We start from the raw sequence: 72,089 nt of genomic DNA on the forward strand, positions 1-72,089 counted from the left end.
TCTCATTGCCAGTAGATTACATTTTATTAACATAAAAATTGTAAAGCTAAAGGGTGAAAAATTAGAAAAATCCAATTATTGTTATATATTGGTTGCTTCAAGAGTAGGTTTTCAATCACAGTGTTTGCTTAAAGATATCTCTCCTTAATGTACCATACCGAGCTGCCATAAGTTCATTCATAGTGCATCACATTCTACATATGCATATGTGGAGTAACCCATAAACAATATAGTGCCCCATCTCCATGGAGTCTCATAGTTTCTCTATACATATCAAATAAATTGTGGTGACATATGCACATTTTTCTCTGTAGGAATTTACAGGGTAAGTTCCTCAGAAAGAACACCAAAAGGACACCGCTCACAACCAGATCACAGATCAATACACCAGTATTTTTGACGTGGTTAAAACCCTCAAAGAGGAAAACAGTCCACGGCCTGAGCCAACGCGGCCACTTCAGGCAATTTATTAATCAAAGAATGAAAATTTACATAAGCTTCTCTCATGCACGGATTACCCTACAAATGACCCTCCATGCGCTTTAAATAGAATTCATGGACCAATCGGGTGTCAAGCCACGGATCAAGTGTCGGTAATACCGAGGAGAGAATGAACCGTCGGATCACTATATATCGTGACCGTCGGATTGTAAGTTACAAAATGTACAACGGTAAAGAAACACACTTTACCTAACTCTATACCTAACTCTACACTAGACCAAGTTGAACTTAACTATATCCTATGTGTCGGAATATCCTAACATCCCCCCTTAAGAACAACTTGGGATAGGATTGAAGGATTTACAAATATGACACAATAGGAGAAGCAAGGAGGCACTAGAGCCTATCCCCCCTTAGTGACAACTTCCTGAAATCCAACCATAAATCGAAGTTTAGTGAACTTCGCCTCTGTGAGAGCCTTTGTGAAGATGTCTGCAACTTGATCATCTGTTGAGCAATATTGCACTTCAAGAACATGGTCATGAATGAGCTTTCTAATGAAGTGCATGTGCAGTTCAATGTGTTTGCTGCGCTGATGTTGGACTGGATCTTTGCATAGCTGAATGGCACTTTGATTATCACACCAAAGTGTAGTCGGATGCTGCTGCTCAAAGCCAAACTTTGAGAGGATCTGACGAAGCCACAAGGCTTCCTTACTAGCTTCTATGGCACCACGATACTCTGCTTCTGCTGATGAAAGAGAAACGGCACCCTGTTTCTTGCAAGCCCATGTAATAGGTCCTAAACCAAGAGTGAACACATAACCGGCAGTAGACTTCCGATCATCAGGGTCACCAGCCCAATCGGAATCAGTGAAACCAACCAATAGAGGAGATGCTTTGGCACTGTAATGAATCCCAAACTGAACTGTACCTCGAACATAACGAAGTATTCTTTTAGCTGCTTTCCAATGACTTTCACGGGAGTTTTGCATGAACTGAGCAACAAGGCCAACAACAAAGGAAAGGTCAGGACGAGTATGGGTTAGATACAAAAGTTTTCCTACAACTTGACGGTATAAGGTAGCATCAACTTCAGGGGAAGTACAAGTGACTGAGAGTTTGACTCCAGACTAAAAGGGAGAAGGGGCTGCCTTACAGTCTTCCATGTGAAAATGACGTAGAATATCACAAGCATACTTGGACTGGGAAAGGGCAATACCCTCCTTGGATTGCAAGACTTGAAGACCGAGAAAATAGTGTAAGTGTCCTAAGTCTGTCATTTCAAATTTCCTTTTGAGGCTAGACTTCACATGGTTTATAAGGTTGGGATCACTACTAGTAAGGATAAGATCATCAACATAAAGAACAAGGATGATAAGAGAGTTGCCCACTTTCTTGGTGTAGACAGTATTGTCAGAATGACACCTAGAAAAGCCAGATTCTAAAAGAAAGCTATCCATTTTGGCATACCAAGCCCGAGGAGCTTGCTTGAGACCATAAAGGGATTTCTTAAGTCGACAAACAAGGCTGGAGTCTGTTTGTATGAAGTCAATGGGTTGTTCCATATAGATTTCTTCATGCAAGTCCCCATGCAAGAAGGCAGATTTAACATCCATCTGATGGACTTCCCATTTGAAAGAGGCAGCAAGGGAAAGAACAAGGCGGATAGAGTTCATTTTGGCAACAGGGGAGAAGGTTTCGCTGTAGTCAATGCCTTCAACCTGTGAAAAGCCCTTAGCAACAAGATGAACTTTATGTTTATCAACTTTCCCATCTGGTCCATACTTGGTTCTGTAAACCCATTTGCATCTAACAAGTTTTCATCCCTTTGGTAAAGGAACAAGATCCCATGTATCATTTGCCAATAATGAATGATATTCTTCATTCATAGTTGCTTCCCAATCTGGATGGCCTGAAGCTTCTACAAAGGTGTCAGGATCATAATTTACTGGAGCTTGAGCCAGTAAATACAAGGCTCTCTCGAACTGAGAACGTGTGCGTCGCTGATCTGTAGGATCACCGGCAAGATCACCTGCTGCATCTCGAGTAGCACGAACCCATTTTGGAAGCTCAGGAGCTGAAGGAGGATCCTGAGATGGTGGGGGAGGATTGTCATCCTCACTTTCATCATCTGAAGAAGAAATGTTTTCAAAGGTAGAAGAGATAGGGAGAGGTGGCACATCCGCCGGACTAGGCTCGCAGGCCGATATATTTTCATCAAATTTTACATCTCTTCTAATGATAACATTTTTGGACTTAAATGGAATAAGTCTATAGCCTTTGAAATCTTCAGAATATCCAACAAAAGTACATTTTTCACTCTTAGGTTCTAAAGCTTTATGCTTTTCATCTGGAATATGGGCCCACGCTTCACTTCCAAAAACACGAAAGTGACTTACATCTGGTTTGATTGAGCTCCATGCTTCTTCTGGAGTGATATTCTTTAAAGCCTTAGTAGGAGTGCAATTTATTATGTAATTTGCACAGTTAATTGCTTCTGCCCAAAAACTAAGACCAACTCCTTTAGATTGTAGCATACAATTAGCCATTTCCTTTAAGGTGCAATTCTTCCTTTCAGCTACACCATTTTGTTGTGGAGTATATGGAACAGTATGTTGCATTTGAATTCCATTCTCAGTGCAATAGTTGATGAATGTGTTTTTAACATATTCTCCGCCATTATCAGATCTTAACTTAAGAATTTGATGTCCAGATTGTTTTTCAACAAAGGCCTTGAAGGCCAAAAAAGTATTAAATACGTCACTCTTGAGTTTTAAGAAGTATACCCAAGTGCGTCTGGAGAAATCATCAATGAAAGTTAAGAAATACTTGCAACCAGAGAATGACACAACTGGAAGTGGACCACATAAATCACTATGCACAAGCTGTAAAGGGGCTGAGGCGTGCCAAGAGGCACGTTTTTCAAAACTGTCCCGATGATGTTTTCCGAGTACACATCCAGAACAAACACCATCTCTGCAAGATACCATAGGAAGACCTGTCACCATATTTTCTTTACATAGATGCTGAAGGGAGCGATAGTTTAAGTGACCAAATCGCTCATGCCAAAGTTTTCTCACTTCATCGTTATGAGCAACAAATACTGAGGGAAGATTTGATGACCCAAAGTTGTGAAACTTATAAAACCTTGTGGAATCATCAGCAATGCCAGTAGCCAAAATCTGTTTAGGATCTCTTAAGTCCTTGATTACAACATCATGAGGTGAAAATTCAACGATTTTACCTTCACCTGAATGAGTTATCTGATATACAGATAGAAGGTTGCATGATAAGGTTGGAACACATAATACATCATTAAACTGACCATTGTCTAGATGAACAGTTCCAATCCCTACAACATTAAGAGATCTATCATCACCAACATATATATTTTTGGTGTTACAATCATTTAAAGAAGAAAACATGGCTTTGTTTTTGGCCATGTGATAAGAAGCTCCAGAATCAATGAGCCACTCATGACAATGAGAAGAAGAAGAAGATGCATTTAATGCATAGCCAGACCGAGATGCTTGACAACCACATGCAGAAAGTGCCATTCCTGAAGATGAAGTTGAAGAAGATTGCCCCAAATGGATGTTATGCTTCTTCATTGCTGCTTCCAAGGCTCCCATCTTTTTAAAGCATTTTGATTCTAAGTGGCCATCTCGATTACAAAAATTGTAATGTCTATCAGTCTTCTTCCCTTTGTTTTTATTTGTCTTATCATTTTGTTGAAATGATTTTTCATTTTGGGGCTGAAATTGCTTAGGACCCTTGTTTGGTTTAGGACCATTCTTTTTAGGATATGATTTCTTAGGATTCTTTGAATTTGGTTGCTGCTGGGCGGCTAACGCTTTCTTGGAAGAGTTTCCAAGGTTAAGAAGACCAAGATGTAAGAGTTTTTCTTGTTCTCTTATTAAAGAATCACAAAAAGAGTCAAAGGAAGGGGGCTTGTAGTCTTTTCCTTGAGAAATGAAGGCTTCTCTTGTAGAATGGAAGGTGGAAACAAATACAGAGTAGGCTGGTCCCAACTTAGTAAGGATGGAATAAATAAGGTTACTATCTTCTTTCTTAACCTTAACACCTTCCAAAAGATATCTAAGGGTCTTGAACTTAGACAAGAAATCTTCAATGCACGAAAAATTATTAGGGTCCAATGTAAGCAACTCATTTTCAAGTTGATGGGCTCTAATTTCATTTTTAATCCCAAAAACTTTATTGATTTGTTCCATTGCTTCATGAGGAGTTTCAAGTTCTGCAATATGGAATCTAAGATCTGGAGAAATAGACATCCCTATCAAACCACGTGCTTGATCTTGTCTATTTTCCCATTTAGCAGCCTTGTCTTCATCTTTCGGTTTCTTTTCTTGGCCTGTGGCTATTCGGTAGAGACCTTTACTTCTAAGTAAATCCTCCATGTAGGACAACCATTGGAAGTAGTTGGTGCTGTCAAGGGTAACTTGGTATTGACTTTCCATTTCAACAGAAACTAAAGCTGAATATGCTGAAAGTAAGTGTTCCAATGGATAGATCTCGAAAAATTAGGCTAGTTTAAAAAAAATGGCTCTGAAAAAGGCTTCCGGATGAAGAAGTTATGGCTTTTTGAAAAAAAAATTGTTGAAGTTGCCGACGAAGTGCGGGAATGTGCGGAAATGAAAAAGTCCGCCCCCACAAAATGGAGACTTGAACCCAAGACCTCTACTCTCTTAAAATAGCTTTGAACCAATTGATCTATACAAAAAATTTGAGAGAGAGAGAGAGAGAGGGGGGGGGGGGGCTTTGGGTTGCGTGCTTGCTTTGAGAAAGCTCTTTTTCCCTACAAAACAAAAAACACAAAACCCAACACGGATATGCAAAGAAAACGAACCTTCCGGCTCGAAGTTAGCTTACCCAAAAAACTAAATATTTTCAAAAATTGAACCTTGCGGCTCAAAGTTAGCTTTAGCCGAAAAACTAAATATTTTTTTCAATGTTTCTGATTTTCCGAGATCACACTAAGGTGCAGGGAAAAGAGCATACGCATGAGAAAAATCCTTCCTTTCTGTTTCTGATTTGCCCAGATCGCACAGAGTCGCAGGGCAAAGAGCATACGCAGAAATGAAAGGTATAGATCCGGTTAAAAAAAAGCTAAATAAACCGAAACCGAAATAAGCAGAGAGAAAATAACAGTAAACTGCAAATAAACACTGGATACCTCCAGATCTTAAAAAAGACGCAGCTAGGGCTACCGGAAACCTTTTCGCGTGAAACGAAAGGGGTTCCTCACTGGAACAGATGCTCTTAACACAACAGAGCAGTCCTCTCGGCCTGAAAGCAGTCAGAAACAGCAGATTTAGGAAACAGCAGTCGGATGCAGTTCTACCGACTTCAGATTTGGATCACCAACGGACGCGGCCCTCAAATAGCTCTGATACCATGTAGGAATTTACAGGGTAAGTTCCTCAGAAAGAACACCAAAAGGACACCGCTCACAACCAGATCACAGATCAATACACCAGTATTTTTGACGTGGTTAAAACCCTTAAAGAGGGAAACAGTCCACGGCCTGAGCCAACGCGGCCACTTCAGGCAATTTATTAATCAAAGAATGAAAATTTACATAAGCTTCTCTCATGCACGGATTACCCTACAAATGACCCTCCATGCGCTTTAAATAGAATTCATGGACCAATCGGGTGTCAAGCCACGGATCAAGTGTCGGTAATACCGAGGAGAGAATGAACCGTCGGATCACTACATATCGTGACCGTCGGATTGTAAGTTACAAAATGTACAACGGTAAAGAAACACACTTTACCTAACTCTATACCTAACTCTACACTAGACCAAGTTGAACTTAACTATATCCTATGTGTCGGAATATCCTAACATTCTCAATAATAAGAAATGAGGTTTTCTTGTCAACTACAAAATAAGATGTTATAATAGATTCCATGTTGTTTTTATTCAATATATTAGTTCAAAAAAAGTAACATAATGGCACAATGATAGTTACATCACTCTAAAGTCATGATGACTTCAAATATCGTAATGAATTATCCATTTCTGCAATCCTGTCAAAGTGTTCCACATGATAAGGGCAAATGAAAGTATTAAAGGTCGCATATGTCCATATAGAGTTACAAAGTAACAAGTTATTTTTTAATAAATGTTTTTTAAGGTAATTTGAGAAAATTAAGTGGTAGAAAATTGCAATTTTGAGATTAAAATTTGGTAACTTCCACAATTTTAAATTCATTGAAACAATTTTATAATGTAATTTTACCTATCAAAATTTATAATTCTAAAGTTACATTAATTTTTTCCATGAAAAATATTACACTAATAACCTATTCAACAAGCTATATGTAAAACATATATTGCCATGGACAAAATCTATTCAGATCAAGATTCATTGCTTTCACAAATGAGGTGAATGAAAGGATCAAATTTAGGTTTTAAAATTGGTTGTAACCAGTGGATAAATGTGAGCCATCGAATATAACATATTTAATGGCATGAAAAATGGTATTGAGCAATCATTCTGATATGTGACAACATTGTTATCTGATAGCTTTTTATTGCTTCTTTTGTGTCAAAGGAGGAGGCAAGTTTTGGGAGGATTTTGAATTCAATGCGGTAACGTAGCTTCTTGCATTTTACTTTTGGATTCAGTCACTTGCACTTTACAAACTATATAGTAAGGTTTTTCGTTCTTTAATTTACAAATTTGGCCTTGTACTTTTCTATGCTTCTGTATGCTGCCTGCTTCACCTTGAAGATCCATATCAAGCCCACAACTGATTTATCTGTTGGTCTTGGAACCACCTCCCAAACATTGTTCTTCACAATGGATTCATACTCCTCCACCATTGCATCAACCCATATTGGTTTCTCTATTGCTTCCTAGAAAGAGGATGGCCCAGTCTCTACTAGCTCAGTGATTAGAGCCATGTAGCCAGTGTACCGATCTCGTGACCTTCTCTGCTTGCATTGATTTGAAGGAGCACCACTACAACAAAACCTTGTGATTAGCATCCCTTTTTTCTTCCTTTTCTGCATCTAGAGCCCATTTTTTGTGCTATTTTAGTCCATTAATCAAATATGGTGCAAAAATTGATGCAAAACTTTCACAGAGTTTTGCACCAAGTTTTGTGCCAGGTTTTGCACCAAATTTGTCACCTAATTTTATGTCACCTACTTTTTCATCCTCTATTGCATCCATTTTTTTGCGTCTACACTTGCATCAACTTTTGCATCCTCTTTTGCTTTGTTTTTTGCGTCTACACTTGCATCAACTTTTGCATCCTCTTTTGCTTTGTTTTTTGCATCCTTTTTTGCATCCCCCTTTTCGCCAAGTTTTGTGTTGAGATTTGTGCCTAGTTTTGCATCTACTTTTGTTGCATCCACTTTTACATCTTGTTCTACATCCACATTTGCATCTTCTATTGCATCCATTATTGTGTCCACTATTGCATCCACTTTTGTTGTGCCACAATTTTCACCTAGTTTGGCGCCTGCCTTTGCACCCACTTTTGCTTCTAATTTTGCATCCATGTTCACATCCCCATTTACGTTTAAGTTGGAATTTACTTTTGCATCTATTTTTGCATCCTTTTTTGTATCCAATTCTACGTCAAGTTTTGCATCAGGCTTTGCATCTTGTTTTTCATCTATTTTTGCATCAACTTTTGTTGCATTCACTTTTGTATCCTCCACTTTCACATCCACTTTTTTTGTGCCACAATTTGCGCCATGTTTTGCATCTACTGTTGTACCCACGTTTGCTTCCACTTTTGCATCCACATTTCCATCCTCTTTTGCATCCACATTTCCATCCTCTTTTGCATCAAATATTGCATGTTTTTTGCATCCACTTTTGTGTCAGGTTTATGCATCAAGTTTTGTGTCTTGTTTTGTATCTATTTTTGCACCTACTTCTGTTGCATCCATTTTTTCATCCAATTTTGTGTCCACGGTTGCACCCATGTTTATGTCCACTTTTGCTTCCTTTTTTGCGTCTTGTTTTGCATCCAAGTTTGCATCTTTTTGTTTCTACTATTTCATCCACTTTTGCATCCAATTTTGTTGTGCCACAATTTGTGCCATGTTTTTCACCTACTATTGCACCCACATTTGGTTCTACTTTTGCATCCACATTTGCATCCTATTTTGTGTCCAAGTTTGCATCGAATATTGTGTATGTTTTTGCATCCACTTTTACATCAAGTTTTGCATCAGGTTTTGCATCTCATTTTACATCTACTTTTGCACCTACTTCTATTGCATCCACTTTTGCATCTAATTTTGTGTCCATTGTTGCACCCATGTTTGTGTCCATGTTTATATCCTTTCTTACATCTTATTTTGCATCCAAGTTTATGTCCTTTTTTGCATCTATTGTTGCATCCACTTTTGTTTCACCACAATTTGCACCAAGTTTTGCACCTACTATTGCACCCATGTTTTCTTCCACTTTTGCATTTACGTTTGCATCATATTTTGTGTCCAAGTTTGTATTGACTATTGCATATTTTTTTGCATCCACTTTTGTGTCGAGTTTTGCATCTTGTTTTTCATCTACTTCTATTAAATCCACTTTTGCAACTAGTTTTACATCCATTGTTGAACCCATTTTTGTGTCTATTTTTGAATCCATTTTCCAACACTCATCAATTTTTTTGCATTTATAGTATTTCTTATGACATTGAAAATTATGAAAAATTGATGACAATGCCAATAATCATTACGAAAACGATAATGAAGATGATGATGATGACATTATTGGTGATTATAATGATAAATATGGTGGTGGTTACAATGACAATGACAATGATGATGATGACGACGACGACAATGAATATGATGATGATGAGATAATGACCTTAGAAAATATTCCCAATTTTAAATGTTGCCATTGTCATGATCATAATCATAATCATTATCTTTGGCATCATCATCCAAGTCATCATCACCTGATCATCATTATTATCATTGTCATCTAGGTCATCGTCAACAATAATAATGGCATGAATGATGATGACGATGTCGATGATGATGATGTCCATGATGACAATGACAACAATGATGATAGAAATTACATTAATCATGATGATGGGGATGATGAAAATGATAATGATGATTATAATGGTGGTGATCATCATCATCATCATCATCTCTCAAAAATAGAGTTTTTATTTCTCATGCATATATCATATGTGTCCTAAACAACCCTTTTCTAACACTCATCACATTTTTTGGGTTGATGATATTTCTTACGACACTGATAATTATGAACAATTGACAACAATGTTGATAATCATGATGATGACAATGACATGAATGGTGATTATAATGATAATGCTAATGATGACAATAACGATAACAATGATGGCGGTGTTGAAGATGATAATGAAGATGATGACAATGATTATGATGATTCCAATGACCTTACAATCTTATGGATTCATGAACTTACTAGTTTCAAGGCCATCTTTTGCATACATATTACACACAATTTTCATGTACCTCAATTTACACACACACAAAAAATTCTTTTGTAATATAGTAGACAATAATCACTCTCCAATTGGGGAATACATGGCTTATTTCTTGTATTTTCCTACTCCCCTGCACATTTCATGGTCCTCAACATCTCTTTCTAACAAGTTTTCATTTTGCTTCATGCTATAGGCTATACGTATCCCCTTGTTTGAAGAAAGGTGATTCACCATTTGACCTTTTGATGTTTAACCAAAACACCTTAGTTTATTTACGCTAGGCATATATGGTTTGATAGCTTACTCATACTATATGACTCCTTTTTATCTCATATAGTTGTTAGAAATATATCATATGATATAACACATGTCATTATAGCACCCTTCCCACATTCTATACATGATTAAGATGGCACATCACCCTTTTACCTTGGGTCATGGTTTTCATGGAACAAATGCGCACACAGATTAGGGGTTGAATTTATACTATGATGTGTTGTTATGTTTTGATTTTAGTTCTTAATATATTGTTGACACTTGATCCTCCAAGATTGGGAAAATATGGTGTAAATATGTAAATACAAAATAAGAAAATGAAGAGACCTTGGAATGTGAATCCCAAGGGTCTCTCTCCTATGTGTATATATTAATGTTCTTCTTAATATAAAATTTAAATATTCTGGAGTTACCATATACCTGGCTTGACATGGTATTAGAGCACAGGTCTGCAGGTCCCAAATTTGGCATCCTTTTTCCTTTGTAACTCCTTTTCCATTAGTCTAACATGTCCCTCTGTCATTCCTTTCCTTGGTAGAACCATTTGCACTATGGAAAATTGAAATTCATCCACATCGACCTTAACAAATTCTCCTTTTGTTTCTTGACTATAATGTTTATGTAGTCATTTTACGCATTATACACACTGGTTGAGGCCCTCCATCAGTTGATACACATTGTGCATGTTGTAACAAGGTTGCAGACAACATTTCATCACTCGGATCTAGCTTGAAAGGCCATGGTGGTATTGTAACTAAACCTACATTTACTTGTGTTTACACATCCCTGCATTTATCTATGATTATTGGTTGGTGTTGGCATTGGTGTTGAGCATTGGCATTGGCATTGTTGTTGAGTGTTGGCGTTGTGAAGTTTGTTGAGTGTAATGTGAGTGTTGCAGATAGCATAAGGCAATCTCTAGCGAATATTTGAAGACTCCCTCAATATCACAACTTCCTTCACCATGAATTGTTGTGTGGGTATCACCAATAATATATGTTGCATTTCATTGAATTATAATTAAGAATTGGTCCATTCGTATATGCAGTGATGGTCGTTCCATAGTTTCAGAAATAATATAACATTGAAAATATATGTAATCTGTATATATTTTCATATTTTTGAATGGAAGAACACATTGTTTTATATTCTAACAATGTGAACAATAATGAAGAAGGAGAAGCCTCATCAAAGTATTGAATCTTCATCTTTATATGCCCTCAAGAGACAAAAAAATATATTTCCCATTGGTCATAGTTATTTTTAGGATATATATATATAATTCTAGTGTTGGTCCATTTATATCTGCGTTGAATACTCGTTGGTGTATTGAGTTGATTTATTTTATATGAGAGTTGGTTTACATCAAAGATGTATGATGAGTCTCTACTGTTTGTAGAGGAATATTAGATTTTTTATCAAAGACTATTGTTGCAAGTATTTTGACTATTCAGGGCCCAACTCAGAATTTTCCAGAGATGCATTCACTCATCTCCATTTCATGATTCTATTTCTAGAGAACGTAGAAAGATTGAACCGATTCATTCTAACTTGTGTGGACCTAGGCCTATTCCTTCTGCAAATGGAAATAAATATATGATGACTACACTAGAATGTGTTGGGTATATCTGTTGAAGAATAAATTTGAATCTTTTGAAACTTTCATGCATGGATTGAAAATGATACATAATATCATATTGGCTCTATTTGTATTGATAATGGAAAAGAATATAATTCAAATGAATTTGAAAATTATCTTCGCTAGCATGGGATTCAACATCAAACAATTGTGCCTTATAATCCTCAATAGAATGGTGTAGGTGAAAGAATGAACATGAAAATCTTAAATATGGTTCATTCAATGACTCAAATATACACAGGTAGATGACTTCAGCTTGATTGGATACTCTAATTTAGATTTTGATGGAGATAAGGAAAATGGAGTATCTACTTCAAGTTATGTTATGAGTGTTGGATCAGGAGTTGTCACTTGGAGGTCACACAAACAATTAGTTCCATCAGATTCCACTACAGAGGCAAAGTATGTGGCAGCTACAGAAGCAACTAAGTGTAGTGATGTTTAACACCTAATTTTTCTTATTGATAATTACTTGTGAATGTTAGATGTCTTCTTATTAATTCTCATGTCTTCTTCATCAAGAAATTATACAAATGTTCAATCTTTCATGAAAATATAGAGATCACAAAGAGACAAGAGACACCAAGGCTACTAGCTAGGGAAAACCCAACAATCCTTCTCTTATAGAATCATATCAAAATGAGAAATATCCAATACCGAGACCAACACTAAGACAAAATTGTCACCAAGATAACAATTCAAACCCTCTTACAAGTCACCTCCAAGGGTTAATGTCAATGTTGGTCAAACTGCTCCAATTTTGGTCAAAGCTCTGAAATTCAGACTTGCAACAAGGGGTGCTAAAAATTGGTTTGTAGATACAAATTACATCTTGAAGCCCCTCTTGTTGTAGAGAAAGTAATGTTGTTGAAAATTTGGTCGCAAGTGCGATGAACCATGTCTGTTGTTGCAATTGCGACAACCATTATATATATGTTTTTTATTGCAACAAACATTATACAACATACTCACTATGAAAGATGTAAATGAGAAAACACACTTTCTAATATCTTTCAAGAAGAAAACCAATCCAAACCAAGCTATATTAACCAACTCAAACAAATGTGCCAATAACCAACAATTAAATGTTTTTGGTTTTTCTTGTCATATAAAAGCACACAAGGAAAAATGAAAAGAAAACACTCACCAAAAGACACTCCAAATCAGAATGGAACTTTGAAGTACTAGTATGTAGCTAGGAATACAAATATGGCTATACCAGATAATAGAAAGGGAAGACAATGAGACCTTTGGATTATTTTTTATAATTTTGGCCTTATGGGCATAGTCCAAAGTGCTGAGAGTTTCTTCAAGATAGTGGAAAGATGGTGAAACAATTGCTATTATGCAAGTCTTTGTCCTCCCACCCTACGAATCCCATAACAGTCTTGTAAGTTTACTATCCTTGCACCCTTTTTCAAAGTTAGATACAAAATTACAATCTAAATCCATTCTCAATTACATTAAGGGTCAAACTACTTACATACCACAGAAAAACTAACCCAAACATACATGTAAGTAACATGTCTATAAGAGTAGTAATAACACGACCTAATGTTAGTAAGATTTTGTTCATCTCCCCTGCCTCCCTTGCACAATGAATTCATTAAATAAATTACACTTAATTTTTTATCTTTATTCCCTCCTGTATGCATTGTGCACTAAATATCTCACACATAATCGAATTAAGTTCTGAATATTCAATTTTAGTTTTTCATGCTCTCTGAAAATTGTCAAAAAATGATGAATTACCACCTAAGCTAAAAAAGCAATATATTTACCATTATTATTTATATATTTATGCTAATAAGCACTTTTCTTTGCAGGCTTCAGGTGTGCAAACATTGTTTTCCCCAGAGAATTAGAGAGCTTGATTTTCGTCCTCCTCGCACCTATCCAAGTTTGACATGTTGTTGGTTTTCATTGCTCCTTTTTCTATTCATCTTCTTCTCTCATTGGAAGGTCCTTCATGCGTCGAATTTAGGTGCATGGACTTTAGATTTTAAGGGCTTACTAACCCCCACAAAAGTCTGCAGCAGGCGATGGGAAATTTCACATAGGTCGTCGGATGACCCAAAGGCTCAAGATTGTCAAGAGGCTACGTGGGGACAGGCTTAGTCTCCCAATTATCACTGGTACTCATTCTTCAAATCTAGAGTATTTTGTAGATTCTTCTTCTAATTTTGATTCCAACAAGGCCTAAGTCAAATCCAGACACTGAAAGGTCCACTTCAGAGGCCAATTTTGAGCTTGATTAAACTGCAGGCAATGGTTCTGCTCTGGTCATGAATGAACTACGCAACTTCAAAGCACTCCCAATGGTCGTTGCTCCTTCAAGAGGTTTGAGCTCTTTCCCCTTCAGGACTGAAATACCTACTAGTTGAACTATGGTACCTATATTTAGTAACAACGAAGTAGGAGGGGGATATCCCCCCATTGAACCTTCAGTTGAGTTGTAACATATGGATAATTTGATTTTTTTAATATATACAACTAGGGTAACATGGTCAGATTTTGTTTCATTGACAGGCTCTTGATCCACTCCTCATCCTCATTTTCATTCCCCTTTTGGACCAAGTGATTTATACTTTTTTAGAGAAGAATGGAGTTACTATGAAAGAAATAAGAAGGTTGCTTTTGGGCGTGTTACTATGCTCTGTTGCATTTTTCACATCAGGGCTGCTCTCATTAGAAATTGATAAGAGAATTACCTCAAGATCTATCACATATTATATTAACATTGTCTTGGATTCCAAGCCTAAAAATAAGGATCATATGGGATTTTTCAACTTAGATTACCAAAATGAAAAGGAAGAGAAAATATCATTTCTTTGGCAGGTACCTCAGTATGTATTGACAATAACAAAAGTAATATTTAGTGTCACTGAATTGGAATTTCCTATTCACAGGCCCTTGTTTCTATGAAGTCAGTTGTTCAAGCAATCTGCCATCTGACATCTGTTGAAGGTTTCTCTTCTTTCCTCTATTTACCTAATAAATATATATCATAAGTCAAGCTATTGTAATTATTGAATATTCAATATTGATTCTAATATTGATTAAATATCTTGGTCTCGACATGTGATTTGATCACCATTTTAGTTGTGGGTATCATTAGGAACCAGCGATCAACATCGAATAGGTTGTTTTTATTTGCAGCAGGAGGCATTATTGGTTTGGTGTTCATGATATGGCTAGGTGATTTTTTCAAATATGCAAATAATCCCTTTGTTGAAAAATACAGTGAGACTATTAATTCAGAAGTTGAGTCCAACATCATGTGAAATGGAGAAGCAAGCTAGCTTGTTGAATAGGGCAATAAAAATAGATTTCTTTCAAACAAACTATTTATGTACATTATACCGACCTATTAGAGGTTGTCCAAACTTAGCAAGGATTGTCTAGAAATTATGTAAATATAAGCCGATGTCATTGCACCAAAAAAATTTGAGTGCTTTATACCCTGCCTATGTGGGAAAATCCTCATTACTTTCTTCCTGTGTAACACTAAAACAAACTGTGACATAACATAAGAAAAGGTTGAATATATATTTATATGTAGACTTTAGCATGGATTAGTATAACTTTTGATTTGTTTTTTAATCTTCTTTTTCTCTAATAAATTAGTCATCAAGATGGATTTATGCTAGTGAGTTTATTTTTAAGGGAAAATGTTTTTTCATATCAACTAACACAACAAACAAGATATTTCTTTTCAAAAGAGAGGACATATTTAGAATTACGAATGCAAACACCTTACAGGTCAATTAATTCAAGTCTCTTTCTAATCTACATTATTTTATGAATTTCCTTTGCCCTAAGACATTTACAATAGGATTCCTCGAGTTACAAACATTTCATATAACTTAACCTAAACTCTTCCCATTCAAAATAGAAAATAAATAGAGGGCTAACACATAAAGCAGAAAGAAGGAATGGAACTTGTCATCTTTATTGTTTATTGTAATTGTTAGTTTGTTGTGAAATTGGTTTTAATACATACCACTAAAACTACACGTGTTCTTCAACTCTTTTTATGCTAATCAAAGTTTGTTTTTTTGTTTCTCTGTAGGCATTTTTCAATGATATTTGGTTTGTATTGATGAAACAAAACAATCATGTGCATGTACAATAATCACAATGTTCAAGGATCAAATAGGATCACCTCTCTTGACAGAATAACAAAGAATAAATACACAACCACAAGAGGAAACATTAAGCTAAGCTCCAAAAACCGCCCTAGAAAATATGTTATGACAATCATCCTGGTCTTTTGGCTTAAAATGCACAAACCTAAATACATCAAACAAGACTATAAAGTCTTGACGACAACATTAGAGAAGTTGGCATCTACATCCAAACAAAGATTTCTTCCTCCTTTTTGCAAGTATTCAATGAAGAGACATAACATCTTTTGGGAGAGGATCTCTCTCACCCATTTCAGGGAAAACCTACATACTTTCTTGAAGTAGAAGTGCTTCTTTGGAAAGTTTGTCTCGCCTTCCATTTAGTTCTCTGTAAACAAGTGGTAAAGAAATATATTCCAACTTGTTTATTACCTCTCTAGTTTATTCCATGATCAGGATAAGAGGTAAGTTTTTTAGCTTATTTATTCCCTACGCCCAATCAATAATGAGATTTTCATATCCCTTGATATGAAAAGTGGTTATGGATTTGTCAAATGTAATTTCCAGCAACAACCACAAGGCAAACAATTCTGCCCTGTTATTTGTACCTTATCCAATTGCTGACTTAAAAGAGATAAAGTGATTTTCTTTTAGAAAGAGTACGCCTCCTAATCCATAAGGTTTGGGGTCCCTTTGGCTTTCTTCATCCAAGTATCCCATGCCTTTGATTTGTCTATATCTTGAAATCTATAACTTCAGAATTCTTTATCAGGTTTCCAGTTTCTTTTATACACAATCTAACTTGATGATTGACCTATAATATTATGATCTCTTTGCCTTGGAATTTTCTTTTCCTTCTTGTAAACCATAGTGCCCAATAGTACAAGGGAAATCCTTAACGTGACACTGTTTTTTCCTCTCACCAATTTTTTAAACCATTAGAAATAATTTTCTTTTTCATAAATCACGTTAAGAGCATCATACCAAACTTCTTAGTGTAAAGGTAGCGCAAAAATATGTGATCTATAGATTCCTCCTTATTTTTGTAAAGAATATGCCTACCAAGACCCCTCAAAATGCTTTTTTCCAATTAACCCATGTGAGTACTTTGTTCTCTAAGGTCAACCATAGAGATATCTGGGTTTTTACGAGATTGTTCAACTTTTAGAATCTGGGTTTTTACGAGATTGTTCAACTTTTAGATTGATTTCCACTGCCATTTTTATCTCTTCTTTTATTATCTTCTATTCTAACTTTGTAGACTAGCATTAAGTTTTATTTACTATATTATTTCATTTTCCTTATCCTTGAGTTTAAAAATATCATTTTTAAAGATAAATATGTTTTGTTGTTATTTTTTTTTCTATTTGTGCATGGGTTTTTATTTATTTCTTTTTTTTTTCTTATTGAAAATTATCGATGAACAATGATGACATTTCCTTGAGATGCTTTTATAGTTGAATTTTCTGGTCTCTGATATATTTGTTGTTTCCTTGTCTCTATCTGAATCATTTGATTTCTGGGTACGTTTTTCTTAGTCATTGATATTAGCATACTTGTTGTTTCCTTATCTCTATCTAAATGATTTGATCCCTGGGTACGTTTAGCTTCCTTCCTTGAAGGTTGAGATGGGTCAACATAAGGCTACGCTGAGTTTGAAGGTGCAAATTTGGTAGTAGGTGACTGCTATTTCTGTGAATTATCCTGCTCAAGATCCACGGTGGTATAGGATCTTTTAGTTCTTTATGGATTTTGCCTCAATATTTCCTAATAAACAAAAAAATTAAAAACATTAAAATTTTAAACCTAATATATCAATCTATATTTAATTGATTATGAAAACTAAACGATAAATTCTTCAAACTTAACATTACAAATTCTTCAACTTAACATTCCTATCAGCAAGCAATTTCTAGTATTAATATTAACCTTGAGAGAAAAACTTTCCAACCAAAAAACAAGCATTTAAGAGAGAAGTTTCCCTAAAAAAAAATAAAAACAAGTATTAAGGACGGAGAATCGAAATTCATTACAGCCCAGCGGCCAATGGGATGCTGGATAACTACTTGGTGGGCGTTCTTGAAGGTTTCAAAGGGGTTGCTTCTGTAAATAAGCAAGATAAGCCTGCTTTTAAGGACGTGCCTGCTTTTGTCAACAAGGAGGAAAAGCCCAGTGTTTTCATCAGGCTTATAGAATTTCTGGTGCCTCTGGTTATTGTGAGTGCTACCTTTCTGTTTAAATCTGCCATGGAGGAGCATGTGTTGCCTTCATAGAATAGTTAATAGGGTCGTGGTAAATAATATATATAGTTAGTTGTTATCTTTCCAAGAACCATTCATCTTGATATCCTGTAATGTTTTTTTTTTTTTAACAACATCGTCTACTTGTATATTATAAAACTTGTAATTCAAATATCTATTACAATAAGGGGGGAGTTCCGAGAGCTGATATTCAAAATTGGGTTCACAGACCCATAGTTCTCGGGGCTCCTCTTAACTACACTTAAAGCTGAACATAAACGGCTATATTGCCTTACAAAAGATCCTCCTATCCAACTAAAGTTGCAGTGCATATGGGTTAAGGGGAGTGTTGGGTGACCGAGTCATCAGGGAGTGGTTCCCTCCTGCTCACTCTTGTTGAAGCTTCTCCTTGCTGGCTTTCTGTTAAGGTGCGGAGGTGGTCTATTACTGCTTCCATGTGTATGCAGCGATCCTTGAGGTCTTCAATGTCTTTTTTCCTCTTCTCCAGCTTCTTTCGCTTAGAGTTTCTATCTGCGTGGAAGTCCTCCGTTAGTTCTTTCACTTGCTTCTTCAGGGCGTTAATCATAACAACATGTGCCTTGCACATATGACACTCTCTGTTATTGAAGATGTTGTCCATTGGGTTCCTTGGTTGCTGCTGGTTGGCTGGCTGGTTGTTCTGATTAGCCATCTTGCTAGGAGCGATGTCAGCTTTGTCAAATGCAAAGGAGTTAGGAGGCTTGCCGTTTATGTGGCCGAACTGATTGACTAGAGCAGAGTGGAGATAAGGGCCCTGTTGTTGATTGCGGACACTGCTTGAAAAACAAGCCCAATAGTTAGTCTTATAAAGAACACAGATAAGGGGAAGATTGTTTACCCTGCGCAGAGGGAAACCGGTTAAGTCTCCCCTCGAAATGTAGTGCCACAATCGATACCAGCTGCCACAGTGTGCGGAGAAATGCCAACGATTGCCGTCCGCTGAGAGGGTCTCAGAGTTTCTTTGATCCCCAATGCTGGCCTTGCTGCTGTGAAGGAGACCGCCTTGGCCCTGCCTCCGATCCAAAAGAGCTCTCCATCTCTCACTGAGATTGTGATGGGTTGTGAGAACCATAGTGTGCTTGCTGAGATTTAAAAGGCTGAAACGGACGTTCTCCCACTCGTGATTGGGAGTGGAGGATCTGATCTTGTCTGTCAACAAGTGATTTGAGGTGATATGTCTCAGTGCTTGTAATCTGAAACCGGCATGGGCGCGATCCCGCCTTCTATCACTTCCTGAGGTGTTTCGTAAAGAACCACTGTTGATTTCTTCACTGCTCGGATCCTGAGGCCGATTCCCCGTCCTGTTTCCCCAGTTTTGGCAGTCGAGAGGGATTTGGAGAACAGAAGATCGCCGTTGCCCTGATCTGTTGTCTCGAGTTAGATGCCTGAGGTGACTTTTAGTCAGATACATAGGGATCATGAGTTGACTAAGGGATATCATGTTCATAGATTTCCTCATTCTCCCTCACCTGGCCCGTGGGTCTTCTTATGGCCTTATTAGCCAGCTCATCTGCTGTCGAGTTGTGAATTCTGAGGACGTGTTTATAGGTCACGTTGCTCATACCCCTAACTTGTTCCAAAATTCTGTCTTTTATTCTGTTCAGTGCACATTGGTTGAAGTTATTCCCCGTGTTCATGGCTGCTATAAGGATAGCTGAGTCCCCCAGCACGAGGAGGTCATGAATGCCTATCTTCCACGCTATGGAGGTCCCCATTAGGAGGCTGTATGCTTCTGCTTTGTTGTTTGACAAGGTCCCCAAGCTCCATTCATATGTGACCATCGTTCTCCCTTGAGGGTCCCTTATTACTCCCCCTGCTCCAGCTATGCCTGGATTGTTCTTTGAGGCCCCATCAAAGTGGAGCGTGTACATCTTTTGCCTTTGAATCCAGTTGTTTACTTCCTCTTTTGACCCTCTGATCTTCCATTCCTTCTGTCCAGATCCTTTAATTGGCTTGCATTTTGGTTTTATCCTGTAATTGAATCTTTGGATCCATTCTTTCACCTGCTCGACTGTGTAGTCCGGATCTGCATGTTGGATCCCATTAGCTTCGATAGTTTCAGTTATAAGCGCAATAGTTTTGGCCAGGATGCTTGGGACACTAGGTTTTTTATCTTTGAAAATGCTTGCGTTTCTGGCTAGCCATAACTGCCAGCAGAGGTTGGAAGGAATGCTGGACCAGAGTCTCTTGGCGAGGATCATGTTTTTGTTTGCGAAGGGGAAGAGTCTCCCCCAGCCTTTCTGAAGGAGAGAGACCTGATTGGGTAGATCCCCAATCTCAAGAGGACTGGTTATAAGTTTCCAGCAGGAAGAGGCTATTGGGCACTCTATGAAGAGATGGTTAAGGTTTTCTTCCTCTTTCCTGCACATAGTACAAATTGAAGGCCCCTGGATCCCCTTTTTTTTCAGATTTTCTGCTGTTAGGAGCTTGCCATGGAGCAAGGTCCAATTAAAGAGTTTGATCTTCGGAAGGCTCTCGATTTTCCAGGCATTCTTGTGGTATTGCCAGTTGTTTAACACTGCTTGGTTTTGGAGCGCTTTATAACCTTCCTTGACCGAATAATTGCCTCCATTAGGATCCCATATGTAGCTGTCATCTTTCACTATGCTTGAAGGAGCTGCTCCTGCCAATGAGAGTTTGAGATTATTCCAAAGATCCTTTAGTCCTTCAGGGAGGTGCCTAATTTTCCATCCTTTCCAGCTGTCATGATCCCAATTTGAGATGTTAAAGAGGGTTGTGAGATTTGTATCAAACATCCACTGCTGCAACGGCCTCAGGTGTGGGAGCTTTTCCTTGGCTTCCTGGCCCATTATTCTATCCCTCCAAATGCTGGTTTGTTTCCCGTTGCCTGGGACTTTGGAGATATGAGACTTGAGGAGAGGCAAAGTTTTTTTGATCAGCTTCCAGAACGGGGTGCACTGCCTTTCTGAGATTGTATCTGAGAGTATATTGCTATTGCTCCCATTCAGATATTTCTTTTTGAGAACCTCTGCCCACCAGGAACCCTTCTCGGTTAAGATTCTCCATATTAGCTTGAATCCCATTGCCAAGTTTGCCAGTCTGGGAACTCTAATTCCCAAGCCACCTTTTTCTATGGGAAGGATGACCTTTTCCCACTTTACAAGGCTGAATTTTTTCGTTTCTTGCTTTCCTCCCTTCCATAGGAAGCTTCTAAGGATCAGCTCCATATGTTTGTGAATGCTTGAAGGGGCAAGCGTTATGGCGAATTGGTAGATAGGGAGGGCTGAAAGGATGGATTTGATAAGGATTGTTCTACCAGCCAAATTGAGCCAGTGCATCCCCCAACCTTGAAGTTTTCCTCTCAGCTTCTCAACTAGTTTGACCCATACTTCACTTTTGATTGACTCTCTAGCCAGCGGAAGTCCTAAATACATAAAGTGTGACCAGCTTGATTGGGCTGGGATTTCCAAAATCATAGAGATCCTTTGAGTTATATATCTTGGGACGTTCCAGGTATATATCTTGCATTTGTTGTTGTTTAATTTGCCCCCCGAGGCTTGAAGGAAGAGATCAAGGATGGCCTTGAATCTCCTTGCCATAAGGCTTGAGGCTCCACCTATTAGCAGCGTGTCATCTGCGAATAGGGAGTGGTTGATCCCTTTAGCTCCTCTGATTATGTCCACTCCAGTTATTTCCTTCAGCCTTCTCTTGTTTTCCAGATGCAAACTTAGGGTTTCCGCCATGATAATATAGAGGAAGGGGGAGAGAGGGCAGCCTTGCCTCAATCCTCTAGTGCTTTTGAAAGCTCTGCATGGCCTCCCATTGATTAGCGGGGCTGTCCAGTTCTGTGAGACACATTCCATGACCCTATTAATGAAATGCCCTGAAACCCCGAATTTTGCAAGCACAGTCTCCAAAAAGGAGTGGTTTACCCTGTCAAAAGCGCTTGCCATGTCCAGCTTTATTATCATGCCTTTCTCATTTCTAGCTATACTGCTGTGTATTGCCTCTTGTATCAGAATTACATTATCAGTTATGTGTCTCTTGGGGAGGAACCCACCTTGGTTGTCCGAGATGATTGAGGGTAGAATTTGTTTCAGCCTATTTGCCAGAATCTTTGAGATGATTTTATATGATACGTTGCATAAAGAGATAGGTCTGAACCTATCAAAAGATTGGGGGCTTGGCTCTTTTGGGATGAGGGCTAGAAACGAGGATTTGACACTGCTGCCCAATTTGCTTTTTAGGTGGAAGTTTCTCACCATTCTGAGAAAATCTTTTTTGATGATTTCCCAATGAGTTTTATAGAAACTTACCGTGAAGCCGTCCGGCCCTGGAGCTTTGTCAAGGGGCATGCTGTTGATTGACCATTCTACCTCTTCTATGGATATTTCTTTATCCAAATCGCTGTTTTGAGCTTCTGTAACCTTCCTTTCGATGATGTTGATGAAATCTGGGTTGTCTTTGTACTGAGGGTCAGCTGAGAGCAGTGATTGGAAATGGTTTGAGGCAGCCTCCTTAATTTCCTCTCTCTCTGTTATCTCTTTCTCATTGAACGTTATCTTATCTATATTATTCCCAGCTCTCCTTACCTTGAGACAATTGTGGAAGAACGATGTATTTTTATCCCCCGAGTTGAGCCAGAGGCATCTAGACTTTTGCCTTAGCTCTTCCTCTTCTTTTCGGTGCTGGTTATATAATGCTTTGTACAGCTCACCTTCTACCTTTTGATCTTCTTCCGTTTCTTGGACTGTCTCCTTATCCTGGTTCCATTTCTCCAAGTTTCTTTGCAGCTCGTTTTTTGCCATCCTTTCCTCATTTGTGTAGTTTCTCGCCCAGTTTTTTATGGCAATCCTTAGTTGTTTAATCTTTGATTCCCAAACAAAATGTGGAGAGCCTGTTATCTCTGTCCTCCATGTTTCTTTTACCAGGGTTTTGAAATCCTCGTTGGCGTCCCAGACCTTGTTATATTTGAATGGAAGCGGGCCCAGGTCCTCCTCTTTCTCCAAGTGCAGCGCCACAGGCTTATGATCCGAAGTGAATCCCTGTATGATTGAACTGTGGATCCTTTGAAAGTTGATTGCTGCACTCTCCTGAACAAGAATTCTGTCAAGTCTCTCTTTGATATTACTCCTGCCTGTCCTTTTATTTGACCATGTGTAACGACCATTTTGGGGAGGGATGTCTATGAATTTGTGAGCTTGGATGATTTCCTCCAATTTGTCTCTGAAAGGATCTGTGAAATACTTCCCTCCGAGTTTTTCTTCTGCGTTCCTAATTAGGTTCAAGTCTCCTCCTAGGAAGATCTTCCTCCCTTGTGAGGTCTCGATGTCTGCTTTCAAAGAATCCCAGCATGTGGCTTTGTCTCTGAAGTGGGGAGGTGCATACACATTATAGATTGTAAATTCCTCCTTCTGATCTGAACTTTGCATGTCAATTCTAATCCACCATCTGTTTTGATTGTTACTTATGAGATTCCAATTGCTTTTTTTCTACATTACTCCTAAGCCTCCTGAGGCTCCTAAGGCGCTCGTGGCTATTCCTTCGTACCTTCTGTTTTTTGAAATGCTGTTTTGAAATTCTTGATCACTGATTTTGGTCTCCTGGAGTAGGAGGAAGTCTGGTTGTTCTGTTTTGATGAGATCTCGGACTGCATTTGCTTTAAGGGAGGAGCCCATCCCCCTACAGTTCCAAGAGACCAAATTCATCATTTACCTGTTTTGTTGTGAGTCCCACTTTTCTCCTTCATCTTCTCGCCACTTCCCTTATTCTTGTCCAGGTATGTGTCTATTGGTTGCTGAGTTCCTGTGGTCATCTCTTTTGCTGCATTCTCGTCTCTTATTTCCTTGTTCGATTTTCTTCCAACTTTCCTTGGTGGATCCGTGGCTGCAATGTTTTCTTTTGTTTTGTTTCTTGTTAAGATCCTTTCCACTGTATGAGGAGGGGAAGCCTGGGGGGGGGAGGAGGGGGAGGTTCTGTTGCCCTTGGGGGATGGAGGGGGAGATGAGGGTTCCTCTGAGGCTAGGGTTTCAAAGGGATTGGAGGATGAGGGGATGGATTGGTCCATGCTTGCGGGGACAGAGGAGAGGGGAGGGGTTTCGGAATGGGGCACCTCTGGTTCAGGGGGAGGGTTTGACTTCTTTTTTTTCCTGACAACTTCCCATGCTTCCTCTTGGGATTCAGAGTTGGCATTAATTTCTGGTCTAGCTTTAGAGCACCTATTTGCAAAATGACCATATTCATGACATACCTTACATTTAAAGGGGAGTTGCTCGTAGTCCACCTGCTGGATATGCGTCCACTGATCCACTCTGAGCTTGACTGCCTCTGGTAGCCCTTTGCCCAGATCCACTTCCACGCAGATCCTCGCACAAGCATGCATGTTTTCTTTTGGCTCCGATCTGTCCACGTATTTTCCTATTGCGTTTCCGATTGCTCTAACTGATTCATCGGCCCAGCAGTGAAGCGGCAGATGCGGAAGGCGAACCCATACAGGGACTGCGTTGGGAACATCCATTTCTGGGTTGAAGTCCGGGGTCCAGCGATTGAGGTAAAGGCCTCTGGTGTCCATGAAATATGGTCCATTCCTGAAGATTAGATTGCGATCCTCCACTGTTTCGAAGAGGAAGGTGAAGAAGCCTCTTCCACAGAACCTTATCGCAATTTTCCCCTGAACCATGGCGTTCCAGTTTCTTTCCACCCAACGTTGAACCGTTCGAGGGGAGGGCCATAACCCCGTAAACTGTCCAACCAGACCACGTTCTGCCAAGGCTACAGCGGATCTCCTTGGAAGGGTTGGGGGGAGAGGGATTTCCGGGATTTCATCAAGCTTTTTGATAAATTTTGAGGCGGTAGGTCGGATCCTTTCAGAGTTGTTCTCTGGAATGAGAGTTGCAAAAGCTTTCTCCAGGTCAGTCTGTCCAGAGTCGGGAGAGCCCATCGTGCCAGGGGAGCTCCTCTGATGGCGGGAGAAAGAAGGGAGGGGCAGGAGGCCCAGCTGAGAGGGAGCAGCAGGAGGCTGCCCGCAGGGGCAGCGCGATCTGAAGGAGACAGGGCAGAAGGCCCAGGATGCAGGGAAGGCAGTCAGCGGTGGAGGAGGCACGCAGTGGGGGCTGCAGCCCGGCAGCGGGCCTGCCAAGCGCAGTCAGTGGCTCAGGGCTTCCAGAGGCGGGAGGTCTCCATCCGAAAATAAGTAGTATTCTTAACATATAGTAGTGTGTTCTTGATATCCTGTAATGTTATACTGTAATATTAATGGGTGAAAAGTAAAAATGATGAGATTTTAAAATAAATTTTTACATTAAATTTGTATATTATTAAATTTTGTTAAAAATATTAATATAAATATTTCTATATGAAATTATTTTTTTAGCACTAAAATCCACAAAATTATATATATTTAAATATATAATTTTTTATATAAAAATACAGTCTTAATTATTAAACACACTCAAATTATACTTAACAATAATTTTTATATAAAAATAAAAAATAAATATCAAATTTATTTTTAAATAAAAATACTATAAATATAATATTTACATAAAAATATTGTAATAATGAAAATAAAAATATTTTAATAATAATTAAAATATATTTTTATATATCTATATTTACATTAAATTGTGATTTTTTATTTTTACTGAATAAAATATAATTAATATTAATATTAAATTGGATCTATTTTATTCAAATGATAACAAGTGTGTTGACTGATGTGGCACAATTCCTATTATATATATATATACACTGATTTTTCTTATCATGTGTCCAACTCATGAAGTCTAGAGAGAATATACAAAGAATATAGATCTCAAAATCAAAAAGTGCAGGAGCGCAAAGCACTCAGGATGCAAGGGGGACACAAATTTTCACTCTGGAACCCTTATTTTTCACCATTCCCAAACCCTCCTTTCCTTACCTGTCCCTCTGTTAGGTTTCTTCCTTTGGATCTTCTTCATCCATTATTTGAGATTAAAACACAAATGTCGATCTGCCACAAAAAAGACAAGTTGTCAATGTCCAAGTTCAACTCCACTGCAGGTATGCAGGTTTTTCACTATCATTCATTTTTTACTTGCATTTGGATTTTGGTCCTTCTATGTTGAGTTTTCTGATTTTGGTTGGGCAATTCAGGGCATTCAGTGCACCCAGTATGACGGCGGGGGCGGATGGCTTTCGCTCCCCTAGCCGTGTTCGAATCCTGCCGAGGTTCCCCTTCGGCGATATGTGACGGCTTTGCCGTATCAGTGGGCTTCGACCGTTTTCTGATTGGCTTCGGCCATATTGTAATCATGAGGGCTTCGGCCATATATGGATTTTCTCTCTAAAAAGGGCATTCAGTGAGGAAGAATTGAAGAATTGAGAAGCAACGCGCCTCAAGTTGTGACATGCAATGACTTCCTGCGAGAATTTATTGTCTGTCAAAATATTTCCAGCGCAAATCGATTGAACATTTACAAGGTAATTTCCCTAACCTTCTATCAAGATTAATGGTAATAGTGAGCTTTGCTTTAGCCCTCAAATAGGGATTATGCATCTTGCCTTGGATGAAAATCCGATGTTGTTTTGCTTTCCAGAGTTGGAGGAAGTCATGTCTATTAGATTTGCATCCGACAGAGGTTTGTAATCATCATTTTTAGTTTGTTATGCACAAAAATAAATTACTTCACATCATTTAGTTTCGATTTGATGGGAAAATATGAAAATAACTCCATGATGAATGCTAAATAATGAAAATTTTCCTCTGCATCGAAATATTGACATTCAACGAGATGTATTGTAGTTGTGTGGAAACTTAAAACTACATCATATAAAGAAGCTGCAATGGAAAATTAGGTTGTTTTGCCTAGATTTTATCTCAACGTAGTTTAATTTTGGAAACCCTCTTTGCTTTGAAGGTAGAAAAGATTCAGACACTTTGAAAGGGTTTGAAGTGGCAGAGGAGGCCTTGTAAACTAATATCTTTGCCAGGCTTTTTAGATTTTTGGGGCATTTGCGCCCTATTCTCTTTGTAAGGAGTTCCTAGTAATAAATCAACAACGATGGGATCTTTCTTGCAATAATGTGGAATATTTCCTTTGTACTTAGAACAATCACCTTGCTCTGTCGTCTAAGCACCAACCATTGACCAAATCACCTCCTTCTTTTCCCAAGTCCATCCAGGACTTTGTATGTGTCTGTACTGCTGAAAATTGTTTATAGTCACAACAGCCTGCAAGGGTAAAAATGGAAGTTTTTTAGACAAATAGTCTACATGAGTACAAGTGAATATGCTTATAGGTATTCTCTGTTGGCATCTCTCCCTTTTCCAAACGTCTCCCCCTTACATTAAGCTCACCTAGGGAAGAAATTTAAAACTTTTGTAAGGAAGGATTGTGTATTCGTAAGATGCAGATAATTAATCCCAGAGAGGTATAGCCATGATGAGAATTCCCACTAAATATAAATCTCATGGACGAATTAGGTGCCTCGATGGGTGTAAGATGGAGATGTCGAACTGTTAAATACACAGGGCTGTGAATTTTATCCTTATATCATGTACAAACCACAAGACAACTATATATGTGTGCAAGACATGTCTTTAAAAAAGGTTGAACTTGGGGCAAGCTACAGCTCTACCAAGTTACCAACTAAGACAACAACTTTTCTTCAAGGCATTTGAATATTGCTTGGGGAGCATACTGGGAATATCACAAAACTACAAGCAAGCACATATATGGGTACCCGCTATAAATTTAAACAAGGAAAAAGACGGAAGTTGAATTTTGGTATAAACGTGTTAGCAAAAACATTTCCTTTCAAAGATTGTAATAGATGCAAGTATCAGGTGTGTACACTCATCACCACCACTGTGGATCCCTAACTTTTTGCAACTACTTCAAAGCAAAAAATAGTCTATGAAGGATCTCTGCAAAGGAAGAGCATGAGTGTTCATGCAATTTGGGTGCGTACTTACCAGATAACCATCCAATGTCCAGGACATGATATCCCATTTTAATGTTATGTTGTCGTTTGTATCTAGTAGATCATATGCTCCTACATAAACAAACCTTAATTCAATAAACATATTGCAAAAGAGCGTCCTGGATCTAAATTTTAAAGAAAACAATCACTATATCTTCTAAACACATAATGAATTACCTCAGTTGTAGAGCCTTTACATCTGAGATCTAGCAGTATTTTTCATTCAATTGAAAATAAAATAAGTATGGCCACATTTCTTTAATCAAATTGACCACTGGAATGAAAGTGAAAAGGTTTGATGACCATCAAAATGAAAGTGAAAGGTTTGATGAGAAATGGCAGGATAGATCATTATCCCTGAAGAAAAAAATACAATCTAAAACATTAGTTACACCGAAATGTCGGATCAGTGGGAGAGAATGCAAATGCTATAATTAGTGTCAATCCCAGCAAAATCTCATATGTGAAGCACCAACAACTCTGGACCCTCATGTTGGTATTGGCATTAGAGAACCCAATGTTGTCAATTACTCCTGCTGATATCTTCACTTACACTAATTTGAATGCTACTCAATGGCCGGATCCAGATCAAGGCCATCTACTTCACACACAAGCAAGAAAAAGGTTTCTTAAGGTCTCTTATCTCTCACTCTCCTATAAAATCTAAGCATGTTGTTCTAGTGAAGAAACCGTAGGCAGTAATTGTATTTAAAATATTCTCAATTGTGTAAATTTATACTGGTCTAAATTTGGATCATTTAATGTTTAGAAAAGAAAATGTTTTCAACAAATTTGACCTTCGAAATGCTTCGGGACCCAGGTCCAATCCTTATCAATTTCTTCCTACGATCCTGAGAAACACTTCAGTGGTGTATAACCTTTGTAAACATCTTAAACAAACGACCTTGACCACAAGTAAATTTTGAATTATTTTTACTAAGTTCGTTAAGTGACAAGTTTTGACTCTTTTGCAAGTCTCCTTCAGCCAAATTGGTTTAAAGTCTCCCTATAGCTTGGCTAAACATTATGCTTGCCATTTTTTATTTAAAATTTGAGCAAAGCTTTTCCAAGTGTTTTCCTGAATCAGGAGATTTCTATATAGCTTAGGGTAGGATCTCATGGTTTTCTTGATGAGAAACACATTTTGTTTGTTTTACAAGGATAGATTTTTAAGAAAATAAGTTTGAGAATCAATCCTATTCACGTTGGTACTTTTAGAGCAGAGTTGTAATTGTTTGAATTGGCACTGAATGCATCATGAAAGTCTCATCATACTAGTTGGCAACAAATTGTTAACATTTAGAAAAGTGGAAATCTCATCAAATTGTTTCGAACCAACTAGTTATGTTTTGTGGAATGGTCAAGGATGAGTTCAAAAGTCAATTGGTGATGCCCTCATTAATCACAAGAATATTGCAATAATATATGTTTTTTTGTCAACAGAAGGGGAAAGGTGGGATGATAATGATAATTGTTACAAACAACTATTTGTGTAGTCTCTACTCTCTAAAACAATTATTATTTTTATTATTATCCAATTTTAAGGTCACAGCCAAGCCAGATACCAATTTGGTGTATGAAACGCTTGTTTGTGGGACAAGGGACCCACCTTCGCACCAACGATTTGACAAGGCATATATACTCTACCCCACTCTGGTTTTGAATCTGTGACCTCTTAGGAGGAAACAAATGCCCTTGACCATTAGGCCCACTCAAGTTGTATATTACAAATATATACATGTTGACAAATATATATTACAGTATCTTTAACTGACAATTAATAAGGAATGTTTCCCTCTCAATTCACCATTATTTACGGAGTTATAATAGGTCATCTTCCAGTTCTACAAGTACCTCCAAAGGTGTCCAAGGTCTAGGACCACACATCGTTGGGTTTGTACTTTGTACAATAGTCTTCTTGTGTTCTTGTGTGCAGCAGAGTGCGAGGGAGGTGCAATTAAGGGCCCTAGTGTTAGTTTATTTCTTGTTTTTCCACTTTCAGTTCCCTACTATTCCAGATTTATAAAATTCTAGTTTAAGTCAGTTTTCTATTTCAGTGCAGTTCTATTTTTGAGTTGCTTTTCTATTTATGATTTAATTTTCCAGTTTCAAGAAAAGAGCACTATATAGGTTTTAGAGAGAGGCTTCTGATCTGAGGAGAGGGTGAAGGCAAGGTGTGTGTATCCCACTCCAATCCTGGTGCAGATCTATAATTTTCCAATTTCAGGAAAAGAAGACTATATAGGTTTTAGAGAGAGGTTGTTGATTTGAGGAGAGGGTGAAGGCAACTTGTGTGTGTAGTTCACTCCAATCCATGTGTGGTTCTATAGGAGGCCAATGCACATGCATATGCTAGAGTTTTGACACTCTAACCTAGGTGCACATGGTTAGGTTATTTTTAGTGTACAACCCAAGCCTCTTTTATAAACAGGGGCAGGGTCTCTATTATTATTCATTTTGTTTAGTAGAGATCAGTGAGGGATTAGAGTTTAGATTTATTGCTTCTAGTATTTCCTATTTTCAAAGTAATAAAATAGTGATGTGATTTGAATTTTAGATCTGTTGGAGTTGTTGTTATGATTTTTAGTTTGATGTGTTTTAAACTTCAGTTCCTAATACAAATCAAATTGTAGTTTTCATAGTACTTTCAGTTTTCTGTTATCCTAAGTAGGTTGGTTAGGTCAAATTGATAAGACTATTACTGCATGCCGAGAACTTCAACATGGTATTAGAGTGGTGTATATGAAAGTTTCCAGATGTTGTGTATGGAGAGACTAGCTCTCAGAATATTTCAGAGGGTGTGAAGCCCAAGTAACTTTAGGGCTTGAAGCACATCCATGCCATTAGTTGTCACATGTGGACCTGAGAAGGGTTGAGAGGGTGTTGATGCCCAAGATCCTCTAGTGATTGGAAGATTAAGTTTGACAGGACATTGGTGATCTACACTCAGGGTAAGTTGTGACTTCGATTTTTGTGTTGACTGATTTGTTTATTGAGGTTGTTCTTGTAGAGTTACAGAATTGGCCACTCCTAGTATGCATGCATATAACATTTGGAGGGTGCTCCCAAATTTGTACCATGGAAATGCAGATTGAAGAATCTCCTAGAGCCTTAAATTTTTGGTGCCTTTTGGAAACAAGGGTCACACTATCTACATATCCCAAAGATTTAGTGAAGTACATTAAGATTCCAGTGAATGTGAGCGAGTCTTGTTGGGTTCAATGAAAGATCATTTGGGCCCTCATATTGTCAGGAAGAAGATTTCCAAGAAGATGTATGATGGCTTGGGCACCCTATGCTAGAGTGTGAACTTACATGGGAAGATGTTCTCGAGGAAAAATCTCACCATGACTTGCATGAGCAAGACAGATTCAGTAGCAAGCTATTTGATAAAGTTAACAGAGTTGAGAGACCAACTTGGTGCAGTTGGTGACAAAATCAAATATGATGAGCTAATTTAGATTGCTTTGAATGGCTTTAGTTCAACTTGGCACCACTTGTTCAGGTTATTTGTTGGTGGGGAAATTCATTGACTTTGAACAATTGTGGGATGTATTTCATTGGGGAGGAGTTGAGACCATAACAAGTCTCAAATGGTTTTGAGGATGAACTACCAAAGAGGAGGAAATAAAGGAGGACTTGAGACAGGGATCAAAAAAGCAAGGAGGAAGAATTATATTAAGGGAAGAAAGATTGAGTCATATCAAGTGCCTCAAGTGTGAATAGATGGGAAACTATGCATCTCAATGTCTTGAGAAGAAGATGGCCAAGAAATAGAAACAAGAATTTGTAGGAAGTCTAAGTAACAAGACATGTCCAAATAAGGCTTGTTTCCCATATCTTATGTGTTGGACACTGATACATGAGGGCATGTTTCCGACATGTGTCTTATGGACATGTGCCTTCACCGTGTCCCTTGTAAAAGAGGCTTATGTCCCATAAAAACATGTTTTCCCATTCATTTGAGCTCATTTCACTCAACAGGTTGGAGGCATGAGATATTTTGGAGTGCAACTTAGGGTTATTGTTAGTGTAGTCCAAGTGCTGAGAAAGTGTATTTGTCCACCAATCTCCAAGTTTTTCCTACAACAATCCATTATCTTCCTCATTTCACAAAAATCATGACTAAATCATCAAGGGAAACTAGGAAAGGTCAAAGGAAAGGGAGGAATGCCCCCAACAATGTTGTCCCCCCTCCTTCATTTTCTTCAGGGTCTGCTAGTGCTCCATCTACTGGAAGTGGGGCCCCAACAACATCAAATGTTGGAAAAAACACCATTTACCAAGAGAATGGACCTAAGAGCAAAAGTTGTACGATTGAATCTATATCATTGTCAAGTATAATAGTAAATGTTTTAGTTTTTAAATTCCAAAAGAAATTGAATCTTTGTCTATATTTCGTTTTTGTATGTGGAATTCAAAAAACAATGAATTCCAGATACTCATATATTTTTTGTATGTTGTATTTGAGGTCATCGTGTCTCATGTTGGACACTTATATTTCCATGTCGTGTGTCATGTGACTTAGCAGAAAGTATGGAGGCTTAAAATGTGAATGAGTTGACTGTCAAGCTTGACACTACCTTCTCTATGGTGTCATGTCTTTCCATGAAACATAGTTTTTGGTGTCGGGTGGAATGTGTGCAATGGAGCTTTGATACATATGGCTTGTGGGAGGAATGTGTGTGGAATATGCCACATATCTTGTTAAGGGATTGACCTCCATGTATTTCTAGATGCCTTAAAGTGATGTTTGAGTTAATTTCTATCTTGTATGTTCCTAATTTAATGAATATCTTGTTTTCAATTTCTTGCATGATAGATTTATAGTATTTGGTTGAGTTTGATGGTCATCAAGTTACCATTGAAGACAACATCCAAAAAAGTAAAAAAAGTGGCCTTTGCGGCCTATTCATAGATATAGTTGAACAAGTATGGTATGATGCCATGATGGAGGAGAATTCCTTTAGCCTCGAGGAGACAATTACAAAATTATTTGTGGAATCAATGATTGATTCCTTGATTGTAGTTGATAGGAGTATGAAAGAATGCCAAGATAAGGTTGTTACTAAAGGATTCTTTCAGGGATAGGGAGTTGACCTTGATGAGACTTTTACTCCAATGGTTTAAGGATTCTTTAGGGGAATTTTTAGGTCTAAAATGGGCCTCCTAAGAAAAATGTACAACCAAAATAAACTTTATAAGGACCAATAGGATTCAAGATGATGATGTCAACCATGGGGGATGATTCACCATTTTTGGAGTAAAAAAGTAAAAAGATTAAAAAATAATAAAATAATAAAACTACTTTTTCAACTCGTATTTTTAACTTATCTCCCTAAAGTTTTACTCAACTTTCAAGCGGGAGTACTCGTTGGATGCAAAATTTAATTCCTCATCCAAGGAGTGCCCATTTTGCATACTTTCAATGGACTCTGCTACACGAAAAATGAGAAATACATGCAATCACATTTTTTCATGTAATTCTCATTTTTCGTGTAGCAGGGTCCATCAAAAGTATGCAACATGGGTACTCCTTGGATGAGGAATCAAATTCTACATCGAACAAGTGTTGTCGCTCGAAATTTGAATAAACCCATAGGGAGATAAGTTGAAAAAATAGTTTTTTCCTTTTCCCTCTAAAATTTGATGATGTAATCTAATCTTATTTTATTATTTCCACTATTATTTTATAATTTCCTTAGGAGTCCCATTTTAGACCTCAAAATTCTCCTAATTGAGGAAGTGGGAGTTTCCCTGGATGGGTTGATGCATGAATCACTAGTTTTGGATTTTGGTATCAATGTGTTTGTATTTCATGCTAGGATTTTATAAATTTAGTGTAGATGTTGTTATTTATTTGATATATCTGATATTGCTTTGGCCAGGTACACATATGATTCATAATTGTAGGAAATCTAGAATAATTTGTGTTGTGTTGTGAGAAGACTTTGATCAATGAAGTTGACATGAAGGGCAAAGGATGTTGGCAGGTTGTTGATGCAGTATTTCTTGTATCAAAGGTTTTCACCTTGAAGATTCCAAAGAGTGTTTAGAGTATAGAAGGAAACAATGATCTAGCTTCATGTTTCTTTAGGTTTATAGGAAGTCAACAATTTGATCAAGCCCCAATGTGGGGAAGGTTTGTGATGCAATAAGAGAATATTTTGTTTGGCAGAGAATAATGTTTTTGGTAAGAGGGAGTGTTAGAGTTTTTGTCCTAGGCACACTTGTTAGTTCAACAAGCACTTGTGAATGTGTCCAAGACTTGGGTTTGCATAACAATAAGTTAGTACAGTAGCAGATCCGTACAATATTCTGCTTGGGATCATGTGTGCAACAAAGTGTGAGGGAGGCATAGTTAAGTAGGGGAGTAGAGGGCACATGCATGCTTCAATCTTAGTTTATTTCCAGTTTTTCCACTTTCAATTCATTGTTGTTCCAGATTTAGAAAATTTCAGTTCAGTTTAATTTTCTATTTTAGTTAAGTTCTCTTTCTGAGTTGTTTTTCTATTTATGATTTACTTTTCCAATTTGAGGAAAATAACTTTAAATAGGTTTTAGAGAGATAGGTTGTTGATCCCAAGGAGAGGGTGAAGGTGAGGTGCATGTGTAGGCTACTCCAGTCTAGGCACATTTCTCTAGAAGGGAAGCTCATGCATGTATGCATGCAGACTGGGCATTCTAACCTAGGTGCTTAGGGTTAGGTTATTTTTAGTGTACAACCCTAACTTCCTCTTTAAAGAGAGGCAGGGTCTCCATTATTAATCATTTAGTTCAGGGAGAGCAATGAATGATTAGATTAGGATTCAAAGCTTCTAGTATTTCATGTATTCATAGGAATAAAACATTGACATGATTTGAATTTTAGATATGTTGTACTTTCTGTTATAATTTTCAATTTGATATGTTTCAGTTACTAGTAAGAGTTAGATTTACCATTTTATAGTACTTCCAGTTTTTTGTTGATCCTAAGGAGGTATTGTTAATATGTGTTGAACATTTCAATGCAAAAATGTTTTGTAAATCATTTGTGTATAGATTGTATGTATTGCATTTGATTAAGTACACATAATATTCTTGTTTTTAATATTGCATGTTAATTTTTTTTACCTACATGTATTACTTTGTTTTTATAAGTAAGAATTTGTTTATTATGTAGTTTATGTCCTTGACCTACTTTCCTACTAAAAATGGAAATTCCTACTTTTCTTTCCAATTAATATTTTCATAGATGTTTAATAAGTAACCATTGAACAAAGTGAATATTTTGTTGAAATTCATCTTCCAGCATATTCATCCCATTTTTTGTTGAAGTTTTTGGACGTACTATAAAGCCTGGCATTAAGTAATGTAAATATTTGTTAAATTTTGATTAACATCTTTTCTAGGGACAGTTACTTCAATATTTCATATAGCCCAGACATCAATCCATTTAAAACAATCACATTGATTATTATCATATTGACATTCACTGAGGAAAGAACATAAATAAATTATGCAGAGGACAAGCCAAGACAAGAGGACACATGAATATGGCATAAGCCAAGGGAAAACCCCAAGATGGGGAAAACCCTTGGTCAAATATTCTTATTATTAACATCAAATGTTCAGTAGAGAGAGAGAGTACAATAGATCAAGGTCAAAATCAACTTGCCAATTTGAAGATTCAATGTCATTGTCTTTAGGTAAATAGTTGATCCAAAAGAATGATATTCTGGAGTATGCAAATTGAGTCCTCATAGGCTTTAGGCTTACTACTATAGAGGCTTTTCATTCTGGTGAGTTGGTTAGGGTTTGATGACAGACTACAACTGACCTCTTGTACTGCTCCTAGAGCTCTTCCATTCAAGTTAATTAGTCCACAATATTATGCTGACGGGACTATTTCCATCCCTCTCATATGCCTTGCAACGTTCAGGTTTCATGAGAATACGGTCTCTGGCCCATACTAAAACTACATAGTCATACGGTCTCTGATCTAGAGGAGATAAGGCTTGTGGTTCACCTGGAAGTGCTCCTATTGAATGCGGCCAAATTCAAGGAGAAGAGCCCTACTTCAAACGGTCCAGGACATCACTAAAATTTCCCTCAATTGATGTGGCTTCCCTCCTGAGAGATCTCGGCTGCAAAAGGTAATAAACATGGCCCAGAATAGTTCTTTGATTACCCAAATTGCTCCTAACTGTCTCGGCTTCCTGTCCTGCTTGTACTGCAGCTCCCACAGAAGATATGTTTGATGCCCAAAATGTTGTGTCTAATGAGAAAGGAAGACACCTATATATATAATAATTTTTCCTTATGGAGGTGAAGCCCACCTTGACATTTGGAGGCAAATTTGAATTTCAAATTTTCAATTTTCCTGCCTTAATAAGGTTATGTCTTAAAGGATTTCTCTTAGGTAATTAAATATTTTCCCTTATCCAAATTAGGTGATCTAAAGGTTGATTTTGGACCTCTCAAAAAGAGGAATGCAATGCCACAATAATACTCCTCAAAGGAGCATACCAAAGTGGAATTTGGCCCTATTTTCCAATTTTAACACTCCCTATCAACTAGGGAGAATTCCACCTATCAAACCATCAACCATTGTCATTGATCTTAAAGCCATCCTGTCACCACGAACCGTCTTTGAATCCTGACTCTGGCCTACTCTACTCGTCTCTGCTGAACATTGATGTAATGATGAAGAAGAATTGATCGAGAGTGAGTCACAACTCCACCAACAAAAGTCAATCTAGAGGTAAAACCTCAGTCAAACTTGATCTCGGATCAAGTTGAAGAACACCATGCATCCTAATCATAGGGAGTACGGTAGTACCCGATGCCTCCATCGGTAGTACTATGGTCCCTAACCACTTTTCCCAACTCATTGACCAGATGAGAGGTACTTCCCATGTGTCCCAGATTATACGGGTAGGATGATACTAAATCAATAACAGGCAAAGAATGTGTCACATCCTGTTCACAACCACACGTAGGGAAAGGATGAACCACATCCTACAATCACACATCACAATCACATGTAGGGAAAGGATAAACCACCTCCTATAATTACATATCACAATCATCATAGGGAAAGGATGAACCACTTCCTACACACATGCAAAACACTGAGAGTTGGGAAAGGATGCACCACATCCTACATGCATGCAAACCAATAATAGTAGGAAGAATCATACATGTGGGGAAAGGATGAACCGCATCCCACCAACATGTCAACCACAAATCGTAGGGAATAAACATCCTACATGTGGGGAAAAGGATGAACCACATCCTACTGACACATCAATAGATGCCTATAAGCATCTCTCATGAGGGTGTCTGCAGGAGAAGGTGAACCACTCATCCTTCTCATATGCCATAGGAGAAGGTGAACCACTCATCGTATGCATATCTCATCAACAGTAGGGGAAGGTGAACCACTCATCCTACATACATGTGTCTGCAATCTTAGGGGAAGGTTAACCACTCACCCTGCACACATGTCAACCACCATCGGGGATCACAGGGGAAGGTGAACCACTCACCCTGCACACATTTCAACCACCATGGGGTATCACAGGGGAAGGTGAACCACTCACCCTATACACAGCGCACCAATAGGGGAAGGTGAACCACTCACCCTATGGTCGCTTATAGCTCAATAAGTACCCCAAGTCTTCAAGACTCACCCTACACACATGTCAACCACCATGGGGTATCACAGGGAAAGGTGAACCACTCACCCTGTACACGGCGTACCAATAGGGGAAGGTGAACCACTCACCATATGGTCGCTTATAGATCAATAAGTACCCCAAGTCTCTAGGAGCTCCCAGAGCTCAATGTTCAATCTTTAACCAAGGATCCCTTTATATAGGGAATAGTGCCAAGATGCTTTCAAGACTAAATCGATGGGAGCCTCATAGCTCCATTCAACAGCATATAGATGTGTATATAGAAAAAATATTGATTTACAACAGAGATCTTGGCAGCACTTAGTAATTCTCTGCTTTTTTTGCATATCTTGATGAAGAAAATATTTGACTGATCTTACACCCTCTTACGTAGGGAGACCACATCCTAAACTTGTGATTTCATGGTGCACAATGTTCACCAGACAACCTGCTCATTATGAGGTATGTCTACCTAAACATGTCATAAAACAGGTGTACCATATAAAGTGGTATGTGAAAATCTTCGTCTGCGATATACAACAAAGGTGTGCACAAATGGCTCACTAAAGAGCTAACTCAAATGGCTTCATGGTAAGCTAGGTTTACAGATATATACACCCAGCCTCAATAGTGCTTCCCGAGCAACCGAATCAAGAGATAAAGCACTGGATGTGATTTTTCCATCCATTGCACTGTCAACTGAGCCAACATCAAAATATGGAATCTTAGATTCCAGCAGTGTACTTCAAATTATAGATAATAGAATCATAGAGATATCTCAATAGGCGGTTATCCAATATGAGAGGCTCATCCATAAATTGACTCAGAGTTTTCATATCAAGACATATGACTGATAGGGAGTTGATTAAAAACACCAGGGATCCTATAAGATATACATATGCAGAGCATCAGCTTTTCCATCAGACCTTTAAGTGCAGGGAATAGTGCATCAATGCTAGGTCTTCCATCTTGACTTCAAAATTCAACTCCCTCTTACGTTAATAATTGAGAGGGCCATTAATTAGATATCATCAATAGTTGCATCCTTGAAATCCAATCAACAAGGCTAGACATAACTCCCTCTAAATATAGGGAAAGTGACTTGTCAAAATCATAATCATCGAGCTGTCTACAACCTGTTATTTTTCCTAACATTGTCCCTTTGATCCAAGTGCCAAAGTCATTCATATAGCTCCTTCTGAATTCTCACTTTAGGTAATCATCAAGCTTTTGACAATCTACATTTCATCTTTGAGATGAGACTTTATCATGTTGCAAAAAGGCGATGTGACAAGAAGTTTTTCTGAAGGTGAAACTGTAAAACCTCTCTTACTGAAAATTATTGCATAGATACCTATTGTAGACTGTCGGAATATTGACAATGGGATGCTGGAGTTAGTTTTGAGCTAATACCTTTGATGCCATTTAATACAACAGCTGTAATCTTCATTGTTGAAAGGAGTGTCACTGTACTTTGGGCAATGATTATAAAGAAGATGCCTATTTAACTGATTCTTATTCAAAAAATAAACTTGCTTACTGCCATCCAAACTTTGTACTGTTGTCAAATCATGATGTAGTTTTTACTACTGAAACCTCCTTTTGCAAATCAAGGTTGTATATTGAGATTCCTGTTTAAGGTGACAACTTGATGTGTCTATAAGAGTTAAGCTCTTCACAACAAATCATTATGAACTTTGGCTTACTGATGCCAACGTCCACTGTAGCTCCTTCAAAAGATCAGATATCCTTGATTCACATCAGTCGTGTTCACAAATTCGATTGTGAACAAGACTGTTATAGGGTTTACACAATGCTGAAAAGAAAAAGAAAAAATATTGAACTCACATAGCAGACCTGATGTCACAAATAACTTGTGAGGTTTATGATAGCTTCAAACTTCCAAGAGGATCAAGACTTTAGCTACTTAAAGATTCCTAATAGAATATTCTTAAAGCTGAATGAGGATTGATTTTGTGCTTCTACCGCTTGACGTTTGTTGCTATCCTTCTTTGAAAATCTTCACAGCATGGCTCAACTGACATTCAAATTGAAGAATGTGCAAGTCTTGAATCTCACACAGAGACATATACTTTTCTACAGTGCCATATCAAAATGTCCACTCCGATATTGATTTACCATACCACTATCATTCATAGATGAATTGTATGTCAATAGTAAGATCATATCGGAGAAACAATTAGATGAATAAGTATCAATGTCATATATCTCTATGAAATTTCCATACGTACAATTCCAGGGAACTATGTGAATCAATTCCTTTTGTAGCTGAGTATAGATGATAATCATACTCACTTTAAACTTGATTTACCCCGATCAAATCATAGGGATACTTTACGTGTTGTGTTGTAGAAGAACCATGCATAATCCAGGTGAAAGAATTGATGCCCATACTGAGGGACCATCAAGAGAAGATGCCATTATAGAAAAATTTGAGGTCATGGGACATGGCATAATATACCTGAGGCAAAGATACCAATTTTTTCAAGAGTGAAAGTCTGAGAGCAAGAGGAGAACATTTTTGAGAACACAATCCTGAAGCACGGTATGGTCATGAATGATGTCCTGTAGCAAGCAAAGACCTGAAACAGAATGATAGACAGATGAGAGAATTCTCTAATGCGACGACATGTCATAATGATAGATTCAACCCAAGCGAGGTTCATGCGCTCTAATGCGATACTTGTGACCAGTAAGATTGTTGTAGTGCCTTAAGTATGCACTTGAGAGAGATTCCTTTCTTTCTTGCAGAGAAGCCTTAGGCTAATTCGAAAATCTCAGAACTAATGCAAAATGGGTTTAAAGGCAGTCTCCGAACCAACTTGATTTAATGGCATTCAACATTCAAATTGAACAATATTTGAATACAGGGTTCGTCCACACTACAGGGTATGTAAAACAAATCTTTGACATATGAAACATGGATATCATTGTCATTAAGATTGTATCAGCATCACATATTCATATAAGATTGTATTGGCATCACATGAACAAGTAAGTAACTTCCAATATCATATATATCCATGTAACATTGAATAAGAACATTAAATGTTAGCCTGGCAACCCCAAATGTCTGACAGTAGTTGAGATCTGAACCATTAATCTGCATCCTAAGACTGTAGCAACATAAAGATCTGAAGAATATCCTGCTCCTGTGATCTACATCCTCCATAGTTTGGATAACAATACTTCACCCTACAAACTTCTTAGTGATTTCATTCTTACTTGGGCTTGTCCTTGCTTGTGCTTTGATACCATGTTAAATTTTGATTAATGTGTTCTTTGCTAGGGATAGTTACTTCAATATTTCATATAGCCCAGACATCAATCCATTTAAAACAATCACATCGATTATTATCATATTGATAGTAATTGAGGAAAGAACATAAATAAATTATACAGAGGACAAGTTAAGACAAGAGGACACATGAATATGGAACAAGCCAAGGAAAAACTCCAAGATGGGAAAACCCTTGATCTAATATTCTTATTATTAACATCAAATGTTCAGCAGAGAGAACCCGTGATCAAATATTCTTATTATTAACATCAAATGTTCAGCAGAGAGAGAGAGTACAATAGATGAAGGTCAAAATCGACTTGCCAATTTGAAGATTCAATGTCATTGTCTTTAGGTAAATAGTTGATTCAAAAGAATGATATTTTGGAGTAGGAAAATTGAGCCCTCATAGGCTTGAGGCTTACTGTTGTAGAGGCTTTTCATTCTGGTGAGATGGTTAGGGTTTGATGACAGACTTCAACCGACCTCTTCCACTGCTCCTAGAACCCTTCCTGACTGTGGTTTCCATTCAAGTTAATTAGCCCACAATATTCTGCTGACCAGGGCTATTTCCATCCCTCTCATATGCCTTGTAATGTTCAGGTTTCAAGAGAATACGGTCTTTGGCCCATCCTGAAATTATACAGTCATACGGCCTCCTCATCTAGAGGAGATAAGGCTTGTGGTTCACCTGGAAGAGCTCCTGTTGAATGCGGCCAGCTTAAAGGAGAAGAACCCTACATCAAACGGTCCAAAACATCACTAAAATTTCCCTCAACTGATGTGGCTGCCCTTCTAAGAGATCTCGGCCTACAAAAGGTAATAGACATGGCCTAGAATGGTTTTTTGATTACCCAAACTTCTCCTAACTGTCTCGTCCTCCTGTCCTCCTTGTGTTGCGGACCCCACAAAAGATGAGTTTGATGCCCAAAACATCGTGTCTAATGAGAAAGGAAGACACCTATATATATAATAATTTTTCCTTATGGAGGCGAATTTGAATTTCAAATTTTCAATTTTCCCGCCTTAATAAGGTTATGTATTGAAGAATTTATTTTAAGTAAATAAGTTTTTCCCTTTTCTAAATTTTGTGATATAAAAGTCAATTTTGGACCTCTCGAAAAGAGGAATTCAATGCCACAATAATATTCCTCAAAGGAGCAGACCAAAGTGTAATTTAGCCCTAGTTTCCAATTTTAACAATATTACTATATCTTTGTCTCCGCTATTGTAGCATGAAAATATCATAAACTGTAGGTATTTGGTCCATCTGCACAACAAAAGGATTTCTATGATCAAGTTGTCATTTCAATAGTAAATGAAGTATTATAAGGTTTCAATTGCACAATATTTTCCTTATGGCCAAACTGGCACATGAAAAACTTACACCATGGAAGGGGAAGGGAAAATGTCAATAGTAAAATGCTTTTCTGTGAAGATCATTTTTAGTGATTCCTAGGGATACATTCAATTGTCTGATAAATTTCTACATTGCTATTTTCCAATTTATACTTTTCACTGCAAAGACTTGTTTGAAATCATGGCTGAATAATTCTAGCTGGTTTTCTAGCACAACATCCTCAAGGGGCACCTATTAAATTGCACTTAATTTATTTGTTGTCATCAATTATAAAATGTTGGTCTTTTCAGATCTAGCAATATATTGGCTTTAGGTGGAAACTTGATGATGGAGGTATAACCATTGTACCCATTGCATCTGCAGAGTGCATCAAATGGGGAGTTTCCATCCAATGCTAGTGTGATTCCAAGGGCTGTTAAGCAAATATTTGACACCTTAGAAAGCCAAAATGTTGAATACAATGTCACCTTCTTAGAGTTGTACAATGAATAAATCACTAACTTGCTTGCACTTGATGAGATATATAACGTTATGTTAGATGATAAATAATGAAATCCCTTAGCATTGATGGAGGACGCAAAAGGTGGGGTACTTGTATGAGGCCTTGAGGAAGAAATAGTTACCAGGGCAAATGAAATATTTACTTTACTAGAAAGAGGCTATGCTAAGCAACGAACAACATAAACACTTCTCAACAAGCAATCTAGGTAAAGTAAATTCTCTCCACGTTGTTTCTTCTCAAAAGATATGGGATTAGTTCTAACTTCTAGTTCTGAATTTTTTTTCTTTATGGTGGCTCCCATTCATTATTTTCTTTCACAGTTCATATCAAAGAAGCAATGCCGGAAGGAGAATAGTTGATTAGATGTGGAAATCTTAAATTGGTTGATCTTGTTGGTTCAAAAAACATATCCCAGTTAGGGGCTAGGGAGGTGAGGTTATTCAAACTATCCAACTTTTAGTAGATAGTAAAGTTCAAGCTTATTTTTGTACTTATTATATAAATTGGAATGGAATCTAATAGATTATGGTTTGCAAGGTTGGAATCTGGTGGTCAAAATTAAAATTAAAATTGAATATTCAAAACTGAATTAGATTATACTACATACATCCTAGGAGGGACTAAAGACAAAAAATTAATTGTAATTTATTTAATGAATTTTGTAGGGTCATGCAAGGGGGGTTGGGGATATGTTAATTTTAGGTATGTTCTATGCTTAGAGCAATTTATTTCAATTTTCACTGTTAGCTCAAGATCTTTTCCAGATTAGCAATCACATCAGCATTAAAGTAAACTGCAAATAGAACATAAACATAAATCGCAGAAGACAAGCCAAGACAAGAGGACACAAGATATGGCGCTAGCCAGGGACAAACCCCAATGTGGGGAAACCCTTGATAAATTCTTCTTCTATGTTCTTCAATAGTTCAGTAGAGAGAGAGAGATAGTACATATACATTAGAAGTCAACACTTTGACTTGACAAGATAAGAGCAGAAATCTTCACCATGAAGATGACATAATGAGGTTGCAGATCTGATGACAAGGATAGCAAATCTAAACTTAGGTGACGACAAATTTCTTCAAGGTGATCCCATCACCATACTGCATCCAACCATGCTGCATTCAATCATGCTGCATCTTCCAAAATGATGTCCTTTTCCTGCAGTACTAACTGTCACGGCTATATGAGTTGGTGCATCAAACTTCAGTTCTCATCCTTGATACAGTCATGATCCAAGTTGAGGTTTCACTACTGCCATACTTGCAAGACTGATTTGTGCAACCCTTAACACAATCTATGCTGCTTAAGGTCTACACACAGTACCCAGCTATCTTTATCCTTGAATAGCAATGTCTTCAAATCTTCTCCTGAGCGATCTTCTTAGATAGACTTGATTTACCTTCTCTTTGATGCTGCACATAACGTGGTGACTGGTTAGGGTATTTCTTCATTGTAGTTATGCCCCTCAAGAACAATTTCAACATGCCAAAAACAGATCTCAAATGAGTCACACTGTCACTTACAACAATGTGGCATAAGGACATATCCTCTAAGCTGTGATATGATTACTTTTAGTTGTCTTTCCTTACAATGTCTTAAGGTACCCTCAATTTCTATGTATAGAAGCCTCCCCTTTGCTGCGTGTGAGTGCTTTTTCTTGCTGCATATAAACCTCTTGGATTGTGACCAGACAGCGTATAGATTAGGTGACTTTTAGACCTGTGCCAAAGGCCCTTTTAGAGCTTCCTTAGACAGCGGATGGAAAGTCCCATATATATCTCCTTGCTACATAAACAGGTCTCCTCTAGGACTGTGTATAGATCCTCTTTTTGACTGCAGATAAAGAGTCTCTTTCTTGATGCATATAGGGTCAATAGACAACGACTTCAGGCTTTCATTTAGGGCCTATATTAGCCCTCCTCTCATCTGCGGATTGAGCCTTTTGAGACAGCGTATAGAGGCTTATTTATGCTGCTTATAAGTCTCCTCTTTTTTGCGTGTAGGTGTCCTCATAAGCCTACGGCTAGGGCATATCTTTACTGTGGCTATGGCTACAACGACGACTTCATTATGACAGCGGCTAGGTCTCCTCTCTAGGGTTGCGTTTAGATGTCTCCCTTGATTGCGTACTAGGCCTTCCTCCTTGCTGTGGATTAGGCCTCTCTCTACTGCAGTTAGGGCCTCCTTTAGTCAACGGATTAGGGCTTCTTTAGACTGTGTATAAGTGCCTCCCTTTGCTGCTTAGATCATCATACTCCGGCTAGGGCATCATACTAGGCTAGCGTATACTCTTAGTGTCTCTCCTTCACCAAAACCCAAAGATGTGGAGAGGAGGAGATCACATGAAAACTATATGTGTGTGATAAATGACTTCAAGTCCTCTTCTATTTATACTAAAACGTAGAGGCTGAATAGACATGACTATTGGGCTTTTGAGCCTACATAAGTTGCTGGCCGACTTGTCAATTTGTGCATAATAAAATAAATTCATATCTTCATAAATACTTATCGGAATTGGATGATCTTTAGATAAATCCTACACCTCTTGATGAGAGGGATCCAAGAAAAATATCAGCTGCCATAAATAATATGACCCACATGGAGTTTGGCCCTAGTTGCCAATTTTAACAGGATATCAACAAAATCATACTAATATTAGGTCATGTTCTTACTACTATTGTCGAGCATCTTGGACATGTTCCTTATAGGTATATTTGGGTTAGTTTTTTTGTGGCATGTAAGTAGTTTGACCTTTAACGTAATTGAGAATGAAATTAGACTGTAATTTTGTATCTAACTTTGAAAAAGGGTGCAAGGATAGTAAACTTACAATAATGTTACATGATTCATTGGGTGGGAGGACAAAGACTCGCATAATAGCAATATTTTCACTATCTTTCCACTGTCTTGAAGAAACTCTCAGCACTTTGGACTATGCCCAGAGGGCCAAAAGTATAAAAAAATAGCTAGAGATCTCAGTGTTTACCTTTTTTGTTATTTGTTATAGCCATATTTGTATTCCTAGTTGCATACTAGTACTTCAGAGATCTATATCATATCTTGGGGTTTGGTGTTGGAACTTGGGGTCGTGAGTTGGAACTGGAGTTCGAGTGCAATGAACGAAATCCAATAATTTTGTTGAAATCCAGTGACAATATAAACTATATAAATGAAATTTACTTTTTAAACAAAATCAAACTCACAGACCTGATAACTCTAGAAATCATTTTTTTAGATTGATGAAATTTATTTTTTAACTAAAATAAAAACATTTTTACTAATTTTTTCTAGTGCTAACAAACCCAATAGCTCTAGAAATCCTTTCTTTTTTTTAGCATTATTTTTCATATTACAAATATAAAACTCCCATCTTATCCAATTTTTAGCTAGACTGCAATAATCTAAGATATAATATAAACCCACTCTCTAGAGGTAATGAACTTGAGCATTTTTAATTCTTGTTGGCACCTTTCAAACTCTAATTCCATGTTAAAATCCTAACCACCACTAGCAGACAAGGGATATTTTTCCTTCCAAAGCAAGTTTTGTAGAATTCCCACCTTACCTTAACCTTCACTCCACCTAAACCTAGTCTGGTTGAAAGCTTACATCACTAGATACATTGTATTTAGTGCTAAAATCATAACAATATCAAACTATTTTTAAAAACTTTATGGTTTAGAAAGCTCAAATTCAATTAGATTTAGAGCTAAATTGAAATCAAGATTGTATTTCTCTTTTACATTATAATTTAGGAAGTTCAAAACAAATAGAAGGGAATCATTATCGTCACTAGGTATAATGGATTTAGTGTGATAATGGATAAAATGAAGTAATTATTTGCGAGAATTTGTTCTTGAATGAACATTAGGATCCATTATCATAGTGAAAAGTACATGCATTAAAAACAACTCAATATTTCATGTGACATTCATATTGTATGCAATTTTTTTTCATTAAAAACAATTTATTTTTTCATGTGACATTCTCTTTTTGTCAAAATTTCTTCTATTGCTAATCTAAATTACAATTGTAATTTGAACTAAAGATTCCAATAATTCTTAATTTACCAATCATGCATAAATATCATAAGAAACATTCACAATAGAATATGAAGAACAATTGGGTACCTACTTCATATGCATTAAAAATTGTTTCTACTACTTATGTGAATTACAAGTGTAATCTTAGTTGGAACTCCAATATATCTTAAACCATATTTTCATTTTATTTTTTAGTACTATTAAATTTCATTATGTCCTATCTCTTTTTATGGTTAGCATTGTAACAAAAATATGCATTGTGTTATCGAATTACTAATAACATGTAATATTGATTGTTTTCTAGAACACTACAGGTAATGGCCACGGAGATGATGATACAAACTATGTTGAGCTTACATCATATGTCAAAGACGATGATGATGAGGATGGTGATGGTATTGGTAATGATGATGTGGATGAGACTACCAGGATGGTCATGATGGTGATCATGGAAATGATCATGAGGATGATCTTGACTATGATATGCGTGGTGCTAGCTAGCCATGTTTTATTTTTTATATTTAGTTGGAATGTCTTAATATGATAATCATACATTTGAATTTTAGTTGATTGAATAATGATGATGATACTATTGGTACTATCGTGTTACCTTATGAATATTTTGAAAATTGTCAACAATTTTTTTTTATTTTTTTTAATTTTATTTTTTTTTTATTTTTTTTTATGTCGAATTATTGTGTATGATGAGATTCCTATTTTTTTTATGGATGTTGTGAATTTACCTTAGAATAATGATATCTATGAAACATTTTGATTTCGTAATCATACGTCAACTTTTAGTTGGTTTGATTAAATATGATGATGATATTATCATTATGATCTTGTTATTTTATGTATATACATAAAATATCAACATTATTTTGATGGAAAATTATGTATGATGATATTACTATCTTTGGATGGATGTTATGAATTTATATTAGAATAATAATATTCACGACAGATTTTGATATGATAATCAAACATTTGAATCTTAGGTGATTTGATTAAAGATGTGATGATCTAATTAGTATTATCTTTTTACTTTATATATGTGTTGAGATCTGTTAATGTTTTTTTAATGGAGAATCATTATGTATGATGATATTACTATTTTTGGATGTAATGTTTGAATTTATATTGGAATAATGATATCTATGATAGGTGTTGATTTGGTATTCATATATGTATATTGAAAATTGTCAATGATTTTTTTATGGAGAATTGTTATATATAATGATTGTCAATTTCCTTAGATTTCTTTACAAACAGTAAGTTGTCAATTTGAATTGTCATATCTTCTTAAAATGATATTTAGAAACTATAATATATTTCACTATGTACTTTAAATTAGTAAAATTAACCCATAAAAAGGGTCATAAATACAAAGACAAGTATACTCTATACAAGAAGCCAAAAGTGGAGGTAACTGTGGATGCAACATTGGGAGTAGAATTGGATGTTAAACTAGCCATCAAAACAAGATGCAAACAATGACACAAAAAAAGTTTTAAAGTAGAATTAAAAAAGGGTGCAACACTAGACACAAAGAAGGCAACAAAATAGGGCATACAAAAGGATACCAAACTGGGTGCAAACAAAGACACAAAAATGGACACCAAAATGAGGATGGAAAGATTGTTGTAAATTGGAATGCAAAATGGGGCGCAAAAAATGAAGAAAAAAATGATATAATAAAAGACACAAAATGAGATACAAAATGGAGCTAAAAAGGGTGAAACCAAGGATGCCAAAAATGATGCATAACTAGATGCAAATTTAGACTCAAACCTAGGTGCAAAATGAGATACAAATGTGGACACAAAATGTGGCAGAAAAAAAGGATGAAAATTTGGATGCCAATGAGGATGCAAAATTAGACACCAAAAAGGATGCAAAATTGGACACAGAAGTAGAAATAATGGTGCAAAATTGGACACAAATGTAGAAAAATGGTGCAAAAATGGAAATACAAATGGCCCAAATTTGGATGCAAATTGAGATGAAACATTGGATGCAAAATGAGGTGCAAAAAATGATGCAAAACTTGGTGCAAAAAACAAATTCAAAAGTGAGCGTAAAAAATGGTTCAAAATTGAACGTAACATTAGACAAAATGAGATGCAAAGGTGGACGTAACACATGGCTCAACATAGGATGCAAATTTGGATGCTCAAAAAGATGAAAAATTGGATGCAATAAATGAAGTTAAAAACAATGCTAAATTGGAGGCAACAAATGATGCAAAATTAGATGCAAAATAGGATGCAAACAAGAGATGCATATCAAATGCAAAAGTGGATGCAAAAATTGGTGCAAATAAATGCAAAAATTGATGCAAAATTTGGCACTAAATCAAATTCAACATATGGTGCAAAATTGGATGCAAAACATGGTGCAAAAATATATACAAAATCTAGCGCAAAAATAGATGAAAAAATAGGTACAAAATTAGAATCAAAAAATGGCATAAGATTAGATGCAAAAAATGGCATAAATTGGTTTCAAAAAAAGGCACTAATTCAGATGAAAAAGATGGTGTAAAACTTGATGCAAATGACGATGAAAAACTAGAAGAAAAGAATACCACAAAATAGGAAGCAAAAAATGATATAAAAATAGATGCAAAAAATGGCACAAAACTAGAAGTAAAACCTGTTGTAAAACCAAAAGAAAATCTTGGTGCAAAATATGATGCAAAATTTTGCGTAAAAAATGACACTTTAAAAATCATACAATAGAGCTAGATTTAGCGCTAGGCCACTCATTCCAATAAGGAAAAAGATGCACTAAAATATGGTGCTAAATCTGATGCAAATTCTTTGTTTTGTTGTAGTGCACCCACATTCTCCCTCACATCTTGCACAAGTCTCTCAGTTTCTATAGTTCTCTTCCTGCCTTCTCTGGATGATTATGCTTGAGTGGTTGTCTCCACTCTCTGCTCCTTAACTTGTGATTTCTCCACAACATCATGAGGCTCCACCTTTGGAGCTAAAATCTCCTCCTATGGTGGGATCTGAAGCTCCCTCTCAAGAGAGCACCACATGGCTTTTTCTTCATCAAATTTAACATCACATTGCACAATTGTCATTCTGAGGGATGGAAAATACACCTGGTAGTTGTGGGGAGTTTCTATGTAACCCAAAAATACCCCTAACTATGTTGTTGGCTCTAACTTCTTCCTTGATTCCTTGAATACATGGAAATAGACAGAGGCTCCAAAGATCCTGAAGTGCAACTCATTTGGCTTCCTCCCCAAGAAAGCCTCCTCTAGTGTGATCATGCCAATAATTTGATGAGGACTCATGTTCTGCAAATAGACCGCTATGTTGCATGCTTCAGCCCATAAGTGCAGAGGTAGGCTTTGGTCATGCAACATCACCCGTGTTGCTCCTAGAATGCTTTAGTTCTTTCTCTAAGCCACCACATTCTTTTGTGGGTTGTGGGGTGTTATCAGCTCTTGTTGAATGCCTTCTTTTGCACATAAATTTTTAAACTCATTCGACGCCTACTCACCTCCATTATCGCTCCTGGGAGCCTTCACTTTCTTGCCTATTTCTTTCTCCACCAGTGCCTTGAACTCTAAGAACTTGGAGAAAGTCTCATCCTTTTTCTGCATGAAGAAGATCTAGCACTTCCGCGAGTGGTCATCAATAAAGATAACAAAATACTTGTGCCTAGAAGTGGAGGTTGTCGAGAAAGGCCAATAAACACCAGATTGGATCCTTTCAAGGACTGCATGTGCTCTGTTGTCCCGATCATGGAAAGTGGATTTTGTGTACTTCCACAAGGTACACCATTTGCATAAGTCCTCCTACTCTAGTGCTCCTTTGAGGGAGGCCTGTGGTAATTTTTTGCATGATCTTCAAAGTGCCATGATGCAAATGGCCAAGTCTTTTATGCCAAAGTTCACAGACATTACAGCTCTGCACCTTCTCTGCTTTGTGCTCAATGCAACACAATCCTCCACATCTATCTTGTAGAGGTTCTTCACACGAACCCCAATCTGCTTCACCTTTCACGTGGATATGTGTCTCAAGAATTCCTTTCCTTTGCTGAAGATCACATCGTAGCCACGATATTCCAAAAATATAATGCAGAAAATATTCTTCTTTAAACCCGATACAAACATCACATCCTTGAGCCTAAGAGGGGAGCCTGACTCCCTCTAAAAGGTGAAGGTACTAATCTCGGACATGTTGTACCTTCCATCATCTCCCATCTTGATGTGCATATGGAGATCCTTCTCCTCCAAATCACAAAAAAAATATGTGCTCCCTATCATATGGAACGAGGCACCATTGTTGAGATACCACAGACTTCCCATCATTATGTGGCCATGCATGAAATGAGAGTAAAATAAATATCAAACTATGAATTCAAGGCTTCACTCGTTGCTCCTCTTATGGTCTTCTTGTTTGCCTTCTTGTGTGGAAAATTCATTGCATAGTGCCTGAATTCATGAAAGTGAAAGCACTTGATTTGAGACAAGTCTTTCTTCTTTCCCCCTTGACTCGATTCTGCTTTGGATTAGGATTTCTTCCCTTTCCCTTTATTTTCCTTCCCATCCAAGGCACATTTCTCCTCATTCTCACCCTTGGACGAAGTCTCGTCTTTGGTATTTTTCCTTGTCTTCTTGTACCAAATCGGACCACAAGTGTTCCCAATTTGGTAGTTTCTCCCTCTCATTCATTGAATCTTGGTAGTTGTGCCAACCCTTGGGAAGGCCTAGAAGGGCTAGACTCACTAAATCATCCTCTGCTACAGTAACACCAACTTGACCAAGTTCATCACGACATTGTGTGAACCTATTCAGGTATTGTGGAATGGTATCATTCCTCTGCATATTGATATTTTGAAGTATGTCCTTGAGTGTCAATTTCTTCTGGTTGCTACTATCCTAGAAAAAATCTACCATCACTTGCCACATTTCATATGGAGACTCTTTCCCATGTATATTTGAGACAAAATTGTCTTGTACTCCCTCCAATATGATCATGCTCACCTTAGCAACACACTTCTTTCATTCTTCTAAATCCTTTGAATCAAATATTGTTGGTTTTGGAATATCATTATCAATGAATTCCTTCAACTCATTATCCTCCAGTACTACCTCCATGTGTTCCTTCCATGCAACATAATTTGATCTTCCCTGAAGGGCATACTCAAGCCTTAATCCATTGAAATCCATCTTCTCGGTCCTAAAGAAAACCTGCAACTTGATCTACAAACTCGAACCTCCTACAATGACAACTTCGAAATCTCTGCTCTAATGTGATTCCAGCTCCGATACCATGTATAAATTAATGTGTAGATCCAATATTGCTCATGAAATTTTCTAAATCATAAGACGTGAAGCTACTCTACTGATTTGCAGAAGTAAATTCACCATTTAAAACAAGAATCATATACATGCAAAAGGAAACATCACACATGCACAGATATTTATCTAGGGAAAGAAACTTCTCAAAACCCCTTACTATCGATATTGCATTAATCAAAGAATATAGAAGAAATGCAATGCTTGCTCAAACTTGAGCACACCTTGCAAGTGTATAGTCTATCCCTCTGCCTGACTGACTGAACCTGTCCAACACTTAGAAAATTTCAAGCCTTCCCAAGATCCTATTTCCTTGCATTGTTCCCTTGGAAAATTGCTCCTATTTTTTAGGAATTTCACACTCTGGAATTGCGCAATGTCTTTAGGTCTTCCTCTAACTACATGCACCACATGTACACATTGGAATATGCTACAATTGATAGTACACTACCTTGGAATCTCCATCTCAATTGGGTAACTCAAATTATTTGCGTGCAACAATTATTTTGGGTTGATTGATCAGTTAACTGGTTGATCACAGAGTGTGGTTGAAGTTCCACTTCCACAACTTGACCTCCACTAGTTCTTTTGATAGTTAGAACTAGTTAAACTGACAATAACTCAGATTAGCTGAAACAGATTGCTATAAAATAGCAATCAATCATGTAGAACTGAACTCAATATTTTCCCAACTCGAATTTACTGAGTTAACTAAGTGACAAGTGCCAACTCAAGATTTTCCCAACTCAAATTTACTGAGTTAACTAAGTGACAAGTGCCAACTCAAGATTTTCCCAACTCGAATTTACTGAGTTAACTAAGTGACAAGTGCCATGTCACCTCAGTTAACTACCTCTAAGTATTCTGCTAAAATAGAAATTCGGATTTTAATCTAGTTTGACCAAGGCAAAGTCCAAACTAGATTTTATTGTTGCATTTTCAACACACTTATCACCATCATCCACCCCATTTCATACAATTTTGTTGTTAGATGGTTATGGGTCCCATATTTCCAGTCGGAGCCACTATTCCAAATGGAAAAGGGTCTAATTGGGGCCCTAACCAGGTGGTTTTCCCCAAATGTTGATGAGGTTAAATAATCCCATCAACTGGATCCCAAGTTGTTATAGGGATCCAGAGACTAGCAGCTCAACCCACAGCCTCCAAGGACCATAGGACCAATTCCCTTCTCTTCTCTTCTCTTTAGTGTTGCTTGTTGATTGCCCTCACTGGATGCTTGAATTCCTATTTTCTATGTCTGCCTCTAACCTTCCTCCCGCATGCACCTAGAATGAATTCGAATGTATCCTTCTCTTTCTTTTTCTTTGTTTTATAGGGATTATTGCTTCCTTGTACTTGTTTCCTTAGCCTCTTTTCTCAGCCAACATTTATTGTTTCATCCTTTCTGCCTTGCAATTGGTAGTCCCCTTCATAAATCTCTTGTCCTATTTTCTTATTGTTGTTTTTCAAGCAACATGGATCTGAGTATTTTCTCTTGTGGCCCATTTAATTTCAGAACCAGTTCCTTGAATTCATGCACCAACTAGCCTTTAATGGTTGTCTTGAAATTCAAGTTTCTTTCTCTGCACAAGAAACTACAACATCCCAAGAAAGCAATCCTCCTCCACAGCTCTAGAATCTGTGTCCCTTTAACTCAGTACCCTTCTTTTATTCTACATATTGTAGAAATATTTACAATGTATTTTATGAGAGCACCATGGGTGGGGTTGTCACAGTCCCCTCCCCATTAAGGGAACACCTCCCTTGGTGTTCATCTGCCCATATGTAACACCAGAAATAAAACACAACACATACGGTTTCATGGAGATTTATATACACAACTCTATACAATATTTACAATCATATAGACGCATGATTTAACCAGCAAACAAGAAGAGGTAATTAACTTTCATGGCATCAGTGATTTCCCACGTGACCTCTTCTGGCCCAAAGTGCTTCCACTACACCTTGAATTTCTCTATGGCTCAATTCTAAAGCACGAGACTCCTCCGGTGTAGAATGCACATTGGCTATGGCTGGAACTCTCCATATGGTTCCACCTATAGTATAGACCAAACAATCACATGATTAGAGTCCTTTGCATATCTTTTAAGAAAAGAAACATGGAAAACATCATGAACTCTAACTGATGGAGGTAAGGCCAGCCTATATGCCACTGGTCCAATCCTCTCAAGGATTTTGAATGGCCCACAATACAGTGGTGCCAACTTGGCATATGTCCCAATCCTTAGGGAAGTCTTCTTGGGTTTAATTCTCAGGTAAATGTGTTCCCCAACTTGGAACTCTTTGTGCACTCTATGTTTATCTACATAGCTTTTATGCCTATCCTATGCCACTTTCAAATTTTGTTTTATGATCTGGACTTGTGCTCCATATCCTTGAGCATCTCAAGTCCTACATATACCTTATTAATCGGATCACTCCAGCTAACGAGAGTGTTGTAATTTTTGTCATACAATGCCTCAAATGGGATCATCTTTATGGATTCTTGGTATCCATTGTTGTATGCAAATTCCAAAAGTGGAAGATATTCTTCCCACTTCTTGGGCTAATGCATCACATACATCTTTAACATGTCCTCAAGGATTTTGTTGATCCTCTCTATTTTCCCATTTTTTTGTGGGTGATAAGATGTGATAAATGCCAATTTTGTTCCCAATCCTGCACAGATACTTCCAAAACCTGGAAGTGAACACAACATCTTTGTCTCACACAATCTTCTTGGGGATGCCATGTAGTCTCACAATTTTCTTTATGAAAATTTGTGTGATGTCACTAGCTGAGTTAGTGGATTAGACAGCTACAAAATGAGCTACCTTGCTTAGCTTATCCACCACTACCATGATTGCATCATGCTTCTTAGGCATTTTGGGAAATCTTGTAATGAAATCCATAGAGATTACCTCCCACTTCCATTCCAGAATAGGGATAGGTTGCAAAAATCTTGTCAAATGCTTGCACTCGGCCTTTTCTTGTTGGCATTCTATGCATTTTTCCACGAAACTAACCACTTACTTATTCAAATTCAGCTAGTAATAATACTTTTTAATGGTTGTAAGGGTCTTTTAATACCCTGGTTGGCCTCAATAAGGCTTAACATGGGACTCTTTCATTATCAGTCTTTCCATTCCATCATTGTTAGGCACATAAATTATGGCTTTGAACCTAATTAGGTCATTCTCGGTGAGGTGATATTATTCATCCCTGCTACTTTGCAACAACTTTTATTTCACTTGTTGATATCTTCCATCTTGCAGTCCAACACTTTTGACTCTTTCTATCATATCTATCATATAAAAACTTATGGCTTCCAAGTAATTTACTTGGATTATTTTGCTCAAAGCATCGACAACCTTATTTTCTTTACCTTTTATGTAATTTATTTCAAAGTCAGCTTCTTTTAGCATACTCAGCCATCTTGCTTTCCTAGCATTCAAATTTGGTCGTCCAAACAAATACTTGAGCCCACTATGGTATATCATGAGCGTAAATTTCCTACCAAGGAGGTAATTCCTCCACATTTTTAAAGCATGAATGATGGTAACCAATTCTAAATCTTGTGTTACATAATTCACCTCATGCTCATTTAACTTTTTGGACTCATAACTATTGCTACAAAGTTCATTTAGGACTAGGGGAGGGAACAAATAATTTTGCTGAGCTTATCACCCTCAGACACTTGCTCCATTTTGCACATGCTCATAACTGTACTTCCATACAGATCTTTGGAGACTCACAAATTATCATCAGTTGGTTCAATAACAAAAATCATTGTCATGCTATTTCTCTACAAAATATCTTGGACGAAGTCTATAATCTCAAAGCAGTTTTTAATACAACCTCTTGTCATCATATATACAGGAAACACAATGAAGTCGTTGACAAACTTTCCAAGGAGGGCTCGCTATTACCCAGAGGCTTGTGGATAATCGATGAACAACAGGGATCAGAGATCTATCAGTATCATCACAGGCCATATATAGATCAGGAATACTATAGGGCGGATAGGCCTTAAGTATATTTTTACTTTTGTGTTAATATACAGCTATAAACAATATGTATATATTTATATTTCTACTGAAAAAAGAGTCATACAAACTGAACATTGGTATAGGAAATGGAAAGGCCATACTTTTTGAAACAACTAATATTTTGAAAAGGTCCTCGACCTACAGTTATCACATATGCCTGCAGGCATCTACTACATGTAATTTTTTCCCCATAATGAAAAGATTACAATTTTTCCTTTGGAAAAGAAAAACTTTTTGGACTCATAACATACAAATTTCCCTTCCTACATTAAGATTCCATTGAGTCCCTCTTTGTAGGCATTTGTACACACCACAAAATCCTTGTTAGGATTTGCAATTATCATCACTGGTGCATTGGTGAGCAACTATTTTAACTTCTCATATATTTTTCTCATCATGCAGTTCACTCAAATCTTTTCCCTTTTCTCTGCAAGGTTGTAATGGGATGGCCTATCTTGGAAAAATTCTGGATAAATCTCCTATAATATCATGCCAATCCCATGAATTATTGAACCTCATCCACATTATTTGGAGTTGGCCACTCCATTATGGCTTGATCCTTTTAGGGTCAATTTATATGCCTTCCTTGGAGACGATATGCCCTAAGTGTATTTGTGACTAGAAAAAGTCACACTTTCTAAGCTTTAGATAGAGCTTATGCTCCCTCAATAATTGTAACATCGCAACCAGATGTTTCTTATGCTCTTCTTCTATCTTTGAATACACCAATATGTCATCAACAAATACAATGAAAAACTTGCTCAAATAAAGACATAACACATTTTTCATCAAGCACATAAACGTGGCAGGGGCATTAGTAAGCTCAAAGGGTACCACTATGAACTCATAGTGCCCATATCTTGCTCTAAAAGTTGTTTTATGAATGTCCTCCTCCTTCATTCTTACTTGATGCTAGCCTGACCTCAAGTCAATCTTGGAGAAAGTTGTTTCTCCACTCAATTGATCAAAGAGATCATCAATCCTTGGTAATGGGTACCTATTCTTGACGGTCACCTTATTCAACTACCTGTAATCAATGCATAATCCAAGGGCTCCATATTTATTTTTTACAAAAAATATCAGTGCTCCCCATAGGGACACACTTGAACTTATGTATCCCTTGTTAAGCATTTCCTTTAGCTTTAGTTGAATCATCTCAACTAACTCTAGGGTGCTCATCCTATATGGCGCCTTAGATGTTGGTGTTGCCCCAAGTACTAGTTCAATAAATAAATATATCTCTCTCTGAGGAGGCAATCCAGGAATCTCCACTAGAAATACATATGCATATTGTTGCAAAATAGGGTACCTTCATAGCAATTCAACTTCCTTATCTTCTATTTCTCTTTCATCTTTCTCATTCTTGGAAAATTTCACTACAAATAACATGCATCCTTTCCGGTGTTGCATTTGGCTTGCATAGTAATGATTAGCCATACAGAAATGGGCTTTTTCTTGCCCTATAACACTCTTTTTTCTCCTTGCTCATCCTAGCATTCAATTGATTTTTCTTGGAAATCTACCTTGGTCTGACGTAAGTATAACCAGTCCATGCCCAATAGTATGACATACACACCTAATGGTTGTTGAGAAATCTAAAGGGAAATGATTAGAGTGATTTCTCTTTCTTTGATAATTGCTTGTGGTTTCTTTTTACTTATCTTACTTATTATATTCTCTTATTATTATTATGTATGTTTATCATCAAAAAGCTACCAAAAAAAGAAGAACAAGAACACAAAACATAGACTACAAGTCAGGGTCAAAACCTCTCCACTTGAGAGGAAAACCCACAAATCTCTTCTCTTCCTTATAGATTCTTCAATTGACAAATTCCAAGACCTTTAGACCAATACCAGTCCAGCCTTTATGTATGATGTGTTTTCTTTATCCAATTCAAACCCAGTCAAATCTCTTCCAATAGCACAATTTCTACCTTCAGCTGCGGAATTTCAGCCTCCACTGTAGACCTGAAATTTTTGGCCCTCTAGCAGTTGTTGTTGCTACACGTGTGAGCTTATTTTAGCCTCCCAGGACATCCTTAGTCCTTTGCTTGGCTCTCTTTTTACTATTAGAGCTTGTGGATGCCTTCTTGTAACCTTCGCTTGACCTTATTTCATTTTGTTCTTCAAGATCAAACTTGTAGAGGAAAACCTTATACCTGCTACAGAAACCCTGGCCTTCCAAGTTTGCATGTGTTAGAGAGAGATAACCCAAAAACAAGTCTTCTTCATCCTCTTCATTCTTCGTTGCCTTCTTCCTCTTCATCCTTCACTTGAATGAGTGAGAGATGAATGTGTTCCAAGGAGGTCAAGTTTCTTCCTTTATATAGGCTTCTCAAAGGTGGACATGGCACCTCAAATTAGATCAAATTTCCAGCTGCCAGGCCAACTTGATCTTGGAGGATATTTTGACACTTTTAAGGACAAAAATAATTTTCTTTAAGATTTATAATGTGCCCGAAGGGGTATTCAACTTATGACAATGACCATTTTGACTTCTTAACCTAAGACAAACCCTAGAAGCACTCAATGGGTGCTTGACTTATAAAATAAAATACCTTAAGCATGAAGCCCATGCTCTAAAAATAATAATAATAATTTTATTTGATTTTTCAATTTACAAGAATCAAAAGTACATTTCATAATTATGAAAACTGAACCTAGTTACACATTTTTCAACTCTCCCTCTTAACTAGGGAGGTATTCATAAATGGTACATGGACATTCTCAATCTGAAGAGATCTCATCAGAAGAGTCGAAATAGTAACCCATCTGTTTAGCATCATAACAACCAGCATTGTCATATAGCAAGGCCTTGACTAATAGATCTATCTCTCCACAAGATCAGAGCCCAATGTTGGCGAGACCAATGATTTATAGACATTGTCATCATTGTCTCTCAAGGTACATACCCCATCCGGGTGTTCACAGAGTATGGCCTTCCTTGGACTATTCTTATCTTAAATAGCTAGTCCTCAAAGAATATTGGTCCACGACTACTCTTATATTGTTTATTGTGATATCTACTACTACTCTATTGTTAATGGTTGAAATTTTTCATGTATGATTACTTGATGATTGGAATGCTCTAAAGAAGTCAAATTGTATCATTGGAAGTAGTTATCAACGTGAAAATTTGTACTAGTCTTGATTGCACTAGAAAATCAACAAGGTATTAGAGCTATAGTTGAAGAGAAGTTTTGAGATGCCTCCAAGCCGAATGTAATCAGTGCTCTAAACAAGGTTTGTCCATAACATGAAGAGAATTAGAAGCTTTTACCTTGTACAAGAAGGAGATGAATCTAATCTTAGATTAGAAATGAAGACCTAATAAAAAATCTCAATAGAAGGATCAAAGTCTTATTTTGTTAATGAAAAAAATCCATGAAGCAGGAAGATCGAGATGCCTTAGGTCCTTATACTGAATAAGGTCGAAACCTAACTTCAGTCTAGACTAGAAGGCCGAAAATCCAAATTGATGTTTCAAAGGAGACCAAAAAACCAACATGTTTTATACCAAATCATCCATATATTATTGACCTACAAAAGATCTTATTCAAAATAGGGGAATTTTGAGGTCTCAAATGGGCCTCCCAAGGAAATAATAAAATAACAATTAAACAAATAAAATATTATTTATGAATTTGCAATTCACTTTTTGCACCACAATCCATCTAACCATAGTTAAATTTAATTGAAAAGTTGCACCAAAATAAAATTAATAAAAAATTGTATTGATGTGACTACAAATAAAAATGAACGGAGTAGTCTTTAACGCGACTTTTTGAAAGCCTTTCCGGCGATTTTTTACGGTGAAAATCCGCAGTAATTTATTGGAATCCAAGTTTGATAGCTAATTTCTGCACAATGAAACCGTCCCAGGGGTTTTTCGGGGTGCTGAATCCGAATATGCAGTTAAAAAACCATTTTAACTGCAACAAATCATGATTTCATCTCAATTTCTTCCGCCGGATTCTGTCACCGGAATCTCAAAAAGTCGCATTATAGACAACTCCAAAATGAACTTTTGTAGAAAAAGTCATTATCTTTGAACAAATAATGCATTTATCCTTTGTACTTAAATAACTTAAAATATATTATAAATATAAATTCATAAATTACTAATTGTATAATATACTATTAATTAAAATTTGTATTATTTAAATTATACGATTAAATTATATAATAACATGTAATTAATATAAATTGGTAATTAACATGTAATTAATTAATATACTATATAAAAGTCAAATAATATAATATAATAAATGTAATATATTATTTTATGTGTTAATTTATAGACCGGTTACAATTGTCATAAAATTATGTAAGAGTTTATTAAATAATTTTTAAAAAATAAAGATTTAATTTTTGTTTGGGACGTAAAAACTTGAAATTAAGTAGAATTTGTAAGATCATATTATTTAAAAAACCATAAATCGTGCAAAACTAACATGCATTTTTTCTTTAATTTTAATATGATTGTATTGTTATTAATATTATAATAATAATATTCATAGATTTGATTTATCCTCTAAAATTACAAGGTCACATTTTTATTTATTTTTATTTCGCATGTATAATATATATGTATAAATATTAACTTATAATTAATTTGAAATTGTAATATTAAATCAAATGAGATGAATATATAAATTAAAAATAAATATATGAAAATATACAAATATAATATTTATTGAAAAATGTGTAAAGACATGAAGATTGTATAGAGATATGCATTGTTTCTTTCAAAAAATATGAAATGACAATAATAATATTTTATTCAAAAAATGTGAAATGACTTTTATTATGAGTATTTTACTTTATGACTTTAAAAGTACTTAAAACACTACCATGGTTAACCATGAGTTTTTATCCTCAACTAAAAATGTGACAAGTAAGTATCTTTAACTCAAGCAATGTCACCTCAACCATTAGGGATGATGTCATCCCCTAAAATGTGATTGGTTCTCATAAAGTGAATTTTGATTGTACATTGTCCTTAGGAGGCCCATTTTAAACCTCAAAATTCCCCTAATATTCAATTCTCTACTAAGGTCAAATCCATCTGTGAAATGATAAAAGTTTCCAATCTGTATCTCTTAAAAGAAAAATGTTACATCAAGTACAAATCTCCATAGATGGTGTTTCAACAACTAGATCAGATGGTAGAAATTTGTTTGGGTCTTGAAAATTCAAGTTTAGAAGGACCAAATGTCATTATAGTAGGCCAAGTAACTTTGAATATGACCTTAGTTAGCATAAGAGGTTTATACTTTTGTTTTTTTCCAAATCAGAGGTTGAAGCTAAAGTCACTGTTGTCCAAAGGATTGAAGCATTAAGATTAGCAAAGCCAAGAATCTAAGGTATGTATCTAACAATAATCCATTTATTTGAAGAAGTATGTGGAACAAGTATATGTCTTTTATAGTATGATTGCAAAAATAATATTGGTATGTGATCTCAAAAGGAGCTTCTCTCAAATTCCTAATTGGTATTGACATTACACAGTTTGACAAGATTAAAGTGTTTCTCAACTTGACATATTGCTTGAATGTTAGCTTGAATAAGGTTGCTATGCATACTACAATACGAGAACTAAATTCAAAGATAGGTGACTCCTAGATTGTGTGAGTGAGAGATATGCATCATCGCTACAATTTTTCATAAGAAAAGATCTATTAGAAGTTTGAAGTTTTATTACAAAAAAATTCCAAAGGGGTAGTTCAATGTTTGCAATCAGATTATGGAAAGTATTGATATATACCTCATGCTTAATCTTTTTATTATTATTATGACCTCTAATACAATCAAATGTCACAAGTCATCATTTGAAAGAATCCATGTAAAAGACACTACAATGATGGGTGGCTTAGTATCTTAGAATTTAGATCCATTAAGAGACTAACGAAGATAGAAGTCTATGAATGAAAGGGATTCTTGAAGAATCCATTGAGAACTATTCTGATGGATTTTTTTTGAAGAAGTCTCCTCAACCTACAAGTTCTTCGATTCATGAATGATCTCCCATCATACTACAATTCAATTGAAGGATCATTTTACCTTTGTACATGTAACAAAGTTGTGTAAGATATTGCATTATATGATCAAAAGTTGGAAATTACCTTGAAGTCACATGCATTCAACAACACTTGGAAGATGTTGAGTTGTCCTTTAAAATCATGATATCATATCATGTTTTTGGAAGCAGGAAGAATGGTCATTTTATTTTAAAGTATACTAAACTTGAAGATAACACTTGTTGAATATATTTTGGAAACACTAAGTCCCTCTTCAGTTTAAAGACTCTTTCTTGTGATAAGGCCAAATTGTTAGCAACAAATCTATGAAAAAACGATGTGTTTATAAAAAGTCTTAAAGAATTGATGGTATATTGGTTGAAATTACTAATGATATGGGTACTTGATTCATTCCTTGTATAATTAAATAAATACCAAGTTTTGTTACTGCTACAATGGGAAAGCAAAGTTATTTGGACCAAGGATAATCAGTGGTCAAAGCATCCTTGATAAAATTGACGATAATGATGAGTTTCTACTTGATGAATCTAGGGTTTGTAAACCCTAGTTTGAAAATAGGTTTGAACAAGAAAACCCTAAGGTATTTGGAAAAAAAACCCTAGGACTGATTGTTTCTGCTCGAAAAAAAATAAAAAAAAAAATAAAAACAAAAACAAAAAGACCAAAACAAAAACAAAAACAAAAAAAAAAAACAAAAAAAAAAAAACAAAGCAAAAACAAAAAAACAAAAACAAAAAACAAAAAATAACCAAAAAACAAAAAACAAAAACAAAACAAAAACAAAACAAAACTTAGTCTATGCAAGAAAGATATGATATTATATACATTGATCTCGAGGACAAGGAAGATGAAGTTGCAAGATGAATGCAAGAAGTCTAAGATTAATAGGGAGCTAGCATGTTCTCAAAAGATAATTATTTTATATCTCTCTTTTTTTGTTACTATTGTTTTTGTTTCTATTAATTCGTTATGTAGTCTGATCACAAAACAAAACAAAATATAGATCAACGACTTGAAAATTAGCTTTTTCGAGAGGGAAAGCTCCTTTACATTACATAAATGAACAGTTCTTGGATGATACAAATGACAATGCCTCCTTGGTATATATAGGAGTTTAAAGGATCACAATATAATTAGAGCCTACATAATAATAGTAATGTAAGGGCACGGTAACAACAATAGTGGGCTTATATGGGGCACAACAATAACAAAAAGGGGGTTACACTAACAATAATAATAAAGGGGATAAACTAGTATTATAGCGACCTAACGTGCCCCTCTCCTTAAAAAAAAAACATCCTCAAGGCTTGAGTAGTTATGGATGCTTCTATATAAAATTATCATCCTCCCATGTGGAATCGTCAATAGGTAAGTTCTTCCATTTAATGAGATACTCTGAAATTAATCAAATTTTTACTTGTCGAGTCCTTTTTTCATGACTACTTTAGGCTCCAATATGATTTTTCCTTCCTCACCAAGTTCTGGAAATATTGTTTGAACTGGGAATTTGTCACCGATAATCTTCTTTAAGCATGAAACATGGAAAACTAGTTGTACTCAGGAAGATGCAAGTAGCTACAATTTGTATGCCATAATACCAATATTTTGCAACACCTTGTAAGGACCATAGTAATTGGGTGATAATTTATTATCTTTCTTAGCTTGCTTGAGGGACATTTATTTGTATGGTTGTAGCCATAAAAATACCCAGTCGCCTATGTCAAAATTTCTTTCATTGTGATTTTGAAATGCATGTTGTTTCATTCAATTCTGCGCCATAGTGAGGTTATCCTTTTAGAGTTGGAGAACTTGTTGTTGATGCTCGATGTGATTTTCCACTACTTGAACCTTATAATTTTCTCTTAAATATGATGTGATGGATGGTGGATGATATCCATAAAGTACTATAAATGGGGTCATTTTTGTTGTACTATGGAAGGAAGTGTTATACCACCTTTCAACCAAATGTAACCACTTGACCCATTGTGTTTGTTTATCATATACAAAGCAACAAATATATCCTTCCAAACATTTGTTCATGATCTCAATTTGCCCGTCAAATTGAGGATAATAAGATGAGAAATGAGCTAATTGAACACCAAGTCAAGAAAATAATTTCGTCCAAAAAATTCCATTGAAAATGGGATCTTTGTCTTTGACAATAATCTTTTGGTTTCCATGTAACTTTTGAATTGTTTTCATAAATACAGTAACAACTATACTCACTTTAAAATGATGAGATAATGCACAAAATTGTGCATACTCAGTAAGTATATCAACTACCACCATGATGACACTCTTTCCTTCGGACTTGGGTAAATCTGTGATAAAATCCATTGATACCTTCTCCCAATGTTTACTTGGAATGGCTAAAGGTTGTAACAGACGTGGGGTCTTAATTGTCTCAACTTTATTTTGTTGGAAAATTAAACGTTTTGTCACAAAATTCTAAATATCAGATTTAAGGCCATCCAAAAAAAAATCCTTCTTGACCCTGTGTAAGTTTTTAAAAATTTTGAGTGCCCTCCTAAAGGAGAGGTGTACAATTCCAAAATAATCTTTTGTTTGAGTTGGGAACTCTTACATAGATATAAGCAATATTTGTACCATAATGAGTCATTTTTCTAGATAAATGTATTAGATGTACTGGGATTTTGCTGCAACTTTTGAATGAGTGTCCACATCTATTTGTCATTCTTCAATTCCTCCCTTGCTTCAGTTTTCCAATTAGGTTGATATAATAGAAATGGAATAGAGCAATGCTTCCACATACTCTTTCCTTCTTGAAAGTGCATCTGCAACAACATTTTGCTTCCCTTTTTGGTAGATGAATTCAAAGTCATAACCTAACATATTAGTGACCCATTTTTGCTACTCTTATGAAGATAATTTTTGTTCCAAAAAGTATAAAGACTATCATGATCTATTTTTAACTTGAAGTGTCTTCCCATGAGGTAAAGGCACCATTTCTTCAAGGCATGTATTATTGCCAACATTTCCTTCTCATAAGTAGATTTGTGTAAATACTTTCCCTTGATTAAATGACTTTCTTTGGAATGTGGTTAGTCTTCAACCCACTATTGGAGTCTATAAAATCATAATTCATATTCATTTTGTCCTCATCATGATTTTCATGGAGTACCTTGTCACCACTGGGAATCATTTCATGTAGCAACTTTGTTAAACCTTCCTTCAAACCTCCAGGTCCCTTTTCATTTTTATTTTTAAACAATCCTTCAAACCTTCCATATTGGCATTCATCATTGCTTCCATATTCAATTTTAAACCATCCCTATTAGCTTCCAGTTCATTTTTGGTTACTCTTCGCAAGAGCAAAATTTGTTGCACTTAGTCTCGTAATTTTGATATATCATGTTGCATTTCTTCCTCTTCTTCTTGTGTCATAATAGAGCTTTCTATTTCCTTACTTGGTGTATCCATTTTCTTATTAAAAGGAATATTAGGAACAAATAGTGATTTCTATGCTTCACTATACTCTTTGGATCACTTCAAACTGATTTTTCAAACAAAAATTATGCAATTTAAAAAAAAACATACACACCATGTTCTTGCTTTTAGGAGCTCAATATTGAAACTATTGTATCTTTGTAATTTCATCTCTCTAAGGTATGAAATTTCGTTTTATCTAGCCCTCTAAGTCTTCTTTCTAATGCCACAAGTCATACTAAGATTAGATTATTCAAGATAAAGTATTCCCAATCTCCCACAATGACTTGATTATGGACCACTAGAGCAAACTTGTACGGAATTCCATGTGTCACTTTTTCAACCTTCGGCCCTGAAAATGATACATGAAAAACTATCGTCTGTGCGATTTCAATCACTTTTCATGAAATTCCATATGATGCTTGTATAGAAAGTTATGATGATTTTACCTAGGTCACCTATTTGAGATTGAATCTTAGAGCATGAAAAACCCTAACTTCTTCAAACCATATCTCAGAAAATATAGTGAACCAAGATTTGAAATTTTTATGAAAAGTCCATCAATATTTTGGCTCTACATGGTCGAAATTTTAGCTTCTGAAGTCTTGTATAGAAAAAAATCCAAGATGACCTAATTGAAGTAGCAAAACCCTAGAATCCAAAGCTTGGATACTAAATGTTATGCAACCAGATCACAAACAGAAGAAAAGATAGATCAACAACTTGAAAAATAGCCTCTTCAAGGGGGAAAGCCCCTTTACTTCACAAAAATGAACAAATTCTTGAATGATACAAATGAAAATACTTCCTTGGTATATATGTGAGTCTAAAGGGTCACAATATAATTAAATCCTACATAACAATAATAATGTAAGGGCACAATAATAATAATAATAATAATAATAATAATAATAATAATAATGGGATTCTCAACAATAAAATTATGGGGGCTACATGGGAACAAAAGTAACAATAAGGGGGCTACATTAGTATTATATGGACCTAACATGTTCTCAAAAGATAAGTATTCTATATCTTTCTTTTTTATTATTGTTGTTATTTCTATTAGTCTATTGTCTTTGTATATCTTGCTTGGTTGTGATTGTTCTTCCATACCCTCCTAGTGAGGATTACAGGTATATGATGTGTGTTGCCACAGTTGTAGCAACAGATGGAAAGAATGGAAGAACAAAGAAAAGATAGTGACTAGAGGACTCATATTAAGCTATGAACCTAGAGGGATCAGATTTGATCTATACCAAAAAAATAAGTTAGTTTTGACTTCCAAGATGAAGATTGCTAGAAAGTACAAAGCGAAGAATTACCTCAGTAAGAGGGAGAATTCTATGTAGTCATGGACCTCAAGCTTGGATTGATATCTATTAAAGAGAAATGTTGATCCATTGTTGAAGATGAGCTGTCATTTTAATGGGACTGAGGACCTTTTTGTCCAACATAAGAGGGAGCTGATTTTAGAATTTGAAATGAAGAATCTAGGTCTAATGCTTGATGTGAAGTTTGATGAAGTCTTTGTCAAGATCCCTTCAGAAATTTGGCATGATGGATTGCGGGTCCATGGACACCTCCATGATAATATTTTTTTAAGAAAGTACGAGATTTTGGTTATGATCTGTTGATCCCTCTATGCATTGTAAATTGACTAGCTCATTAAACTATATGGTGAACACCAGACTTGATATATGTTATGTTGTGAACACGTTGAGCCTCGACATGTGCATTGGGTTGCATCAAAACATATATTGAGATATATGTGTGGCACCATTGATTATGGTTTGATATATGTTTCTAATGGAAAATGGAAGTCCATGGTTTTATTGATGTTGATTGGGTTGGATGCACTAATGATAGAAAAATCACTTATGGTTTCTATGGTTTCTTATGTGATGTATTTTTATGCTATGTATCTTTCCTTATTATGAGACTTGTACATCTAATCTCTCCCTTACGTTGTTGCTGAGAGACCTATGGATTGGTTGAGGAGATTGATCTTAAAAGAAAGAGAGACGTGTACATCTAATATCTCCCTTGGTTTTTTACTGAGAGACCAATGGATTGGTCAGGGAGATTGATCTTGGGAGAGAATTAAAAGTACCTCTGTAGCTAAGAGGGCATGTTGAATAATGGTAGCTTTGGTTAGTATTTCCATCATGCAAATCAAAGAAGAAAAATTGAATTTATATTTTGATTTATAACCCCACAAGTGTCAAGTCAACCCCCTTGATCATGTCAGCTTAACCAAGAGACATGTCTTTTCACATGGATGAATAAATATAAATAGAGCCTATTTGCTTCCTCCAAGACAAACTTCGATCTCTCTCATTGTAGCTCTATGGAACACTTCGGATCAATGGCATCTTGTTGGGTGTGCGTTATATTCTTTCCACGACTAGCCACACTCGTGAGGGGGTCACAGTGGGAACGATAGCCCCCCCATTCATTGCGTTGGGCGCAGCGGGGGAGCTATCACCCCCTTGCATGTGGTCCAAGGCAGCGCCCCAAGAATTTTTTTTGGACCCTATAACACGTGGGCGGACCTACCTCTCGTTTTGTGCATGTGTTTTTCACAAGGTTTTGGGAATGATGGTTTTCTACCCATGGTATTTTGTAGATCTAGTCAAAGGAACTATAGTTATGTTCTAATCTAGGGTTAAATGGATTGGGGTTTATGAATGCTTCAACATGTATATATATGTATTGTAACATTGAAAGGAATATAATGAAAAATCAATCTAGTGTTCTCAATTTTGGGATCCCAGAGAAAATCTTTGTGTATTTGTTTTATGTTCTTGCTATTGTATATTTTATGTTTTAAGAATTTGTTTGCAGGTAATTGTTGTACAGGGTTAAAGCCTACATTTGGTATCACAATAGTTTTAGCTTCAAGGGGACGCCTTTTCTACTGAGGGGTTTTTCTTGGGCCTGTGGTAGACCTTGTTCAGTGGGAGATCTGCGTGATTGATTCTTGCGGTGAAAGAAGATGGCGAATAGTGGAAAGATAGAGATCGAGAAATTTAATGGTCAAAGTTTTGAGTTGTGGAAGCTTAAGATGGAGGATCTACTGGTGGATAAATATCAGTGGATCATGGTAGATCTGGGTAGTAAACCAGCGATAATGTTAGAAAAGACTAGGTGAAGTTGGATCGAAGGGCAAAGAGTACAATACGATTATGTATCTTAGATTCAGTATTGTTGAATATATCAAGGGAACCTACGGCAAAGGATTTGTGGTCAAGTTAGGGAATTTGTACCAATTTAAGTCTTTGGTGAAAAAATTGTTCCTGTAGAAAAAGCTATATAACCTGAGGATGAACAATGGAGACTCGGTGACAGAGCATCTAAATGCATTTAATATTGTGGTAAGCCAGTTGTTATATGTTGATATAAAAATTTCAAATGAATATAAGTGCATCAGTTTGTTTTGTTCTCTACTAGATTTGTGGGATAATTTGTTTGTTGCAATAGGTAGCAATACAACTACCTTGAAGTTTGATGAAATTGTCTCATCCTTGTTGTCGGAGGAGATGAGATGGAAAAATATGGAGAGTCGGAATGGAGATGCCTTGTATGTACGAGGATGGTCCCAAAACAGAAATAAAAATAAGTCCTCGAGTGGGAGATCTAAATCTATAGGGATATCTAAATCTCTGGGAAAACCTGTAAAGGTATGTCGGAAATGCAGAAAGGAAGGGCACTACAAAAAGTACTGTATATCTAAAGCTCCTGAGAAAGGAAATGGATATGATGATGCTCCTTTGCAGAGGTGAAAACAACCTCAGATGGAGGTGGGGATGTGTACTTGGCTTCTTCTTCAATTACACATGTGTATCATGAGGCATGGTCGATTGACTCAGGTGCATCCTTTTACTTCACTCCCCATAAGGAGTTGTTCTGCAAGTATGAGAAATATGATGGTGGTGATTTCTTCTTAGGGGATGATAGGAAGTGCAGAATCATTAGACGCAAAAAAGTTGAAGTTGCAAAGCAGAAGGATTAGAACACTTCCTGGTGTTCTGCATATTCCTGCATTGGCCAGAAATCTGATTTTTGTAAGCAATATGGATGATGCAAGTGTAAAAACAGTGTTCGAGAAAAATACCTACAAGATGGTTTGGGGAGCACTGGTATTGATGCGGGGATTTTAGATTGGAACTCTATACAAGCTTCTTGGCAGCACTATTATTGATGGGTGTAACAGTTTTGTGGTTCCTAAAAATGGAGCAGAAAACCTAGTGGTCCTTGTAGAAAAGACCATGTTATGGCATCAAAGGATTGGACATATTAGAGAGAAGGGCCTTTGAATACTGCATGGTAATGGTATGGTAGAAGGTATTCCTAACAGCTCTCTGGATTTTGATTTCTGTGAACATTGTGTATGTTGGAAGTAGAATCGAGTAAGTTTCCCTTCTAGTCCTAAGAGGGCAGAAGGGATATTAGAGCTTGTGCACAGTGATGTGTTTGGACCTTTGTCGGTTCCATCACTGGGTAAGTCTATGTACTATGTCTCCTTTATAGATGACTTGTTAAGGAATACGTGGACATATTTCCTTAGGAAGAAATCTGAATTCATTGAAAAGTTTAAAGAATTTAAGGCTCTACTAGAAAATCAGACAGAGAAGAAGATCGAGGTGTTGAGGACAGATAATGGTGGAGAGTTCTGCAAGAAGGAATTTAAATATTTGTGTAAGAAGGGTGGTATAGCACGACAAAAGACTATTCCATACACACCTCTGCAAAATGGAGTTTCAGAAAGAATGAACATGACGTTAATGGAAAAGGCAAGAAGCATGCTCAGTGGTGCCAGGTTAGGACGAGAATTCTAGGCAAAGGCAGTGGAGACTGCGTGTTACCTAGTTAACAAATCACCTTCATCAGCGTTGGAGGATAAGACTCCACATAAGGTATGGACTGTTAATAAAACCTCTTTTTCACATCTAAGGGTATTTGGCTATGATGCATATGTACATGTTCTAAAGGAGAAAAGAACCAAGTTGGATAGTAAATCTGAAAGGTGCATCCTTATTGGGTATAAGGATGGTTTAAAAGGTTATAAGAGTTGGAAACCATAAACAAGGAAGGTTGTGTATAATCTAGATGTGGTGTTTAGAGAGGTGAAATATTTTATTAAACATGAATTCCTACCTAAGGAACCTGAGAAGATAGAGTTTGAACTAAAGGAGGAAGGATCAGACTCTACAGCAGAACTGGAATCAGAAGAGGAAGAGCCACAAACTCCAGCTTTGAGAAGATTAGTTCAAGAAAGAAGGCAATTAGAAAGGTATAGTCCATATGCTTTCTATTCAAATTTTCCTTTATATATTATTGATGATGATCCTAGAACTGTCAGGGAGGCAGTAGATTCAGAGAATGGAAAACTCTGGAAAGAAGCCATGGTTGATGAAATGGCATCTTTGGACAAAAATGAGGCTTGGGATCTGGTGGAGTTGTCAGTTGGAAGGAAACCCATTGGAAGAAAACGGGTGTTTAAGAAGAAGATGAATGCATAAGGCAAGGTGGATAAATACAAAGCTTAGTTGGTAGAAAAAGGTTATTCCTTGGTGTCGGGAATTAATTTTGGTGATATTTTTTTTCTCTTGTTGCCAAGTTAGCTTCTATTAGATTATTTTTATCTGTTATTGTTGCTTTTGATTTTGAGGTAGAACATATGGATGTGAAGACACCATTTCTTCACGAGGATCTGGAAGAAGAGATCTACATGAAGAAACCTAAAGGCTTTGCAGTGAAGGGAAAGAAAGAACTAGTATGCAGGTTAAAAAATTCTATGTATGGATTAAAACAGTCACCAAGGATGTGGTATTAGAAATTTTATACATATATATGGGGACTTGTCTTCACCATAAGCAAAGTAGATCAATGTGTGTATTTTAAATTAATTGGTGACCGTGTTATTTATTTGTATTGTATGTGGATGATATGTTTTTGATTGGAAATGACAAAGAAATTATCCAGGATTTGAAGACCCAATTGTCCTCCAAATTCGACATGAAGGATCTTGGTTCTACAAACTATATTTTGGGCATGGAAATTAAACGAGATCAAGTAAAGAGGAAGCTCTAGTTAAACCAGAGTAAGTATGTCGAGACAATACTGCAGAGTTTTAATATGTAGGATAGTAAAATGGTGAAGGATCCTATTCATATAGGTGTAAAG

The 72,089-nt window shown here is 36.5% G+C and overlaps 1 protein-coding gene and 1 long non-coding RNA gene across 3 annotated transcripts; one reads left to right on the forward strand and one right to left on the reverse strand.

Moving 5' to 3' along the window:
• Positions 1–19,670: 19,670 nt before the first annotated feature.
• Positions 19,671–25,144, reverse strand: LOC149158295 (uncharacterized). Its single transcript, XM_089433939.1, has 4 exons — positions 24,423–25,144; positions 23,755–23,886; positions 22,521–23,655; positions 19,671–21,398 (listed from the first exon to the last, which is right to left on the reverse strand). Exons 1-4 carry the CDS (start codon positions 25,142–25,144, stop codon positions 19,671–19,673), a joined length of 3,717 nt encoding a protein of 1,238 aa, XP_089290065.1.
• Positions 25,145–25,962: 818 nt separating this feature from the next.
• On the forward strand, positions 25,963–47,671 carry LOC149158296 (uncharacterized). Of its 2 annotated transcripts, XR_016261677.1 has the most exons (3): positions 25,963–26,247; positions 26,539–26,667; positions 47,343–47,671. It is a non-coding gene; the product is annotated as an uncharacterized LOC149158296 (long non-coding RNA). The 2 variants fall into 2 exon arrangements; XR_016261678.1 differs by lacking the exons at positions 26,539–26,667; positions 47,343–47,671 and adding an exon at positions 26,341–26,393.
• The last annotated feature ends 24,418 nt before the right edge of the window (positions 47,672–72,089 follow it).

This window comes from Pinus tabuliformis, chromosome 5_2 (genome assembly GCF_031772625.1).
Source record: "Pinus tabuliformis cultivar Carrire ecotype Pingquan chromosome 5_2, CPIR1, whole genome shotgun sequence".
NCBI classification, from domain to species: Eukaryota; Viridiplantae; Streptophyta; class Pinopsida; order Pinales; family Pinaceae; genus Pinus; species Pinus tabuliformis.

What these genes read in the sequence shown, in the direction of transcription:
- LOC149158295 (XM_089433939.1), bottom strand. Translation starts at nt 25,144, where the DNA reads ATGGGCTCTCCCGACTCTGGACAGACTGACCTGGAGAAAGCTTTTGCA. An exon ending in TATGGTCATTTTGCAAATAG is followed by an intron (nt 23,887 to 24,422) that starts GTGCTCTAAAGC and finishes TTGGAACTGTAG; the next exon opens with GGGGATGGGCTCCTCCCTTA. An exon ending in CAGGGCCGGACGGCTTCACG is followed by an intron (nt 21,399 to 22,520) that starts GTAAGTTTCTAT and finishes TTCCTATGGAAG; the next exon opens with GGAGGAAAGCAAGAAACGAA.